Source organism: Humulus lupulus, chromosome 2 (assembly GCF_963169125.1).
Source record: "Humulus lupulus chromosome 2, drHumLupu1.1, whole genome shotgun sequence".
Taxonomy (NCBI): Eukaryota; Viridiplantae; Streptophyta; class Magnoliopsida; order Rosales; family Cannabaceae; genus Humulus; species Humulus lupulus.
In genome coordinates this window covers 252,711,236-252,783,324 of record NC_084794.1, presented here as the reverse complement: position 1 = coordinate 252,783,324, position 72,089 = coordinate 252,711,236, and the positions used below count along the sequence as shown (strand labels likewise).

Here is a 72,089-nt window from a genome sequence, read left to right as displayed (position 1 = left end):
TCAGATTGAGATTGGGATTGGGATTGGGATTGGGATTGAGATTGAGTCTGGAATTCTTCCTGCAAGGCATCTTGCAGTTTAGAAACAAGACAATTAATACATAAATAACTTAATAATATACATACATACAAAACTTAGAAAGTTACTTACATATGCATCCTTAGCATTCGTGTTCACCCATCCACGTGTCGGATGATTGTGCATGTCATGGAACATATCGATAATGTTGGGCAGTTCCTTACTCTGAAGATTCATCTTTAGAAAACAAAATATCAGTTAAATATTGAAATTATTATTAAGATAACTTATAATATTTCAAATTATCTATATATTTTTATTTACATTCTTAAATCGAGCAGAAGCATAAGAAGTTGATCCATGGAGACTTGGATACTTCTGTTTTGCTCTGTTGGCAGCATTTGCCTTTGAGTGTGCCATGAACTATGGAGTGGTGAAAAGGTCAACCAACTTCTGCTAACTTTCATTGTCCATGTCCTCCGGTGGATTCTTTTTGGTTGTCTCGATATCAGCATACCCTCCATGTTCATCGAAATGTCTTTTCTTGCAACCTTTTCTATCTTTGTAGCGATCCTGAAACTCTCGCTCACTCCCAATCTCCATCAGTTGTCACTCAGGAAGAGCTCTAGGAATAATGAAAAATTCCTTAAAAAAATGGTTAGATTTTTTAAATTAAAAGAAAAACATTACATGTGAATAAGTTGATAAAATTTACCTCAAGCTTTTGCATCAATCCTATCTTGTGCTCATCCGGAACACTCTGCCACAAGTCATAATATAACGGAACATGGTGACCAATAAGGTTATCAATAAGTCTCATGAAAAATATCCCAAAATTACCAACTGCTTTGTAGGTTCCCTCCTTCAAATCAAATTGTAGAGCCAACAGACATTTATTGTCGTTGACAAACTGCTGCAAATTTTTAGATTGAGACCGACCTCTTCTTTTTGCGGTAGCCGCTGTATATGTTAATTAAACAATAAAATTAAATTGAATAAAATAATAATAACTTGTCATTTATTGATAAAAGATAGACTAATTTTAGTATATTATCTGTCTCACAAGAAGTAGGAACTCGCGTGGGATCTGGAGGAGGATCACCCGCTCGATCACCACCATGCAAACGAGCAACAGTGGCAAACATATCTTTGCAGTTTAAATAATTATTAACTTAAAATCAGTTATAGTTGGAGGTTAATTACATAACTTAAATAATTTCGGTAATGCATTTGAAACTATTGAAAAATAAACATTGTTGAGAAAAGTCATATATTGATTGAAAAGTATTGAAATTAAAACATACACATTAAACATACAAATATGAATATGCATAAGAAAATATTATTCCTCATCAATGTCGATTCCTACATCATCATCTGTACTTTCCAAATCATCTTCACTAATTTTTTTCATCATCATCGTCATTGATGAAATCATCATCCACATCCGGAACAGATCGAGACGTTTCCCCAATTATGCTAGTGTGACCAGGTCGATCCAAATGCATAATATCCAACTCTCCTAATTCCACAGTGAGTACAAAATTTGATGAAGTGCTATCATGCATGACATCAACCTTGTTATCATCATCGATACTTGGATGATCCCATATTTTTTTATGATTGACTTCTTCTACTACCTTCCAATTTTTGTTTCTTAAAGGATCTTCCAAGTAGAAAACTTGTTTTGCTTGAGTGGCGAGAATAAATTGCTCGTTCTTGTACCATTCAGAATATATCATGATACTAGTTGTGTTATTCTCAGTCACATTTCGTCCCTTTCTTACATTGGTGTTGAACCATTTGCATCGAAACAATACTACTGAGTAACCATCGGAATAGCATAACTCTACAATATCCTCAAGTTGGACATAGAAAGTGAACCATCGGTTCCTGGCACCGAAACTTCACTATTTTGAGTGGTACGTCTTTCGTCACGACTATGTACCAAAAACTTCACACTGTTAACAATGCAATCAGTGTAGGAGTAAGCATTCCGATTGGACTCGTTTGCTAAAGCAAATAATTCATCAGTACACTCAATTGACCGTACCTTTCGCAAACGACCCATCTATAGAGTGTGACACAAAAAAAAGAAAACACAATGAGATGACTATTATTCGATACGAATTTCGTAAGAATTTTACAGTTTCAATAATTTACCTTCAATTTAAACTAGCTAGGGAAATCTTTTTTAAATTTATGTTTGAATTTTCTCGAAGACATTCACTGTATAACACAAGGATTAAGGTAAGATAATCGTTTTCTATGAATTAAAATCAATGAATTCATATATGTGTGGAGATACTTACTCCATATATGGTTGGATTTTAGGGCAATTGTTGAGTACAAACCACTCTGCTTCTTTTCAATGAAGATAGTCAAGGGATATGATTTTCTTTTTGCTGCTTCGATGGCATTTTGATTCAAAAACTGACAATTGTCTTTTAGGAATAACAATATACGCATTTCTTTCTGGATGATTAAATTTAGTCTGTACGCCCTGAAGCTATTGTTAACAAAAAGTCAAAGTTTCATCGACAACATAACCCTCCGCTATATAATCTTCAGGGCCCGCCTTATTGCTGACATAATTTTCAACTTCATATATCGCTCAAACAGATACATCCACCTCATGTAAACTGGTCCCCCGAGGAGTCAAAGGGAAGTACCACAACACTTTGTGGGCGACTTTTTTCCCCTTTGTGTCTTTGTCAATCCATCGACACTCACCACATACAGGAAAACTCTATTTTTGGGAATCCTCCTTCCAGAACAAAAAACAGACGTACTTGCAAGCATGAATTGATTGATAACCTAACCCTAACTTCCTCATTTTTTCTTAGACTCATAGAATGAAGTCGAAAATCTTATTCTCCTTCAGGAATGCAAATTTCATAAACTTCAAAATTTCATCAAAGGAACTATTTGTCCAATTTTTTCATAACCTTCATGTGCATCATCTTCACCAAGAAGTTCAGGGAAGACAGCCAAGTACAACCAGGGTATAAATCAGCTTCGACCTCTTGAAATGGGTCATCAAATTGATTCTCTACACTATTGCTACCACCATCTGAAATTCCTTCATTTACGCCTTCTTTGTTAGTGTCTTGTTAACCAATAACATCATTGATGATCTCAATCATCTCATCAGTCAATAGAGCCCAGTCGTCCACTATTGGAGGCATATCAACTTCATTGTGGTAGGTCCAATTCACGTATCGTTGCAGAAACCTATATCTATGTATGTGAGCCTCCACCACATCTAGTTTTAGATTCAGCATATTGACACACTGAACGCATGGGCATCTGACTTCTCCCGAAGCATTCACATGATTCTTGGCCATTTGTATAAATGTTTGAAGACCATTCCAAAACTCATCAGAGTTCCGTCATCTATTAGTTATCCAACTCTTGTCAATCGTTATAACTAATTCAAGTGGAAAATAAATTATCACAATGTGATAATCATAAAAAACTGATTTTATTTGTTAATAATTTTTTTTTCACCTAAACAATAATTTTTTCAAGTAAATTGTGAAATCTTATTGAATCTTATGAATATACATTATCAAATTTTATGAATATATTATCATTAAATAAACAAATATTTAATTATAATCTTATTAATTTACCATTAAAGATTATTATTTTAATTTATTTAATAATCATCAAATTATTAATTTATTTTCTACTTTTTATTTTAATAAAATTTCAAGAGTAAAGTTGACTATATTAATTACTTTATTATAAATTTTTATTCTACTTTTTAGTACATAATAAATTTTTTATTAATTATAATAAAATGTACTAAAATTTTGGCAGCATAACGACTATAATCTAACCTATCCCAAAAATTAAAATCTACATAAAATATACAAAAACAGTCTCTAAACATACATATAATTGAATATAAAAATTTAAATCTCATATTAACAACACAAATCATATTATAAATATTTAATTAAATTTATCTAACCTAATAAACTATTTTTTTTATTAAATTCTAATTTTCATATCCACATTAAATCATATAAACATATTCATGTTTATATACATATATATTCATATTTATATTTATATACATATACATTCATATACACATAAAAAAATAAGCATACATATATTAATAAAAAACATATATCATCTAATATCTAAACCTATCATATGCATATTTTTATAACATAATATTTAATTAAATCAAATTAATAAATTGTTGACGCGGTTTTTCGCCAACAGTGTATTACGAAAATTAGCTGGAATAAACTAGTGCTTAAGGGTAAATCGTAAGGAGAATAATCACTCTTCAAGCTACTTAGAATGATATAGTAAGAACACTCGTTCCTTTTTACGTGGTTCAGAGGTTAAAACCCCCTAGTCCACGAGTCAATATTATTACTATATGTCTCTCTCTATTTTGACAGAATATTTGCATTACCCAGAGAAAACCCAACCCCTTTTCTATCCAAGGTCTTGGTATTTATAGGAGAATGATCCCTGGGTAGGTGTTGGGGTCATCCCGTGATCCCTTGATCCCTCACATCATCTCTGTGACACTAATGATTAACATTTACATTTTATATTGAAGTGTGGTCTAATCATTATGTAAAATGGATCATGGATCGCATAGTCTAAATCAGGCGTGTGATGTCTAATCATGCACGTTTATATTACGTATCTGGGAATTCGAGAGTAAATAGATACGTGATGTTTGTTTACGCACGTTTATATTGCGTGGTCAACTTTATAAAGATCCCGGGGTACGTCAGACCTCTGGCATACCACGAGCTAGTGTAACGTCAGCTCGTGCCCTTTGATGTTATACTCCAAAAATGGTTCCAGGCAGTATGTTGCTTTGAACTCATCAGCTCGAGCTATTTGTCTAGGGAATCGTGCTAAATTCCCCTGGATGAAAAGTGAACACGTGGAACATCGATTATAGCCTTTTGCTAGCCAGCTGTACCCGAACTGCCTAAAAAGGTACGTGTAGATTTTCAGGGCGTACATTTTCCCCCCAAGTCCCTGCTCGTGTTCTATGATGTCACTTCTGACTTTCACGGCAGGGACTTTTAAACTTCCATTGCGATTATTCAGGCCCTGCCCATCATTTGAGTACTGGACACATGGAATGTCGTGATTGGCGTCTGTTCGGGTTTCGAGGATGGTATTAAATGGCCTGGCCACCTTTTTGCCGCCGTTTCATCTTTCGAATCATGACCCTCGTATCTCGCATTAGCTTGATCGGACGATCCTCGTTTCCTTATGCCTTTTACGTATAAATAGGGCTGGCAATTTTTAGTACTCATCACCTTTCATTTGAAATTTTTCTTCATTTTCTCTCTTCCGAGCTTCAAAAACTCTTCTTCTTCTTCTTCTGATTAAAATCCCTGAAATCCCCATAATCTCATCACAAAAAAAAACCCTCGGAAACCCAGTCATCAAGGATTTCCCCAAGAGTCCTTCTTCTACGTTGCTTTCAACTTTCGTTTGAAGAACATACTGTAAGTTTCCTATTTTCGTGTGTTTCAATTTTCTTTGTCATGTGAATCTGCACTTTATAGTCACCAACAGCAGGCTATTCCTAAATAACTTTGGGGTATAGGTTTCGATTTTAGGCGTATTGAGTAGATCCTAAAACATGTATAGGATTATGATGTTCATAACTAGGTAATTTATGGATAAGTTTAGGAAATACCTATTCGGGATATGGAAGACGAGAGGTTTTTAGGGTATAAAACCGGGTAGCATAGGGATCACGTTTCTTAGGTAGTTTTTCTTTAAAACCCTTTCCCCAAGGCAAGTAATGGCCTGACTCTGCTGACACACGGATCCCTGAATATCAAGGGTCTGTTGCAAACCTAGGCATGTGTCCATAGCAGCGCGTGGCATCACACCGCGGGCTGAGATTACTTCAGCTCTCGTGTTAGGACCCCTGGCCTTTGTTATTTCTCCTGTTCAAAATATTCTACGTCATCCACTAAAAACTCTGTCGTTCTTATTCGATAGGTTAGCTGATGGCACCCAAGAAAGCCGCATTTAAGAAGAACGTAGCTGGCTCGTCATCCCAGCAATCTCACAAGGGAAAGGAGGTCGTCCCTCATTCCTCCCTACCTGAGTTCGGCCTTGTGGTGGAGAAGGAGGTCGCGGTCGCTCCTGACGCCTTTTTCGAGGCCGAAAGGATTGTCTCCAAGATAACGAACCAAGAAAGGGTCAACAAGATCCTGCTGTCTCATAACATCGAGGCTGGGATGGGGACTCTCATTGCCTGACCTCCCTACGAGGGGGAGTGGATCTGTGCACCAATCCAGGATGATTTCACGACCTGGAGTGATGAACACTGAAAGGCCAAGGCCTTTCTCCCCCTCGACCAGTACTTCGCGGACTTCCTCAATTATGTGAGGTTGGCACCATTTCAACTTCCCCCGAACTCTTATCGTCTACTATCCAGCCTAAGGTATCTCTTCCTGAAGCAGATGTGGGAGGTCCCCACCCCTACAGATATCCTTTATTTCTTCTGCCTCAAGGCCAGCCTAGATCAACGGGGACGAGGCGACGAGTTCTACTATCTGACCCGCTTCCCAAATTCACCCGCAGTCATCGAACTACCCAGCCATCCCAACGACTTTAAAGATCAGTTCTTTATGTCGAATGGGTTTCGCAATTGGTCAATATGATACCATGGTGGGGCTTCCTCCCAGTGAGAAGGACTACCGCCAACTCGTGTTTGATGACACGAGGTTGGCATGTAAGTTAATCTCCGCAGGCCAGACTCTGGCCTTGAGGAGGACGCGGACTACTTACATAGTAGCTCGTGAGCTGGCGCCCATCCCCGAGGAAGGCGTCGTAGTCGACGACGGTGACGAGCAGGAAGAAGAGCCTGAGGTGCCGCTTGTGTGAAAGAGGCGAGCTCCTGAGATCACTCGGGAACCTGATGTGGAACGAGCTCAATCGGGGGCAGTAGCCGGTCCCTCCGGCCAAGGTAACCCATACCTTTTTCGGGACCTATACAAGACTGTCGCAAACCTTAGGCTAGTTAGGTTTAACCCAAACCAGCTTGTACATCGTCACCGAAATGACCCTAACCGTAATATACCCTTGCTCTAGTGCGTAGATCAATTAGTGCTACGTCATGACATGGGGCGTCCTAGGGGCACCGTAGTAGTAGACAACACCTTGTCTTTTAGGTCGGCCTTCTTTGAGGAGTATGGGTCCAACCTTAGGCCATGGCCCTCCCTTATGAGTTTTGAGGAGTATGGGACCAACATAGTGGCTCGGATCGACGCTAGTTTTTCCAAAAAAAATTCCAGAAAATGAAGAAGAAGGCTTGGGCTGGGGAGTTATATCGACTGACTCTATAGCGACAACATGACGTCGCTGTAGGATAGTGAATAGTACACAAATCCTCTCGTGTGCTATGCGTCTACCCTACAGCGACAACATGTTGTCACTATAAGCAATGGAATTTGACTTAAATTTTTTGGCAGTTCACTTTCCCACGTTTTTTTTGGCCGCTATTGCGACGACATGTCGTCGCTATAGGGAGTGAAAATAGGCAACCGACTCTTGGCGGTTAAGGGTGTGATTGGTAGAGTATCCAAATCCAATCTTATCATTTTAAAAACTTGAAACAGTGGGACCTATAAGAATAAGATGTTTTTGAAAATAAAATTCAAATCAGTATTCTAATTTTGTGTTATAAAATCAAAAACAAGAAAATCACGTTTTCTCTGATTCCAAATCATTGTATCCTAAAATCCTACAAATCTATCACTTTTTTATATTTTTAGATTCCATACCAATCACATATTCAATTTTTTAAAACCGAAAAACAGTTTTCAAATAATGAACCAATCACATTTTCAAAAACATATTTTCAAACTATAAATTCAAATTTTATTTTAGAAACACACTTTTTGAAAATGCTATTTTCCAATCACGAACCAATCATGCCCTAAGTTTCCTCCCTATCCTACAGCGACGACATGTCGTCGCTCTAGAATAACATATTTCCCTCCTTTTTTCCATGATGACTCTACAGCGACGACACATCGTCGCTATAGGGGGGTGCAAATAGGCAACCAACTCTGGGTGGCTGAGTTCCCTCCCCATCATCGCTATACGGGGTGCTACGCGTCTACCCTTCATTTATGTGAATGTTTGAGTTTGTGCATGGAAATTGACACATATAGGATTTAATCATACAAGCACATTTGGGGTGTCTCATAGGCACGGGCTAGTACTCATATCCGCCATGCAGGCCTTCAAGGTAATCTGACAATCTCTGGGCTTTTCATTGCCAAAAAACCGCCTTTGAATGCTCAACCAGATTCTAGAAAATTTCCAAAATCCGGTGAGTTTTACAAACTCTGGTGACGTTTTGCAGGAACCGACATCGGACCCCGAGAACATCCTTTTTTCATTCCTTCTTCCCGAGCAGTTGTCTTAGGGTTCCCCGTGTTTTGTCCTTCTTTTCTTTGGTCAAATTAATAACTGGTTGGCTTTTGCTCAGATGTCTGACGAACTACATCAATTGCACGAGCAAGGATTTTACGACTTCGATCAGGAGATTCTCGAGATGGCCCAAGAACAAAGAGAGCAGAAAGGAGGCGCAAGTAGATAGGAGAAAGGAGAGCAGAACTGGTAGCTCATGCACATGGTCCGGTGGCGGAAAGGCCAGTTCAACCAGCCCGAAGAGGGATGACCGTGGAGGAAGTGAACCGGGCCCCCATTCCCCACCCCACTAAGCAGTACGAAGCTGATGGGTTTGAGGTAAATCAGTATCACACTTTTCTTTGATACCCCAAGGCCTTGGAGCACATCATGAGGCACTATGCAGTTGGTTAAGAGTGCTTAGTGCGCCTTTGTTGTGAATCCAAGAGGGCACACTGCAGTGTAAATGGTCTCGACACCTAGAGCCAAGCACATCTGATGGCTAAAGCAACCTTTCCCCTACACCAATATTTCATGGACTACTTGAAGTTCGTGGGGATAGATCCCTTCCAACTCTCCCCCAATGTGCATCGGGTGCTAGCAGGGATGTATGTTCTATACTGGAGGAGGAATTGGCCTGCACCTTCTCTGGCAGAAATACTGTATTTTTACAGCTTCCGCAACACCCCAAGAAAGAAGAGCAACCTTGACAGGCTATGCATTGATGAAGAACACCAGCTCATTGCTCAACTACAAGACCCCTCACCACAACAAGAATCATTCTCGAGATTTTAAGGACTATTTTTTTCTCTACGAACGGATTCTCGATCATAATAACCCAACCCTCATCCTTAATTTCTACATGGTTGGTGAGTATCTTCCCGACAATAATTTTCTTTTCCTTTTCTCATGTGCTATATACTTAGTCTTTTTACTGAATAAGTCAATTCTGCAGGACTCCATATGTCCATGTTTTTTAGGACCACCTTCAAGAGTTGAGGACCCTTCCCGAGAAGGACTTGGAGCTCAGCTTCTTGGTGATGGAGGAGAATTTGTTGAAGCCAAGCTCCTCCATCAAGGACAAAGGATCAACAACTTGGATATGACAATGTTCCGCTCCTCCAAGAGATCTCGAGAGCTGGCCTCTTGGCACATCCGCTACATTGATGGTCGCGCCGTTGAGTTACTTAATCAAATGTTGCGAGAAGAGCGACAGGAGAACGTAGTTGCGAGAAGAGTGACGGGAGAACATATGGGCGGTCAAGGCAGCCCGAGAAGCCCAAGAAGATCAGAAGCTCGAGGCTGATTTCCAAGCGGGCTTAGAGAGTTCTCACCTTGCTCCAGGTAAATCCCCCATAGCCTTACATCATGCTAAATAAGTAGGGGATAGGATAAGTCCCGAGCAGGTTTGGGCTTCTCCCTCGCTTCTCCAGTGTGGCCTAACCGCAGACCGACATTGGAATAGGGAAGAATTCATGGATTACCAAGACCTTATAGATGTCTACCTCCACCATCTGAGGAGGCAATTACCTCATCGTGGTTTTGTATCCCTAGATCATGTGACATCCTTTCATTCTAGCTGTTTTTGTCAATATGGTACTAACCTAAAGCGTTAGATGGGGGAAAAAACTAAGCAACTCAACTGCTTTGGAATTTGTGCTAACTGTTTCCTATCCTTGCAGAACACACGAGGCTTGCTAATGTTGCCCATTCAGCTTTTAGGCTAGGAGTGCCTCCAAGCTCATCAACTGCAAGAGGACAACAACGTCCCCAAGAGGATCCTGACACCTCCCTGTCGGTGAAGAGGCAAAGAGATTCCATACCTCTTTCAGAAGTTTCAAGGGAGAAGCTAGCTCCAGTCCTGGAGGTCTTGTCCTCCTCCAGGGCTGGAGATGGGGCCCTGGGCTTGGACCAACAGGATTTGGCATCTTGCCTCCAACTCCCGGTGTACCTTGAGAGGTACAAGGGGGACTTTTTAAAGAAATATCAGGCCATACTCCAACATTTCTATGTTCGTATGTAGGAGGGAAACAAACTCCTCCACAAAACTACGGAGGCCTTGCACCAGTTGAAGCCTCAGAAAGAGTGACCTGTCGTGCCCCCGATAAGTCGAGTTGAGATGGAGACCATTTTTTTCGCAAAGCTCGGGAAAGTTGTTGCCATACTTGCAGCTGAGCTTCTCCAAGGGGTTAGCTCCACAATGTGAGATTTTACTGCTCGTAGCTTTTCCCAATTGAGTGAAAGTAACGAGGCTTCTCTCATTGCTTCCTATCGTTATGCTATTGTCCGGGTAAGTCATCACTTTCTCAGGTCTTTATTCGACTTTTAATATAATGGATATTTACTAACTTTCTTCTTTGTACAGTCCCCCTTGGTCTGCCAGCGCTTGGGAGAAAAAATGATGTAGAAGTTCTACAAACTCCAGTGGGTCGAGGACAATATTGCAGTCCTCAAGGAAAAGGTCTGTGTACCTTCGAAGGAGCTTACTCGCCTGCTACCTTGGAGACAACCTTGGGAGCTCTAGGAAACAACCTCAAATACTATTGAGGAGCTCACAGTAGCTGAGGAGGATGTTACCAAGGCCGCAGCGGAGGCTGCTCGGATAGCCTAGGAGATTCTCCAGGTGAGCCGGTCTTGTCAAGATCAAGGTTGTCCATGCTATGGAGATGAATAGGTCCTCTCAGCAACAGGTGGACACGCTGAAGAAAGAAGTCGAGACCATTGCTGAGGATTCTTTTTTTGTGGCCTTGTTCCATAACAAGGAGATGATTCTGGACTTCACGCGGGAAGTCGCCAAGTACAAGGTTCTCTTCGAAGAGCGTTTGAGAGCGACGCAAGCTGTGAAGGCTGCCAATGTCGCAGCTCACGAAGCTGGGAAAGCTCAAAAGGCAGACCCTGTCATCGATCTTGTGTAGGAGGTCCCGAGAGGCGGCCAAGCATAAACTTTTATTTGGTTATTCCTTGGGCTTGTGTGCAACTTTTTTTCTTGTTTTGGGGAAAAAACAGATTTAAGCTCGAGCCCCCAAGCACATTTATGTGTAAATATCCAAAATGTACTACTCTTATGAATGTTGTTTCTCTTTTTAAATTTGTTTATCCTATTGCTATGTCGTTATTTTGAGAATTTTCCTTACTTTAATTTATGTGAGCAAAAACCACGAAATTTTTTGGGTCTTTGCTCTTTCAACGACATTGCCTTGCCTTAAGATAAACAATTCATCACTTAGTGTTGGGCATAAGGTACCAGGTCCCCGACAATATCCTAAATGTGGTTCCAAGTTAGAGTTCTTTGTGTTTCCTTGAGTTCTCTAGCTCAAGGCTCACGAGGTAAATTTGTCTTAGGGTCCCTTAACCTTAGTATTACCCACTGGGTCCATTAGGTTGTTCTTATAGGTCATGGACGCACCCTTTCCCCCTGAGTACCCAGTACTCGGGGCTTGCCTCACGGTCCTGGGGAAACATTACTCATCCTCGGGCTCTAAGTCCTCGGGATGCAATTTGGGAATCAAGTATCATACTCGAGAATCCCTAACCCTTTCACTAGTCAAACCAAGTTCTGCTCATCAAGAATGAGCCATTACTCATTTGGGCTCTTTTCCCCGGGAGATATTTGGGTTTTACAATGAATGAATCCTAGAGTTTATTTCCTAGGTTTTTTATTCAGGACCTTTGAAACCATGCTTGCTTTTCTTTTGATAAGCTTAACTTATTGCCATGCCCCCAACTCAAAGACTTAGTCTGATATAAAAACACGACGGGCACATACTTGCCATCCTAGAGTTCATTTTTCCAAGCTAGTGGGCACATACTCTTTGAGCATTGATATAAAAAAATAATTAAATATAAGAAAAAAATTTCTAAAATTCCTCTACTGTTTTTTTAATATACGGTTTTCATTAATTGTGCTCAAAGGCAATAGAATGATTACAAAATTTAAACTACTACATTGCTTATATTATTGGTAGTACCAGCGAAGATGCTCGACATTCCAAGCATGGGGCATTAACTCCCCACTTAGTTGAGCTAACTTGTATGTTCCTGGACACACGACGCTCTCGACTCGATATGGGCCTTCCCAGTTTAGGCCCAATACCCTAGAACCAGGATCTCGGGTAGCTAAGAAAACCCTTTGCAACACTAAGTCTTTGACACCAAATTTCCTATTCTTTACTTTGGAATTGAAGTATTTAGCCACCTTTTGCTGGTAGGACACTACACGAAGTTGCAAAGCTTCTTGGAGCTCCTCCACAAGGACTAGAGACTCTCGTAGTAATTCATGATTGGTGGTCGGGCCGTATGTATCTCATCAATGCATGGAGATAACTGCTTCGACTGGCAGCATGGACTCATAGCCATAGACCATGGAGAAAGGAGAATGGCCGGTAGAAGTCCTGGCAATGGTGCGATAACTCCACAATGCCTTAGGCAGTTCTTCAGGCCAAATGTCTTTCGCTTGTTCTAACCTCTTCTTTAAAGTGGCCTTAAGCATCTTGTTGGCCGCTTCTTCTTGTCCATTTTCTTGTTAATTAGCCACATAGGAGAAGCTCTTCAATACCTTGTGCCTTTGACAAAAATCGGTAAAAAAATTGTTGTCAAACTGAGGCCATTTTCGGACACTATCTTTCTCGGGAGCCCGTAATGTCAAACTATGTTTTCTTATGACAAAGTCCAACGCCTTCTTGGAATTTATGGTAGCAAGGGGCTCACCCTCGACCCACTCGATAAAGTATTCGACCGTGACGATAACATACTTTAATACTGCCTTTTCGGTGGGCAAGGACCCGATAAGGTCAATGCCCCAAATAGGAAAGGGCCAAGGACTTGTCAACTAGGTAAGTTCATTTGGAGGAGCTCGAGGTATGTTGGCATATTTTTGGCACTTGTCATACCTCTTAACATACTCCATAGAATACTTATTCATGGTATGCTGAAAGTAACCATGTCTAAGAATCTTCTTGGCGAGGCCTGCCCCCCAGCGTGGTCCCTGCAAAAGCCCTTGTGTACCTCTCGGAGAATAAGGCTTTCTTCCTAATGGGACATACAGGTAGTAGGGATAAGGAATATCCTCGCCTGTAAAACTTGCTATCCATGATTATATATTGTGAAGCCTAATACAACAATTTCTGAGCTGCTTTCTTATATGATGGCGGTTCTCCTGAAATAAGATATTTGATTATCTGTTCCATCCAACCATCCAATTGTTGGATGGCCTTTACCTCTTCAGGCACAGAGATGCTTGGGGCCAACAAGTATTCGATTGGGACCACGTTTATTAGTTTAGCATCTTTAGTGGTAGTAAGCTTGGCCAGAGCATCTGCGTTGGAATTCTGCTCTCTAGGGACTTGTCAAATGATAAACTTAAAGTTGTGCAACATTTCTTAAGCTTCCGCTAGATATGCAGCCATTTTCATTCCCCGGGCCTGATACTCCCCAAGTACCTGATTTACCATGAGCTAGGAGTCGCTAAAGATCTCAAGGTCGTCCACTTTGATCTCCAGAGCTACTCAGAGCCTGAAAATGAGTGCTTCATACCTATTTCATTGTTTGAGGCATTGAAGCCAAATCTTAAGGCGTTGTGGACACGATGACCCTCTGGGGACACCGAAATAAGTTCGGCCCCAGCACCATTCTTGTTGGAGGAGCCATCAACATAAATTTTTCACATGGGACCAACAACAGGGGTTTCTCCGACATGTTCTTGTGCTCCCATGCACTCGGTGATAAAGTCTGCCAATGTTTGGCCATTTATGGTTGTTCTCGGATGGTAAGTTATATCAAATTAGCTCAGCTCAACCACCCATTTGAGAAGTCTTTTGAAGGATTTAGGCTTTTGCAGGACTTGCCTTAATAGATGATTGGAAATGACCATGATCGGGTGCGCTTGGAAATACGGTCTCAACTTTTGAGGATCCACCAGTAGAAAAAATGTCAACTTCCCCATCAACAGGTATCTGGACTTCGCACCTAAGAGTCTCTTGCTTATATAGTAAACAGGATGTTGGACACATCCTTCTTCTCGCACTAAAGCTGCACTAATGGACCCTTCTGACACCGCCATATAGAGGAATAAAGGTTCTCTGTCAACGAGTTCGGACAAACTGGGAGGGTTGACTGTGTGCATCTTCAGCTGCTGGAAGGCATTCTCACATTCCTCTGTCCATTTGAACCTTTGACCTCCTCTGAGGGAATTAAAAAACATAATGCATTTATCAGTTGCCTTGGACACAAATCGACTCAAAGCAACTATCCGACTAGATAAACTTTGTACATCCTTGTGTTTCCTGGGAGAACGCATTTATACCAAGGCCTTTATCTTATCAGGATTGGCTTCAATTCCTCGGGCTCTAACAATAAATCCCAAGAACTTGTTCAAGGCCACATCAAACGTACATTTTTGGGGATTCAACTTCATCCCAAATCAATGAAGGATTGAAAAATCCTATGATAAATCTTTCACGTGGTTAGGAGTTGTTCTTGACTTTACTAACTTGTCATCTACGTAGACCTCCATGTTTCGCCCAAGCTAATTTTTAAACATGTGGTTCACCAGTCGTTGATAGGTGGCGCCATCATTTTTCAACCCAAAAGGCATAACCTTGTAACAATATACCCCCTTATCGGAGCGAAAACTGGTATGTTCCTGATCCGTGACATGCATGAAGATCTAATTATATCCCGAGTATGTGTCCATATAAAGGGCAAGATCTCATACCCAAACGTAGCATCAACCATTTGGTCAATCTTTCGTAAGGGAAAATAATATTTTGGACATGCTTTATTCAAGTACGAGAAGTCTATGCAGGTTCTCCAGGTGTCATTAGGTTTGGGCACTAAGACTAGATTTGACAACCACTTCGGGTATTGGGCTTCTCGAATGAACCCATCAGAAAGAAGTTTTTCTACTTCTGCTTTTAGTGCCTCTGCTCGGGTTGTGCCTAGCATTCTCCGCATTTTTTAGACCGGGGCAACACTGGGATCCACATTTAAGGTGTGGCACATTATGTTTGGATCAATGTCCGTCATGTCGGAATATGTCTAAGCAAAGACATCCAAATTTTCTTTAAGAAAAATGACCAGGGCTTCTCGGACTCTTGCCCCCAAATTCTTTCCCACCTTTGTCTTTCTATCAGGGCTTGAGGTGTCAAGAATGACCTCTTCAACTTCTTCCATAAGTTATATGGCTCTATCCTCCTAAACATGTGGATGTTATTCCTCAGACCTTGATTGCTCTTGGACGACCTGGACTTCTACGTCCTCTGGGGCTGCCCCTTCTACCACCATAATAAGGTGTTTGAATGACACATTGTAGCACTGGCAAGCTTCTTTTTGGTCTCCACTCATGGTGCCTATCCATTATTTAGTGGGAAACTTCATGAACAAATGGCGTATTGATGTTACGACTCTGAACTCAATAAAGGCCGAACGCCCCAGGATGGCGTTGTAGGCAGATGAACAGTCAACCACTACAAAAGTACAACATTTGAAAGCTTGGCGAGGGACTTCTCCGAGTGTCACGGGCAACTTAATCTTCCCCATAGGAATGATTCCTTCTGCCAAGAATCCATATAACATGCAGGTACATGGGGCTAAGTCTCCAGTTGTCAAACCGATCTTCTCAAAAGCTGACCTGAATGGGATATTCGCTGAGCTTCCATTATCCACCAAGGTCCGAGCAACCATTTTGTTAGAAATCTGGCTCTCTATGACCAAGGGATCATGGTGGAGGAAGTGATCCCTCCGAGATGGAGATGACTTGGTCCGTCATACGCATCATTTGCGCGGGCAGTTGGGATAGTGCTAACAGTTCGTCATTGTTGACCGCGTTTTTGGCCAACGACGTGTAGACGTCAAAAACGACAAAATCCTTCAAGAGAAATAAATGACACAGACGATTTTTATAGTGGTTCAGCCCCAATGTGTTGGTAATAGCCTAATCCACTTAGAGTTGTGATTATAGATCTACACTCAAGATCAGATGAACGTGAGTAACCTGAGTTTCTTCAGTGCAGATTACAAGAATACAAGAATTCTCTCAAGATATAAGTACTTTCTCTCTCTAGAAAATTAGAATTTGAATCAAAAGTCCTCTTTATGATGCCATAAGCCTTGTATTTATAGGCTCAGGATCGTACAGATGATGTCCCCCATAATCGGGATATTTTGTTATTCTCATTATATTTAATTTACAATAATATTCAAAATATAACAATACACTATATTCATGGGATAAACTGAGAGATTCCCGCGCAAGCCAAGACCGATTCTTGTTGAAGCCGTTTCTGGGATCTCTTGCGTAGCCTTGCTCTATCTAGTCGATCCATATCACATTCAAGCTGGTCGGCCAAACCTTCACTGGGCGGACACGCACCTGACTGGGCAGACATGCACTTGACTGGTCGGACATGGTCATGACTGGTCGGACAAGGTCATGCCTGGGCAGACAAACATGCGACTGGTCGGACAAGGTCATGCCTGGTCGGTCATGACACTTGACTGGCCAGTCAAAATTCTTCACTGGTCTACCGGGTCACTCCTAAGCCAGATCACCCAACCATTCCTTGCCATTTGTCATTTCTATTGCCACGTCATCGGACTCCAATTTTTGGGGATAACAGTCATCATGGTTCAGTGCCCACGCATAGCGATTTTGTGATCCTTTATATGTGCCCCCTAGGTGGGGTCCTCCGGAAATGGTCCTCACCCGTCTGTTAACAAGGGCGGTCCATGGGCTACTTGCTACTGTTGGACACCCGATACCAGGAGTACAGCCTGAGGGGGTACCGCTTGTTGTGGAGTTACCTCTGCGGGAGCTTGTGCCAAACGAGCTCTGGCTCTCGCATACTGGTGGAGGTGTCCTAACATAATGAGATTTTCTGTCTCATCTTTAAGCTACTAGCACTCGTTAGTGTGGTGCCCCAGGTCATTGTGGTAACAACATAATTTTTTTGAGTCTCTTCTTTCCTGATCTCTCTAAATCGGTTGAGGCCTTCGAAAATGGACATGCTGCTCCATGGCCATATATATATTCTCCCAAGTATCAACTAAATTTGTGTACTCAGAATATTGAGGAGTATACTTCTCATCGGAAAGTGTCCTTGTTCTCTTGGGCTTCTTTCATTTTGGTTTTCCCCCACGCTCGCTACCGCTCAGGTCGTCACTTGGTGCGGTGGACTGGGCTAGAGCAGTTGTCCCAATACCTAATGCGGGCTGGAATGCATTGTACCTAGTGGGAGCTACTCCATATCTTGTCGGTGCATCGTTAAAACCGACAGTGGACATGGCACTAATGTCGGTGGGTGGAGAAAATTGATGGGGCCCTGTAAGGCCCACTGGTGGAGGAATGTTAGGCGTGTAGGAGTTTCCCGAAACATAGAGTTAGAGACCATCGGAGCTAGAAAAAGGATTGGCCCTCCGAATGCCTCAATCTGGGTGTCCTCCTAGTTGATATACTCTTGATCCCAACGAATGAAATCGTCGAGCTTATGGAATCCCCTCCGCTGGAGATCATCCCACAGGGGAGACCCAGCTCAGATATTGGCTTGTAGGGCCATTAGTTATTGGCCATCGTCAACCTGTTTGATTCTCGCTGCTTCCTCCTTGAAATGTTTGATGTACACCTTAAGGGTTTCGATGGCCCTTTCTTTATGTTGGCCAACACATTGACCTCGAAGTTTGCCTTCTGAACAACTATGAACTGCCTTCGTAAAGATGAAGAAAGCTGGTGCCAGGAATGAATGGACCTGGGCTTATGCTCCTTGAACCACTCATTAGCTGGTCCCGTCAAGGTTAATGGGAATACGTTCCACTTAGCATCCTCGGAGAGTCGATGGATCAACATCAAGTGGTTGACCTTTGAGAGATGGCCGGAGGGAACCATGCTACCATTATAAGCATGATGGCAGACACTTTAAATCCTTGTGGTAACAGGGCTTCCACGATATGGGGGGCGCAAGACTCCCTCTCTTCGTGCTCCGAGTCTGAGTCATGGCCTTGTCTTCGGGCCATCCTAAGAATAATCCTCTTCACGCTTTCCAGCTCGAATCGTAAAGGATCCAAGCTTTGGTTGGAAATTTGCAATGAGCACTCCTTCCTTCGAGCATTAAGACCTTCTCGGAGGTCTGGTTGACGCCTTTCTTCAGGATAACTAGTGTGAATGATTCTATCCCTGGGAGCATTAAGGTTATCTCACAATTTGGGTTGTGTCTGGTGGCGGTTGTTGTCCTCGTGATATCCCACTTCAGTTTTTCCTCCGAATCAACGTAGTTGTTACTTATGGAGACGCTTATCCCATGTCCTCGGTTGGTGGAAATGTTTCTATGAGCCCCCCAAGCAATATTTTTCAAAGGAATTGTGGTGCGGTTGGAATTGCACCTTTTTGTCAGTCGTGATCAGTGGCGACGCGACTAGGAAGCCCTCCTCGGGCTCCTCGGATATTGGTAGTAGGGCGAGGCCTTGGCACAAAATGCCCTAGATTATTGTCATGTCTTCTCGGGACATGTATGCGCTTGGACGCATGACGTCCCCTCATTTCCCTTGAGTCACTCCCTCGTCAACTTTACCCTTGCCATGATCATGTGGCCCAAGTGAGGCTCAAGCTACAACCGACTGCACTGGTGGCACGCCTACTGGTAGATCCTCTGCCATATCTGTGGGGGTGCCATATCTGTGGGGGTGCTTAGGAGGAACACCTTCGGGATTCACAGGTGGCACCTCTACCAAGTGTATGGGAGACATGCCAGCTGGCTTCCTTGGTGGTACTTTTCCATGGGGGTGCACTTGCATACCTTGGGCTGCCAAAGTGGTCCTCATGGTTTTAACCATCTCCTGTAGGGAAGTTATGTTCCCCTCTTAGGTATCAAGTTTCTGCTATTGAAAGGCAATGTAGCCTTTAAGAACCACCACCTCTGGTGTCTCCTCCATGTACATGGACTGGGTGTAGTCACTGTCATCGTAATATCCATTGTCTTATCCGTCGTACTCGGCACCATACTCCCCGTCGTACTCAGCGTTGTACTCGGCATTTTCAGCATAATCTTCGTGGCCTACTTCTGGGTTCGTAGATACAGATGGCCAACTGGTTTCTCCTTTTTCGACAACATTGTAATGAGTAGTGTCATCGTGGGAGTTTCTTCTTGTTGTAACCATTGTTGAACTTTTCAACGCTTCCTTCTAGCTCTCAATGAAAGCACCAAAATCTTGACTGCATTTTTCACTATCAACTTTAATGAACAAGAACTTAAAAGAAAATGAAAATGAAAATGACACAGAGATTTACGTGGTTCATATTATAAAACAATCCTAGTCCATGAGTCTATTGTATTAAAATTCTTGAAGCTTGAGAGATCAAGCTCCAATGGAGGTTTTAGGCAGTGTATATCCTGCTCAAATTACACAATAGTTTAACACTTTACAATGGGGTATCCCCGCCCTATTTATAGTGGCTAGGGATAATTAAATGGGGTTTTAATAATTAACATCCTTTATAATTATGGGACTTTAGTCCCAATTATTACAATTCTCGTGATACTAAACTGGAAGGCCTGTACAGATTGCACGGGGCCCATTTACGAGGAATCAACCCACCACTTTTGGGGGGGATATGCTGCTGATAGTGTCAAAGAGCGGTTGCACATCTTCCCGTGTCAGGCGGCGCATTGGGACATGCTATTTGTCTCTCTACGGAAATGACACCCCTACACGCAGAGCATGGCACGTGTCAGGAAGCTGTTGGTGGTCCCAAGATGTTGTGCTTGACAGCTTTCATAGTTCCTCGGGGGCGGAGAACCATCACGCTATAACTTTTCGACTAAGAGACTAAAGAATACTTCACAGGAGAACCATCTTTCTCCGGCTCTGGAGCATGCATATCTCTGGAGAATCGTCAGTTAATTAACTTCTTGAGAACCATGAACACTCAATGTGTCTCGCATGTTGTGTTGACGAAAACAAGGACAACATTATCATTTTTTTTTCAAAATAGATTATTTTTTTTATAGAAACAGATAATAAAAAAATGAGAAAAAATAAGAAAATAGATAGAGTGATTTAGAGCAATTTTAGAGTGTCACGTCATCTCCTTGAAAATAGAATAAAAATATATTTTTTCTAGAAAAGGTTGAATAAAAAATGAGAAACAAATAAGAAAATAGATAGAGTAATTTAGAGCAATTTTAGAGTGTCATATCATCTCCTTGACGCTCTAATTTATATAAATATATAGACCATTTGAATAATGTTCATTTGTCAATCATTTATAATAAGAAATGTAAAGTAGATTGTAAAGAAGTATAATTTCTGGGTGGACAATATATCATTTGAACTAGCTAATACCAATATTTGTATCGAAACATTTAGCACTTAATTAGTTTAAAAAAAATCCAAAGTAATATACTTGAATTGTTAGTTTGATTTGAAAAGATTCAATTTCAAAATAATATTATGATTATTCAAAATTTTGATTGGTTAGTGTTTTTATATAGAAGATTTATGTGAGCCCCAAATATATTTTCTCTAAAACTTTATATGTTTCAAAAAAATGACATTTTATTATTTTTTATTTCATTAATTTTCAAAAACTATTTTTAAATTTGTTTTTGAAAATACTCTACCATTTATTAATGAATATTAAGAGAGCTCCCCTAATGAACAGTTTCATTCTCAATTATTACAAACAAAGGTGGGTACATATCAACTACGTTGGCAAAAAAAAATGATGTAGTTAATGATGTAGTTAAGGGCCATAGTCACAGCGAAGCAACACATATTTACAAATCTTAAAAGGCCAATCAATTGAGCTGTCAAGCAAGAATTTAAGATATAGTAATCTCCAAATCAACAAAAGTATTGAACACATAATAATATGAAAATATGAGTTGTTACATATTTAAGTAGGTATGGTTATTGTATAAACCAAGATTATTAGTATAAAGACAATATTAGTATTATTCTATTGAAAAAAGATATGGCAAATGGGTATGCCGAGATGGAATCAGATCCTTTGTTTATTTACCAATAAAGTAACAAAGACTTCCCATGTTACTAATTCTTTGTTATCACAACTATTCCAAATCGGTTCATCAATAGAAGAGCTTCTACAAAAGAAAGCTACACTTCTTTCCGAGTCAATATAAACTATAAAAACATATCATTAATGACAAAAATAGACAGTTGAAGGTTCTCTCTAGACAGAGGGGTTTTGTTTTTTCTATTACTATTCATTTTTTTTTTCTATAAATATTTTTTCTTATATACACACATAGTCACACATTAAACTCCTCAAAGACTTTGTCTTCCTGGTCCTTGACTTCGAAACTATCATGGATTCCGGTTCAAGTCCAGGAATAACTCACAAAGTAATGCAAACTTGTTGTCTGAAAGGCCAGAAAGAGGTTCCAAATCACAAGGTGGCTGAGACAAAGAAGATCCATGGAGAAGTTGTTTTGATGAAGAAGAACGTTTTAGACGCACATGACATGTCAGCTTCTTTACTTGATCGAGTCTATGAGCTTTTTGGCAAGGGTGTTTCCGTACAGCTTATCAGTTCTGTTCATCCCCACCCAGGTCACCATTCTCTCTCTCTCTCTTTCTAAGCCTCTTAAAAACAAGTAAGGCTCATATAAGAATATGGTATATATGAACTTCCCTTTTTTGGTTCAAAGGCAGTAGTTTCTTTTTCAATTCTATTGTAACTTACTTTGCTAAGAAAAGGGTTTAAAGTTTGAGAATACATACCCCATATTTGAAGTTAAGAATGTTAAATTCATCACATATCAATATTAATAGAAGCACTTCTGTTTATTATTCTCTTGCAAGTATTTGAAATAAAACGGTTGATAAAGCAAAAAAAAATTGAGTTTTTATTTTCTTCTTGTCTTGTGTGTTTGTTTAGTGCATGGCGACCGGGGGATGTATGGAAAGGCAACCTACTTGGAGAAATGGATTACGACGAAGACTCCATTAACAGCAAAAGAAACTTGTTTCAGTGTATTCTTTGAATGGGATGAAAGCATAGGAATTCCAGGAGCTTTAGTGATCAAAAACAATCACCATAGTCAATTCTACCTCAAAACAATCACTCTGAAAGATGTTCCAGGGCATGGTTCAGTACATTTTGTCTGTAATTCCTGGGTTTACCCTGCATACCGTTACAAGTATGATAGAATATTCTTCTCAAACAAGGTAACTTAATAACATAGTTTATAGATCCAAACGTACAAGGAAAAGTTACATTACATGTTTACATCAGTCACTGTTAATCTGTCTTAATATCTAGAAAAATAGATTATGGCGTGTACTTTATGACCCTTATCATGTTTTTTTTTTTTTAATTTCTACTCTTCAATTATTGAAATCAAAATCAAAAGCTTAATTTCTTCACCAGGAGCCACCTCAATTATTGTTGTACAATCAATTATGGTGTGTGACTGAATCTATAACAAACAAAAACATGTTAAGGTTTAGTAATGTCTGATCAAATCAAATAGAAGAAACATGTTTGGATTTGAAGTCAAATTTCCTACTTTTTTGTGCCAGACTTACCTACCATGTGAGACACCTCAGTTGTTGCACCACTATAGAGAAGAAGAGCTAAAGAATCTGAGGGGCAATGGAACTGGTGAGCTCAAGGAGTGGGATAGAGTATATGACTATGACTACTACAATGATCTGGGGAAACCTACAAAACCAAAGTATGCACGCCCAATTCTTGGTGGATCAGAGAAGTATCCTTATCCGCGAAGAGGAAGAACTGGTAGAAAAAAGTACAAAAAGTGTAAGAATTTCTAATGACACAGAACTTCTGAATGTGTTTTTTAAAGAGGTTTTGAATCATTAAAGAAACTTTGTATGAATGAAACAGATCCTGACATTGAGACAAGATTGCCACTTTTGGATCTGGACATCTATGTTCCTAGAGATGAAAGGTTTGGACATGTCAAGTTTTCTGATTTTCTGGCCTATGCGTTGAAATCCCTAGTCCAAGTATTGATCCCAGAGTTAGCATCTTTGACTGACAAAACTATTAACGAGTTTGACTCCTTTAAACAAGTACTGGATCTGTATGATGATAATGCCAAGAAATCAAAAGGGCATACACTGAAGAAAATAAGAGAATGCATACCTTGGGAGTTCCTCAGGGAAATTCTCCGTCAAGAGGAAGGATTTCGTAAGCTTCCCATGCCTGATGTGATCAGAGGTATACACTTAAAGCAAGGACCTTTCATGGTCAAGCCTAAACTAACACTAACGTGCTCTTTTGGGGTTACAAATAATGAAATTTTCATTGTTGAATCCAGAGGATAATACTGCTTGGAGAACAGATGAAGAGTTTGGACGTGAAATGCTTGCAGGAGTGAACCCTGTCATCATTCGTCGTCTCGAAGTAAATAAATGAAAACAACTTTTACTATTTCATTTGGTTTTTGATGAATCTTACAAGGTCTTTTTTTCTTCAACAATCCACTAATTTTGCAAACTATAGGTGTTTCCCCCTGTCAGTACTCTAGATTCTAAAAAATATGGGAAGCAAGACAGTACAATCACAGAAGAGCTCATAGAGCCTTACATGAATGGCCTCACTACAGCAGAAGTACTAAAAATTATAACTTGTTCCTTCCTATTCCAACTCCTAAAAAGTAAACCCAATCGACTCACGTTGTAATTTTTCTTGCTGCATATAGGCAATTGAGCACAACAAGTTATTCATTTTAGATCATCATGATGCGTTAATGCCATTCCTCACACTAATAAACTCCACCAACTCCAAGATATATGCTACCAGAACAATCCTTCTTCTACAAGATGATGGAACATTGAAACCACTGGCAATTGAGTTGAGCTTACCGCACCCTCAAGGGTATGAACATGGAGCTGTTAGCAAAGTTTTCACCCCTGAAGAAAAAGGCATCGGAAATACCATTTGGCAACTAGCAAAAGCTTATGTTGCCGTAAATGACTCTGGCTACCATCAACTTATTAGCCATTGGTATGAATTTGGCTAAAAAAGCTTGGATTTTTTTTTCTTAACCATCAACTACATGATGAAATTTTTATGGATTTGGTTCTACAGGTTGAATACTCATGCTGTAATAGAACCTTTTATCATTGCAACAAATAGACAACTAAGTGTTCTTCACCCAATATACAAGCTCCTCCACCCCCACTTCAAAGATACTATGAATATAAACGCACTAGCAAGGCAAACCCTCATCAATGCAGGTGGTATACTAGAAATGACAGTCTTCCCAGGAAAGTATGCTATGGAAATTTCTGCTGTTATATACAAGAACTGGGTATTTACAGACCACGCTCTACCTACTGATCTCCTCAAGAGGTAAGCCATAAGCTGTTTGACCAAGAAAATCAATGGTCTATAATAACTAGTTGACTATTACTTATAATCACACTTTACACCTAACCCAACTGATAACTTTTAGGGGAGTAGCGGTTGAAGACTCAAGCAGTCCCCATGGCCTAAAACTTCTCATTGAGGATTACCCATTTGCCGTTGATGGACTAGAAATCTGGTCAGCAATCAAAACTTGGGTAACTGAATACTGCAACACCTACTACAAAACAGATGAAATGGTCAAAGAAGACACTGAACTCCTATCATGGTGGACTGAGGTCCGAACAGAAGGCCACGGCGACAAGAAAGATGAGCCATGGTGGCCCAAGATGGAGAGCATATCCGAACTTATCCACTCCTGCACCATAATCATATGGATCGCTTCTGCCCTTCACGCGGCTGTGAATTTTGGGCAATACCCATATGCAGGGTACCTCCCGAACCGACCCACCGTGAGCCGGCGGTTCATGCCAGAGCCAGGCACTCCCGAGTACGAAGAGGTGGAAACGAACCCAGAAGTGGCATATTTGAAAACCATCACTGCTCAGTTTCAAACCCTCCTCGGAGTTTCCCTGATTGAGGTACTGTCACGACATACAGGGGACGAGGTTTATCTGGGTCAGAGAGACACACTAGAGTGGACTATGGATGAGGAAGCAGTGAATGCGTTTACAAGATTTGGAGACAGGCTAAAGGAAATAGAGAATAGAATCATGGAGATGAACAGTAATGGAAAATGGAAAAACAGAGTCGGGCCTGTGAAAGTTCCGTACACTTTGTTGTATCCCAACACTTCAGGTTATCCCAACGAGGGACTCACCGGAAAAGGCATCCCGAACAGTATTTCCATCTAGATTAAACAATTTGTTTATTTTATATATATAAATATATAAATTTGTTACTATATATGTTTTGGTGGGTCTGTGTAGTGTTGCAGAGTGAGTTTGATATGGAAAAATAGTGTGGTTTTCCCTTAATTTCAGTGAAGTAAGTTGAGATTTTAAGATTTGTACAAGTGTGTTATATCTATTGTTCTTGGCAGGATTATCATCTCAACTATTGAAGGTACTATCAAGAATAACGAAATAGAGAGAAAAGTATGAAGTGAAGAATTGTTGTATTTAGTTCTAAATGAAAAGTGTACAAAAGAAACTTACATGCAATACAAAGCTAAAGCTCATCACTTATAACCACCTGCAACAATACTACCAGACCCTTTAACTAACACAATAAGACATATTAACTGAATTTATTTTAACAGAATAATAATGTGTCTTAACAACCCCCCACAAACTCATAGTTGAAAGAGTTTCAACTTTGAGTTTGTCCCTTAGAAAAGGAAACCTTGAGTCAGAAATGGCCTTGGTGAAACAATCAGCTAGTTGGTCAAAATAGCAAACATCCAATTCCTTATTAAGAACTTTTTCTTTGACAAAATACAAGTCTAACTCGATATGCTTGGTTCTGGCATGAAGAATGAAATTTCATTGTGCTCAAGTTGTCACACCAGACAACAGATACAGTTGGAAGAGAAATGTGTAATTTATCAAGTAAGGACTTTATCAAGGTGATTTCTGTAGTGATATTAGCAAGACTGCCAAACTCTGCCTTAGTGGAAAATCTGGAATGTGTTTGTTGCTTTTTGGACTGCCATGCTATAAGATTGTGACAAAAAACGATGCAATGTCCACTAGTGGATAGTCTGTCATGTGGGTAAGAGTTTGTATTTTTTGGAAATTAAATATGATAAATTTTAATATATAATAACTTAAACGAATATGCTTAATAAAAATAATGCGAAACAAAATAAAAATAAAACATCTTATAAGGAGCAAGTTGGCTTACAAGAGTTGGAAGAGAAATATATAAATAGAAAATTTTAGCCTCTATATGATCTTGCACGAAGTGTAAGGAGCAAGTTGGCTTATGTCTCTAATATAAATTCAGAAAAGAATAAAAATATTATAATTACATAAATTAATATGGGTAAATTATATATAAGTCTCCACTAACAATTATATATTTGACCCTAAAAATGTATGTAATAAATTACAAATGTTAATTTTATTCTCTATGCTTAACTCCCTATTTCTATCGTGTGTGTATATTTATATATATATATGATAAGACTTTGTATTAAATATATATTTATGTAAGGATGTATATTTCCACCAATTGCTTGTATATTTAAAAACTTCAGCTTTTGTTATGTAATGAGAGCATCATACTGCTATTCAATTCAGAATTTACTAAAAATTTATTTATTTAAACATTATTTTCAGTACAGTAAATTATTTATAATTTTTTTAAAATTATAAGATACTATAAATAACTACAATTATACACAGTCATAAAAAAATTGTGCCAAAAATACTTCTTGAGCCAAAAATTAAAAAGAGTGCATCAGTATACCTCTTTTGAGGGTGCACAATAAAACTATTAAATAATTATAATGTACACCATTATATAAAAAAATTTAAAAATATTATTATCCACTAAAACATAAATGGGTGCATATAATATAGTATGATATACTAACTTCAAGTCATAATCATGTAAGATTGTCAATATTAATAAATTAAAATGAGTAATTTCTATACAAGCAAATGCAAGATTATCTTTGTAAATTTCTTTAAAGTAAACCATTATTCACTGATGAAATTTCAAAGATACATTTTCATCCATTTGTCATATTAATTTAGATGACACGTGATGTACATGTAAAGAATATTAATCGGTGGATGAGCTATATATCAATCATAATTTTGTCACATTGGTTCATTAATGATAATAATAATAGGAGGACCCAGTACAACAATTCCATTAATATCTACCTACTTATTCTAAGGTTTGTTAAGACGTACGATTAATTTTGGGTTAACCCCACACTGTTAATGATTGACGAATAGAATAAACCGAATAAATACCAGGCAGGCATGTTGTTTTTTTTTTCCCAACTTTTTTTATTTTGTCTCTTGTTTTTTGGTTTGTTTGTTTGCTTTATTAATTTACAACATTTGTAGATATTATAATCACATATTTTTATTTGTATATATGAATTTAAATCTTCATGATGAATATATAAGAACATTTATGTTGATTTAGTCCCATACAATGACGGAGACAAGGGGACCGGAGGTGGCGATGTCCCCAACTTTTTCTTAATCTTTTTATCAAGTTATATTAATTAATAACTTAGTCATTATTTAATAAAAAAATAATAAATTAAAAAATATTATAATTGAAATTTGGATTTAAAGTTTACAACTTTGAACCAAATTATGTATATGGCCATATTATTTGTTAGTAATCTTGACAAAGATAGTCTCTTTCATTTTTTTTAAACCCTAGTATTTTTCCTAAATGAATAAAAACAAATAGTATGGAGGTGGAGTCGATACATGTAACGACTATATGCATTAGTGTAGAAGCTCTGGTCTTTAATCTTCCTCTTCCACCAAAATTTTCTCCTGGAACGAGCCAATACCCTTCCAATCAAGACCTCCTAGTCATGGTCCTCCACCAAGTAATTAGTTATAATTATCTTTTATGTTTTTGTTATTCGTTATAATATTTTTTTTGGTTTGATTTGTTATAATTTTAATATCTCTTGGATTTTAGTTTATTAATATATTTAACTACATGACATCAACTAATTAAAATTTTATAAGAAAATATATATTATTTGTTACAAAGCAATATAAAATGTTGATAAAACTGATATCGTTGGCTGCCATATAAGATGCTATAATTTAATTGATTGAAAGATTGATTGTTTGCTATGTGATTATGGATTGTAATTTGCACATAATTACAATTGACAAATCTATTACATTTAAAATTATATATTTGTGTTGTTATAAATTTTGATTTATTTTTCTCTTATATATAGTTTTACAATACAATTTTAGGTTCAAATACTCTTCATGGTGATGGGAAAGTTAACAATTGATGCATTTTTCAAAAGAAAAAACATTGAAGAAGATCAACAATTTGGAGAAAATGGTCAAACATCTATTTCAAATTCTGAAAATTTAGTTCCCACACATCCTAAGAAGGTTCAAAGAATTGAAAGTGAAATATTTGATATTGCCTCTTTGGAGCGTGATCCTGGAAAACGTCCTCCAATTTAGGAATACCCAATTAATCAACAAGATGAAATTCGTCGAGCTTATATTAAAGTTGGACCATATCAAATCAAACTTGAAAGCTATCCGCCATCGGATCAAAGGAGCATCTTCGACATTTTTGTAGCTCTTGGTTTGAATTATTTTCTCTTTGGCTAGAATACTCTCCATCAGTTGATGCAGTATTTTGTTTGCCTTGTTATTTATTTAGTAAGCCAATTGGACGGATGGAAGCAAACAAATTTGTTCTTGGAGGCTTTAAGAACTAGAAGATAGTCAACGATGGAAATAATTGTGCTCTCTGACGACATGTGGGTAAAAGTCCTAACTCAGTTCATAAAAATAATGTAAAAGCCTACAATGATTTGCTGAATGCTTCAATACATATTAGAGGTTTTATTGAAAAACAAACTTCTGAGGAAATTGAGAATAATAGATTAAGACTTCAAGTTACAATTGATGTAGTCAAATGGCTTGCATTTCAAGCTTGTGCCTTTCGAGGACGTGATGAAAGTAAAGAATCAAGTAATCGAGAAAATTTTCATGAACTTCTGAAGTTATTGGCATCTTACAATGATAAGGTAATGGTGATTTTTATTCTTTCATATATCATTTTCTAAAATTGTATTCTTTTTTATTTCTTCTATTTGTATGTTCTTTCATAAAATAATTTGTTTAATTAAAATTAATGTATAGGTTGCAAGTGTTGTTCAAGAAAATGCTCCTTTAAATGCCACATATACATCGTCTGATATTCAAAAGGAGATTTTTTATATATTTTCCAACAAGGTGAAGAAAGAGATTCCTCAAGCAATTGAAGACTCAAAATTTTGCATCACAGTAGATGAAGCACATGATGTGTCCAAAAGAGAGAAAATGGCTCTTGTTTTGAGATTTATAGATAAAGAAGGGTTCATTAGTGAACGATTTTTTGGTGTTGTCCATGTATGTGACACTACGGCATTAGCTTTGAAATAAGGTATTGTTTACCGAGTTTTTCGGAAACTACAATAATAAAAGTTAAGAGAGACTGGAGAGAAAGGGTTTAGAAGTTGTAAGCCAAATTTTTACATGGTTGGGGCGTTAATGAGCCTTAGTCCACGAGTCAGTTGAATTAGAGCTTAGGGAGCTTCTTACAATGGAGTTTTCTACAGGTTTCAGCAGAGTAACTATATACATGTCAAAAGGAGATCCTTTCTTCAGTGCTCTGTTGCATGTACTTATAGGTTCACAGGTGCACTGGGCTTGGGCCGGGCTGACCCGGGCTGACCCGAGCCCAATAAAGGTAAAAAATATTGATGCCTCCTTTATCGGAAGCTCAACACAAATGATTAAAACAAAAAAGAAAAATATTAATTTGAACCCACTGGGCCATCCCAAACCATATCTATCATGAGACAAATTGGAGCTTTGGTCTGGGCATTTCGAGTTACGAGGCAGATTCAGGGGACAAGATCGGTCAGATCAGTGGCTGCGCAAGTTTAAACCAACGGGGTACAATCCCGAGGTGGCCTTTTCTGCAGGGGAAACGTGGGGACTACTCCCACGCTTCCTGTGACGAAGTCAGGGTCACGAATGCTTTATCCTGCCAACCTTGGAGAACCGACCCGGGTTCATTTACCCATGTCCCTCTCCGTTTGTCTAGGTCCTGTACCGTTTACCATGGGCCCGGACCATTTACCAGGAGCCCGGACCGTTTACCAGGCTTCGGGATCACCCACGTTGATCCCGACTGCTATCCGGAAGCCAAACATATCACTTCCCGGATGACCGTCCCGGACAATACTCTCCGGACGCCCTTCGGGCCTCGCCCGGAATCGGGCTGTCGATATCTATTATACTTCTTGCCAAACGGGCCTGGGCTGGGCCCAAACTTATTTGGCCAGCCCGTGGGCCTGAAACGCGGATCTCGGTGCCTGATAGGAAACGGGGATAACAGGTATATTTTTTGTTCTTTCTCAACATAATTTAGTTATTCTAACATACGCGAGCAAGGGAACGATGGAGCTAGTAACATGAGAGGAGAGTGGAATGGCTTGTAGGCTTTAATTTGTAATGAATGTCCATATGCATATTACATCTATTGTTTAGCCCATCGCCTCCAACTTGCTTTAGTTGCAGCTTCTCGAGAAGTAAGTCAAGTTCATCAATTTTTCTCTACCTTGGTTTTCATTATCAATATTGTTACTGCATCTTGCAAGCGTAATAATGAATTAAAGGAGGCTGAATTTGATGAACTTGCTACTAAGATTGCAAATGATGTAATCGAATCAAGGATGAGGCTAAATCAAATTAGCACCTTAAAGCAAGTTGGAGATACTCGTTGGGGTTCGCATTTGGATTCTATTTCTAGCTTGCTCAAAATGTTACTTGTGTGGTTTTGAGTAAAATTGCAAAAGAAAAAGTTTCATATTCTCAACGTGGAGATGCAGATTTTGCTTGTAATCAATTATTATCTTTTGAGTTTGTTTTCATATTACATCTTATGAAAGAGATTTTGGAAATTACTCGTATTCTTTGTGTAGCCTTACAACAACAATCACAAGATATTTTGAATACTACGCATTTTGTTGCAAGTACAAAAAGGCTACTTAAGAGCTTTCGAGATTTAGGATGAGATTCTTTCCTCATGAAGGTTACATCATTTTGTGAGCAACATCAAATTGATATCCCAAATTTGGATGCTCAATATGTTGCAAGGGGTGGAAGATCTCAAAATCAACAAGATAAGATTAGTGTTATGCCTTATTATCGAGTTGATATCTTTATTACTACACTTGACTATCAGTTGCAAGAATTAAACTCTATATTCAATGAACATTCAATAGAATTTATCACTGTTTTTGATCCTAGAGATGGATTTAAAATTTTCAAGATTGATGATATTTGCAAATTTGCATAGAAGTTCTATCCTGATAGTTTCTCAGAGCAAGAAGTAGTACGTCTAAGAATTAAACTTCAACATTTTGTGCTTGACATTCCAAATCATCCTGAATTACAGAATTTATCTAGTATTCATGAATTGTGAAGGCTTGGTGAAAACAAGGAAAACAATTATGTATCCTCTTATTGACAGATTACTTAGGCTTGTTCTTACTCTTCCTGTATGATAGACCCAAAACGGGTATGTTTTAAATATTTATATCGCAAGTGCACGAATCGTTCATATAGAATAGTGATCGTGTAAGCAAGGATGTCGAACCCAAAGGAGTTGTTTAAAATCGAAAAGAAAACTACTTTAAACTAAAATTAATAAATTCTAACCTAGTTCCAAAGATTGATGGGAATTAGTGACAAGAAAATAAAATAAAAGATAATAATAAAGAAATTAAAGACAATAAATAAAAATAAATTAATATTAGAAATCAAGATAGTAAAAGAAAGATTATTAAGATAATAGAACCCACAAAATATAAGTTCAATAATATTTAAAAGTACATTGACTCCCAAGTTTTAGTAATAGTATAAATTAATCAAATCATCACTTATTCAAATTAGATATTCTATTTAAGCACAAGTTTTTATAAAAATATATGATCTATCTTCACTTTTCAAAAAGTATAATTTCAAAGCATTTAGTGTAAATCAATCTAATGAAATAACAAATAAATCAATGAATATTATTTATAAGGCAAAACATAATATTTTTGTTCTAAGCATTGGATGTATACAATTTAATGACACATCTTACACAAAGAATATTATGTTTTTGCACTAATGAAGAACAAAGTGTAAATATGTGCTAGCAATCCAAAATACATGATATTTAAGATGAAAGAAGATATTTGAACAAGAAAAATCCATAAAATTTGTTGCACAAAATGGGAAATCAACATACAAAATAAATACTATCTAGTTACATATTATTTCATCATCACCTTAATAATCTTAAAAAGATTAGAAACTCATAACTAGAGTAGAAATTACAAACAAAAAAAGGAAAATTTTGAGGAGAAACCCCCAAAATTTTCCTCTAAAAACTCATAGAAAAATGAGCAAAAAGAAGAAGAAGATGAAGAGAATAGAGATGTTTGAAGGTGTAGAAACTTGTATAGTGTAACCTCTCCCAAAATTAAGCACACCCCCAAATGGTCTTGAAAATTCCCTATTTATAGCCAAAATGAGAGTATTAAAATAATCAATTTAAATTGATTAAATTAATAATAATATGGCAAAATAGGGGTAAATTATATGGTGTAATGATGATTTTGGGGTAAAATGTGTAGAAAAGTTTGGGTAAAAATATGACATTTTTGGGTATAGGGACAAGGGGACCATTTATGGGCTCAATGAAGGAAAGAAGGAAGCTGCATGGGGATGTTGGGGGCTTCGGTGGTACTTGGCTGAAGGGGCAGTGGGCCGTGACTGGCATGGAGAGAAGTGTTGGAGGCAGGCGGTTGATGGTGTGGATGGTCTAGCAGGAGGCTGGCACAGCTAGCTGTTGGGCTGGCCCGTGTGGGCTTTGGCCTGATGAAGCAGCTGGCTGGAGCATGTGGTTGGGCAGGAGGGAGGCCAAGCGTTGAGCCTGGTGCTGGCAGCTAGGCCTTGGTGAGATTTTGCTTACTTATGACATTTTAAAAATGTCATTTTTCCTTTCTTACTTTTAGCTTTTTATCATTTTTTCCAAACACAAACATAACACAAATTTCCTAACAAAATAAACATAAAATAAATCATAATAAAATAATTTCATTATAAAATAAATCAAGTTAATTCTTTGAAAATATTAGTTATAAATTAATTTATATTTAACATTTAAGTTCAATAATACAACATTTTTTTACCTCAAATTAAACAACAATAATTCAAATAATTAACTACAACATTTTACAACAAAATAATTATAAAAATACACAAAAATCTATAAAATCATGATAAGACTAATAAATTCAAAATTACTTAAAAACTCAATAACTAAGCAACAATTAGCATAAAAAATTTGGTAAAATAACTCTATTTTGTAGAGTTATCACTGTAGCAACAACAACCACAGAACGAGCATTTTCTATCATGAAAATTATCAAGATAAAGCTCTGAAACAAGATGGAAGATATTTTTTTGAATGATTGCTTAATTGTTTGTATTGAGAAATAAATTGCTACAAAATTTAGTACTGAATCCATTATAGATGAGTTTGCATCTATAAAGAATCGTCGAGCACAACTTACTTATAAAAATAAAAATTGATGTTTTGAATTATTATTGTCGCTCTTTCTATTGAGATACTTGTTATTTGAAAGACTATAACTTATTTTTAAATGTTATATACATAGTATATTTGGATCTTTATGATGAATTATTCTCTATGATATTTATTATACAATAACAAAATTGGCCCCTCTTGTCTATAATAAATCTTGGCTTCATCACTGGTCTCATATAAATATATACGAATGATGAGAATAGTTAAAAAGTGTGAAAAATAGCACACTTAACAACAACAAAAAATAATTTTTGGTATGCTAAAAGGTATGTTGGCACATGTTAACAGATGATTCAAATTTGGATCAAAATATAATATGATGTAAATTTGGATCACTAATAAATGTTTACTTTTTTATTTACATTTTTGTCATTACTTATTATTTTATTATCATTTATTAAATTTTTATGCTAAATTTAGTATAATTTTTGCATCTTTCATTAGAGATGATCTAATTGAGTACCAAATTTGTGATGCGGTGTTAAAATATAATAAACTCTGCAAAAAAGTTGCTCTAATTGTGTGCCAAATGTTGTGCTAAATTTGGCACGTGCTAAAAATTGTGTTAAATTTAACAAGATGTATATTTGGAGCAATATTAATTAATATTTTTTTATTTACTATTTTCCATTTTTAATATTTATTATTAATTTTGATATCTCCTTATATAAAAAGTGTGTAGATAACACTTTTTTTTTATTTTAATAGTTATTTTTGTTAACTTTAACGGAATATACATTTAAAACTAATTAAAAATAAATATTTATTAATTATATTAGTATAAATTCAAATTAAAGTTCAAATGTTATAAAATATTATTATGATAATATATAATACAAAATTAGATATTTAATAATTATATTAATATAAATTCAAATATTATTAAATATTATTATAATAATATATAATCCTAATTTTTTATTCAAATATTATAATTATTATTATAATAATAATATTTAATAATAATTATATTAATATAAATTTAAATATTATAAAATATCATTATAACAATAATATATAATTCATAATCTTAATTTTTATTAAAAAAATTATCATTTATATTTAAAAAAGAAAACATGTTATTTTTTTGTTTGATCTAACTTATATAAATATATATTCATATTAAATAACAATAAATATTATAAATATATCATATATAGGTTTCATGTGTATAAAAATAGTATGATTGTGTAACTACATAAGAAATTAGAATAATATTTATCTTTTATCAAGAATAAACAAGATTATTTTCCAATCATTAAGGTGTAATTTTAATAATATCATGAATGTTTTGTACATTAAATATGGTAGTTTGTAATCTTAAAGGCAACCATATTATATATATATATATTTTTAAAACCATAAACAATGATTTGGAATAATTTTTCTTTTAATATGTTTATGTAATTTTTTATATATAATATTGTTTATTTATTTAAAATTTATATGACAATTATAAAAACTTAATAAAAATAATTAATAAATGTATATATAAATTAAATTAAGAAAATGTGCATTGCAAGTTGGTATTATTATATGTGAATGAAGACTTTTTATATAATTTGATTTTTAGATTATAATAAAATAAAAAAGAAAATTATTACTTTTATATTTTTAATAAATATTAAATAATAACACTAATGAAAGATTTATATTTGCATCAATTTTTATAATTATGTATTGGAGCATGATTGTAAAAATTGTGCCAAATATATCACTTATTGATTTTTTATGTCAAATATAGCACAATATTTACATTTCTATTGGAGATGTTATAAGAATACGACGGATATGCATACATATCACTAGTATAATGGCTTGAGGGCTCACGAGCCAAGCCCCCTCATTTTTGTTTTTAAAATAAATATTATTTTAGTGTAGATTTTTTTTTTTTAAATAATAAAAAATCAAAGCCCTTCCAAAAAAAATTAAAACACAAATAATCTCTCTCAACAAAATTAGGGCCTGTTTGACATTGTTTTCTGTTTTTTGTTTTCAAAATTTTGCTCTCAGAAATGAGAACAGAAAACTGTTTTTGTAGTTTTCAAAAAACAAGAGGTGTTTAGTTAATGTTTTCTAAAAACAATTTTTTTAGTTTTATTTTTTTAAATCTTAAATAAAAAATTAACAAATATATTTACAAAGAGAAAAATATTTTAAAAGTTTGTAATAAATAATGAGATAAAATAATTTGAAAGAAAAAATGATAAAAAATAAGAAGTGAGAAAGTTAGGAAAGAAAATTTGAGAACAATAGAAAACAGCTTTTTGTTGTTCTCAAAATTTTCTGTTTTTTGTAACTTTGTTTTTAAAAATTATTTTATGAAAACAATGTCAAACACTCCAACTTGTTTTCAAAAAACAGTTTTTAGCTTTTAAAAACAAAAAACAATTTTTTAGTTAAGGTGCCAAACACCCTCTTAGTATCTCGTTGAGTTTCGTTTAGATTAGTATCTCGTTGAGTTTCGTTTAGGGTTTTTTTTTATGTAGTCTTTTTATATCAAGTACAACTTTTCATTAAAAAAAATACCTTTACATTTTCGTATTTTATTTAAATAGTTTTTGGTGTATGTATAACGTGTGTATATACATATAGAGACAGACTTTTATTTTTTAAATAAAAAATAAAAAACTGTAAAAATAAAATTATTATTTTAGAAAAAAAAAATCCATATGTTTTATATATGAAACTTTATCCAAATTTGTAAGTTGTTTTTTTTTTGGAAAAATTTGTAATATTTTCTCATTATCATATGACGATAAGGAATATATATCCCTTATGTATAAAAAGTGTGTAGATAACAGAAATTATTGATTTAACAGTTTTTTATTTTTTTCCATTAATTTTAACGGAATATTTTTATATTTAACAGAATATTCTTATATTTAACGGTAGATTGTTAACATGACTTAAACTTAAATAGAATTAAATGAATGAATAATTAAAGAAATTAAAATATGATATTTTTTAGATATTTTACAATGATAATTATTTAAAAATAATAAAACCATATATTTTATAATTTAAATAAAATTTAATTAAACTTAAACTTAATATTATATTAAATATTGTTAACGTTGCTTTTCGTCAACTTAAATCGTAGAGCAATTAAACAATATGAATTATGGTGCGAATGAATAATATAGTGGAACAATAAAGTTTTTACGTGGTTCAGCAGTTAAATCTGCCTAGTCCACGAGTCTATGTTATTAAGACTTTGAGTTTTCTGGAAATCCTTCAGAGATGAATTACCCAGAGTTTTCTCTCAAGATCATGATCGGTCCCCTACAAGTGATCATTACATCTCTATTTATAGAGAGGTTACAGAATTCATTCCCACATACTTCAGGAAGATACTCTGCATATAAATTCAAGTAATTACATTAAATGATGTAACTCCTATATACAAGGAAACATCCCCTGAAGACCCGGAAACGGATAACAAACTTGTTAATATCCCTTTAATGTTGGGATGTTACAACAATAAATATATTTAAACATACAGAACGTGTTATATCAGATGACTCATCAAATCTCCGAGGTCAGCAACCAGTATCGTGTCAGTCAAGGCTTACGGACTTGTTACAAACTGGCCATCTTATTCCAAGACCTGCTTGGAGCAGATAAATATCATCGAGGCTGTCACATTTCGAGCTTGTACTTTTTAAGCTCGGACTACTCGATGCGAAGGCACTCGATAACGAATGTACCCCGATGCTATGCCCTTTCGAGCCTAGAAAGGATCTTGAGGTTACATGTCTTCGAGACTGCCATCTTACTTCGGAGGTTTTACAACTGGACTATAACACATGTATTTCATATATCTCGAGCTCATACTTGACGAGTCCAGTTTTCAAGGTCATAATCTCTGGTCTCGAATTCTGGGTGTAACAGTTTGCTCCCTCAAAAGTATTAGTTCGAATCCTATGAGAATGAAACTTTTGAACTACTTCCATTAGAAACCATACCATCAAATATACTCGAGTGTGGACACGCGTCGAACGGGTATTGATCACTCAAAGTACTTGAGTACCTTGGAAACCTGCCCACGTCTATCTGCCTGCCATTCTTTATGGTACCATCATATTATTTTTCCCTGACCGTCGAATTGGATACAAAACCTGGCCAATGGCTCAGATCAGCTCAGCCTTTGACACTCCCAGGGGGCTATAAATAAATACATCCCCATCGTCTTCCCCACTTCACTTTTGCCTTGTGTTTTCAGAGGAAAAAGAAGAAAAACCAGAATTTGAATTTGCCCCAGTTCTTGCATGTTCTCCAAACTAAGAAAACAAAACAACGTTGGCTTGTTCGACTCCGTGGGATCGTCTTTGCAACCACTCCTTCGGTCTTCAATTTCTCAGTACCCGCCAGCTACATTGTGTAAGTATCTGTTCTCAACCCCTTATATCCATGTTCATACTTTATCTTTTCGTGCACGTTTATGCTTCTGTTGCACCTTGGGCACTAGTTTAGCACTAGGATACTGTTGGTCCATTCACTAATTTAACGCACTAGAATGTTTCGGCTGATAAATATTAGATTTAAGTTTTAACATTATTGGTTCAAAACCCAGTTCATACGTAAAAGACTCAAATATGGTTCTTTCACTGAGTTTTTGAATTTTGGGTGACATATCTTGCACACCAAGATATTGGGTACAAAATCATGGTTTTTTAAAGAATGCACGATTCCCAAAAATATCACTTTTTGAGTAACCGCCACCTTTTTTCCCTCATATATTGGGTTTTCAATAACATGTCCACCTTCGTTTCTTTTGGTGGAATACACGCTCTGAGACTGGCCTCATCCTTTGGATCGAGCTTCCCTTGTAGCCTCGATCATTCGAGCTTAGGTCTTCTATTTATCTCATTATTTCTTGTTCACTTGGCCCTCACCCTTTTGCTTTCTTGTTAGATGCCGCAGAACTCGGGAAAGTGGTGGGGGGTCTAAGCTTGCGATTCCTTATTCACCCTCAACCCTGAGCCCGGAATCTCCTTTCACTCGGAACTAGCGCCTGATCTAGGAGCACAAATAGAGGTGTGAGCAAGAGGATATTTGAGATCACTTTCGACGTCAGATAGACGAGGTCGAAGAAGGACAAAGGAAAAAACTAAGGGTCACCCTCTACCCAGATTCGGACACCGAGCCTAGACCGATTCCTCTCGACCCTACGCTCAAAGTGACAATCACTTTCAATCCGGGTGATCTTCAATTCTCACTAATGGGGGAACCTTCTACCTCGCAGCCGACCTCGATGCCTGCCTCGAGAAGGGAATTCTTCGAGGCCAAGCACTATTGGAGCTCGATCTCATCGTTAGGGCAGATTACTGACATTCTGACCCTACACAGTATAGGATTGTCAAGCTCGCTGAGGTGTCGAGCTTCGACCTCCCACGAGCAAAGTTGCCGCGCTTCGGGAGATGGGAATCCTGACAGTAAGCTGAGGTATGCAGCTTGGAGCCAGGAGCACATGAAGGCAGGAGCTGTTCTGCCTTTGAAGTCCTTTTTTAAAGGCTTCTTGGATTTTGTTGGGCTGGCTCCCTTCCAGCTCAACACCAATTCTTACAAGGTTCTGTCCGCCTTGAGGTCACTTTACCACAAGCTGAAGTGGGAAGGACCTTCGCCTGAAGAGATCTTATATCTCTTCTGTCTGAAAAGTAATCCGTCTCGAGCTCGGGGAGGAGACGGCTTCTATTATCTTTCGAGTTATTCCAAGGAGACGAAGATTTTCGGGGATCTTCCCAACCATCCTTCGGACTTCAAGAAGGCCTTCCTCTGGACAAATGGCCTAGCTCCATCCTGATACTATTCGTTCAGGCGAATTCGTAAGTATCCCAAACTTCTTTCTTTTTTGTGCTCAAACTTTGTTCAGGCTCGTGCTTAGTTAAAATGTGTTTATTATTCCAGCCAACTTCCACCATCCTACTCCCACTAAGGAGATGAGAGAGAACAAAGAGGCTCTGCTCCAACTCCCTTATGGCAGGAGGTCCCTCTCTTATCTCCTGCACGAAGAAAAACTCCGGGCATGTGGCCTCTTGGAGAAGGATCAGTCCACATTTGACTGGTCCAATAAAAAGTATGACCAATGGGAGCTCGTGCCCCTCCCAACCAGTAACCTTCCTCCGAGGAGAGATGCGAGGCCTCCATCTCCAGCTCGGCGTCGCAGGAGTCCGCAATCGGGGAATGAGGCAACAATGAAGCCTTGAGCTCGAGCTCGAGTGACAGAGGTACAATCATCCTTAGCTCGGATTTGTGGTCTCCCTCACTACTAAAGCATAAACCCGATAGATTAATACTATGTGAGGACGATAGGAACCACTTCTATGTATGGTCTTGGGTAGATGAGAGGGTACATAGATTCGATAGCTGGCTCGGGAAATATGACACCATGTATAGTTTGAACGAGGTATGGGACGGAATAGCCGTTCAATATGGGACTAATGACTACAGAGACCTTTCGAGGTTGACTTCCACTTATAGGGAAGGTACTCCCCCCGCCTCTTCTGAAGATTGGGGAATTACGTGGTCGCCGAGCAAGAGCTCAGGGGAGAGTTCCAGTTAGGTTTCTCTCCACTTGTCTTTTCATTCCTTGTCTGACTGCATCATGCTAACTTATTTTGTTTTGGGATATCTCATAATGCGATGTGAATGTTCAGGTGATATGGACTCCGACCTTGACAACGTACTGGCCAGCGGCGGAGCTCAAAGGAGTAAGCGCCCGAGGGGGTCGCAGAAAACAGGCCGGCCTGCTAAGGTCCTTAAGAGGACCGAGAAGACGCCTCCTCCCCCGGTTCCAGCTGCTTCGAGCCTAGTTCTGAGTCCATCTCCTCAAGCCGAGACGTCTTCTGCGACCTTGCCTCCCGCTCCTCCTGCAATCCGGGTCAACCCCACGCTTGGCCCACCTCCGAAGAAACCCTCAGCCTCAAGAACACAGCTGCTTTCAATTTTTACTCACGTCGATGAGTATGTGATCTACAACGCAGCTGGACCTCATGGGGCTACGCTAGGCTCAGAAGTTTTGTCTCGGATGGGCCAGAGCTTTGGCAACTTCGACGCCCCTCACTGGCAGTTCTTGAATAATGCTCGAGACTGCAACACTCTTTATGAGAAGAGCATCGAGCTCACTGCTGTGGTAATCTTTCTCATCTTGCCACTAGCTGTATTTATACTTGGTTCATATTCTAATTTGATTTCTTTGTATGAAAGACTCTTGCTGTCTCTGCTCAACTTAACTATAAGTTGAACAACGAGGTCCATTCGAGCATGTCTTTTGCTCAGGAGTCGAAGGATCTCCAACTCAAGCTCAGTGACGCTCAAGACCACAAAGACAAAGATGGAGGCAGAAGCTGAGCAGCTAAAGGCCAAGACATCTGAGCTTGAGGAGCTGAATGCCCAGCTTGCGGAGCTTGAGAAAGTGAATGCCCGGGTCGCGGAGCTTGAGAAGATCAATGCCAAGTTTGAAGAAGAGAAGGCAGCCACTTTCGAGATCATGGAGGGTGAAAAGGCTCGTCTTCTTGAAGAGTTTAAGGAGAAGAAGGATCAGGCAGTCGACCTGGCCATGTATAGAATCTGGGCCAATAATGTCGACCTCGACACCAGCTTCTTAGGCCCCCTTGAGGCAAAACTTGTGGCTAAATGGCAAGCCCGACTTGATGAGGAGGAGGCTGCTCGAGATGAGGTAGAAGGAGCCAGGGAGGATGTTGATGCTGAGAAGGCCAAGGAAGATGCTGAGAAGGCCAAGGAGAATGCTCCTCCTTCTTAAATCTTGCTTCAGGGTTGCGTCCCTCTAAATTTCTTGTAATAGTTTGTGTTTGATTTTTTACTTTTTATGCCCCCGGGGCCAAGACAATTCTATAGCTCTTGAAAGAGCTGCCTTTTTACGAGCTATTTTCGAGCTCAGACTTATGATATTTGAGATACCATTTTTGACTTTATTTTAATATATTTACTTTACATTTCTTGGGTCGAAATATTTCGTGCATTTTATATTAAAGTGTCCTATATGCCTGTTTATTCATACAAACATATGGTGGATTTAAGCTTGAGGTTCAATGCATTCATGCACAGTTTGCTCAAAATATCCGTATCCGATCTCGTTATTTGTCAAGGTCGGGGATTACTTTTACCATGCACCCGAAAGTACTTATATGGTGTGTAATGCAAATGGTTTAGTTATATTTTTCTTTTTTCGTTACTTTTCCTCGTCCTCGGGTAGCTCCCCGAGGTTATGGGGTTAAAACTATCGTTTTGCAAGATACTCCAGCCTCGATCTCGACTTAACGCGAAGTGAGTTTATGTTCCAACTTACTGTCGATTAGTTTTAGCTGGTTTGTTCCAAACATATTAAGGTCGTGTTTGGTTTGTAATCCATACATTTATATTTTTAATCTAGTTCGCATATTTGGTTACATCCAAACATTTTTATCTTTTGATAATTTGGTTATGTCCAAACTTTCTTAGCTCGCGCATTTGGTTACGTCCAAACACTTGTATGTTTTTTATAGTTTGGTTATATCCAAACTATCTTAGCTCGTGCATTTGGTTATATCCAAACACTTGTATTTTTTTCGTATATGCTATTTTATTTTTTCAAGCTGATGGTATATGTACCACTAATGCCCCCTTAATATCCTATGAGTGTGACCATATGTTATTTAATTAAGAGAGATTGCAAAAAATACAGCATATTAAAACGAAATCAAACTTTATTTGAATAATTCAATAATAGGAAATGTTGACGCGGTTCTTCGCCAACAAGTAATTAAGAGAAGAAGAGAAAGAGATTAGTGCTAATAATGAACCGAAACAGATATATGATCTTAGGAAATGGAATGGTGACTCAAGACACGGTTTTTAAGTGGTTCAAAGGTTAAAATCCTTCTACTCCACTAGTCAATATTATTGCTCTGTTCTGGGTATATGATTACATGATATTTCTTACAAGAGATAATCCAACCCCTATCAACTCCCAGGGTCTCCATATTTATAGGAGAAGGCACCTGGGAGTTGGTAAGAAGGTCATCCCATGACCTTCTTACCTATCATATCAACTCTGTGACATTCATGATTAATTCCTAAACTTGACACATAAGTGTGGTCAAATCAATAGGTAAGGAGATAATGGGCCGCACGGCCCAACCCAGTCGTGGGTGTCTGAATACGCACGTTCCTGCTGCATGTCTGAGAAGTCAGGGGCATATCAGACACGTGCACTCTGATATATGCACGTTTACCTTGCATGTGTTGACTTTACAAAAGGGTCATAGCTCCATATCCAGCTCATAGTACGAGCTGGATACTTAACTTGACCTTCGGCCTCCTGAGTCCGGACTCAGGTCTCAAGCAATCTTGGCGAACCCTTGGGTTACCTCAAGCTAAGGAGGTACGACCTTATGACGGAAGCTCCGATCTTGGGGATGTCCACGAGATAATCATGATTAGTTCGCAGCTCAGCCCGTGGGAAAATCAGGGCGTACATCTACCCCCAAGCCCCTGCTCGTGGTATACCACGTCGTATAAGATCACAGTAGGGGCTTTTGGGCTTCCCCATGAACTATTCACATTTCACCTCTTACGCAGGCGCCTGATACGTGGAACATCGTGGTTGGTGACGGTACGTCTTACGAGAACCGCATTTAATGGCCTAGCCTATGCCTAGCCGTCGTTCCGTATTTCGAGTGGAGGGCCTCGGATCCCTCATCAGGGCCATCCAACGGCCCTCTACACGTGACTCTTCACGTATATAAAAAGGGGTGGCCACCCTACGCATGGATCACCTTTTCATTTGAAATTTCTCAGAACTTCTCTCCTTCTTCTCTCCTTATCTCAGATTATAAACCCTCTTCTCTTCAGCGCTCAAGAAGCTCAGACGTAAGGATTTCTTCAAAGCTTTGGAAGCCAATACTCCGACGAAGCTTTCACCTAGGCGATACCTTCATCCACCTCCCAGCCAAACACTGTAAGTCTCCTGACTATGTGTGTTTTGAAAATATATTTCACTGTAGTCGCATGCAAGGGTTTTACTGGGTTTTGTGGATACGGAGGGTGAAATCCTTTTTTAGGTTAGGGTATTTTTGCTGTAGGAAATCACTTAAGAGTATGGTTTATAGGATGCATTTTCTGGGGAAAATTTCTGGGTAAGAGTTTTGGAATTTTGGGTGCAAAACCAGGTAGCTTAAGGGACACGCTTCACATGTGGTTTTGCAATTTTTTCCTACTGAAACTTTCCCCCCAAGGCAAATTCTATCCTGACCCTCCTGACACACGAATTCCGAGTAATCGGGGATCTGTTGGGAGCACAGGCGCGTGTTCATTGAACCGCGTGGTCCCACTCTCCACGGGCTGGGCTTACCTCAGCTCGTGCAAATAACATTTGATTTTTCCTCAAGCTTGGGTCGCCTTTTCTGAAATATTTTCTTTTGTTCGTTAGGCGACCAGATGGCACCGAAAAGGAACGCTCCCAAGAAGACCGTCAGCAGCTCGGCCCCACAACAGGACAAAGGAAAGGCGGTGATGCCGGACTCCCCAATTCCCAACTTTGGGCCGGCGGTGGAGCAGGAGGTTGAGGTCGCCCCCGATGCCTTCTTTGAGGCGGAGAGGATCGTCTCAAAGGTCACCGACCAGGCGAAGATCAACAAAAAATTTATTTCCCACAACATCGCCCTGGGGAGAACATCCATGGTGGCCCGACCTCCCGCGGAAAGCGAGCGGAGCTGCGCGCCGCTCGACGAGGTATTCGCGGCTTGGATCGGCGAGCATTTCAAGGCGGGGGCAATCCTCCCGCTGGACCAGTATTTCGCGGACTTCCTCAATTATGTGAGGTTGGCGCCATTTTAGCTCCCCCCCAACTCTTATCGGTTGCTGGCGGGGTTGAAATATCTATTTTTGAAGCATGAGTGGGAGGTCCCCACTCCAGCGGACATTTTATACTTTTTCTACCTCAAGGCCAGCCCGGATCAGCGGGGGCGAGGCGACGGGTTTTACTACTTAACCTGATTCCCCAATACGGCCATGGTCATCGAGCTGCCCAGCCACCCCAACGACTTCAAGGATCAATTCTTCAAGTCGACGGGGTTCAGGAATTGCGAGCTCCACTACTTCAATTGTCCTCGTAAGTGTTTTTCATTCTAAGCACGTAAATTAAGTGTCGTTTTTGCTCCTCCTGCACCCCTTTCTGACTTAGACTAATTCTGCAGCCATCTTCGCGAGGACAGAGAAATCTGTGACCCTCGAGGCCCAATACGAGACGCTAGCGGGCTTGCCCCCCAGCGAGAAAGATTACCACGTGCTCGTAACAGACGAGACGATGATAGCCTGCAAGCTGATTTTCCCAAATCAGACTTTAAACCTCAGGAGGCCCCGGGGGCCTACCCCAGCTCGCGACACCAGACCCATCATCGTGGAGGAGGTCGTGGGAGACGAAGACGAGGAGGACGAGGGCGACGAAGTTCCCCTCGTGAGGAATAAGAAGCGGGCCTTGGAGGTCACCCAGAGGACGGGCGACGAGAGGATCCAATCCGGAGCAACCGCGGGTCCTTCTGGCCAAGGTAACTCTTATATGTTTAGGAGTCTAGATAGGGCCACAGTAGACCCTCGGATGGCTAGGTTCAATCCTAGGCAGCTCGTCCATCGTCACCAAAATGATCCGGACCTGAATACCACCCTGCTCCATTGTGTCGACCGGCTTGTGCTGGATTACCAAGATAGACGGCCTAGGGGTACCGTAGTAGTAGATAACACCCTAGCCTTTAGGTCGATCTTATTCGAGGAGTATGGGACCAACCTTCGTACATGACCATCACTCCGGAGGGGTGTCGTAGCTCTAGGGCTTAGGCAATACGTAGAGGAATCTAGCCCTGAGTCAAACTCGGACCCAGAACTTGCGCCAGCTCGGAAAGTAATCGACTTTGATTCTTCTTCTAGCTCGGGGGGTATGATTCCCTTAGTATTCATATACTTTTTATCTTTACCCCTTTGTGTTTTGTATCTGTATGGTTGCTAACTCGTACTAACCATGTTTTTGTTTTGACAGGAGAGATGTCTCAGCCCGAGGAGAGCCTGCGAGGAGCTTTCGCCGGGGCCTCGGGGCCAAAGATGAAGAACCTCCGGACACTTAAAAAAGCTGCCGGAACACCCACCAAATCTCCTGCAAAGAAGAAGGAGCAGCCCCCCGCCGCCCAGGTCGCAGGAACTAATCCTCCTGCTGCTGGGGGGAGCAACATGCCTCCACCCCCTCCGCGAGCTCCGGCCGCCACCTGGGATGCAGGAACGGAGCTTGGGACTTCGGCGATCGTACCCTCCGAGGTACGCATCCCAGTCAATCCCCAGGATCTGGAGAAGATCCCAGAGCCCTTCCGGGGAACGGTGTATGAGTTGGCGAACTACGCCGTCAGCCACATCTACAAGTTCAATGAGAAAGAGCTTCGGGCCATCGAGTCAATGAGCCCGGTGGGCGTGCTGGAGTCTTCACTGGGCATGAACCTAATGGTAAGCTGAATTTACCCTTTCATGGCTTTTTACTACTGCACTTTGCCCCTTTTATTTTTTCTCTTCTTTTTTTTTTCTAAGGCAATTGTCTTTTCACCTTCGCAGAGCGCCGTTGCCCTTCACCGGAGCATCGCCAGGACCAAAACTCAGCTCGAGGACATGAAGAGCGAGCACCAGACTACCCTGCAGGCGGCTAAGGATGCCTTGGCGGCCTCGCAGGTCGAGTTGGAAAAAACTCGCTCGAAGGTCCAAGAGCTCGAGACCTTCCTCGCCACCTCGCGGACAGACCTAGATGCCGTGAAGGCTGAGGCTCAGGCCGCCCTAAAGGCCGAGCAGACCACTTCGGAAAAGTCCCTGGAAGACCTTTTCTACCATTGCTGGGCCTACAATCCGGACGCTGACTACTCCTTCATGTCAGCGAGCCTCTGGGAGCGCTTGCTGGTGAAGTTCCAAGCTCGCCTTGATAAAGAGGCGCCCTTGGAGACCGGGGATAGTTCTAGTGCAGCTAAGCAAGGCGAGACGGCGACCTCCAAGGGGCCACCTGGCGGAGCTTAGGGCATTTCTTTTCTTGTGCCCTTCAATATTTTTAAATACTTTTTATGTAACCTTTGCATGAGGTGCTTTCGCCTCAAGACAATTTGATTTAACGCTTTCAATCGATCCTCTCTCTCTTTTTTTACGCGCTTTGGTTACAATTTCTTGAAAAACTTAGTGCGTGCTAACTTTTAACCATATCTTGAGCTCTTTAGGAAGAACAACGATCGATAGATTTAAATCAACTTCTAAGTTTTATGACCCGGTTATGACCAAGAACTTAATTTGAAAACTTAGTTCGTGTTAACTTTTATCCATATCTCGAGCTCTTTAAGAAGAACAACGATCAATAGATTTAAATCAACTTCTAAGTTTTATGACCCGGTTATGACCAGGAACTTAATTTGAAAACTTAGTTCGTGTTAACTTTTATCCATATCTCGAGCTCTTTAAGAAGAACAACGATCAATAGATTTAAATCAACTTCTAAGTTTTATGACCCGGTTATGACCAGGAACTTAATTTGGAAACTTAGTTCGTGTTAACTTTTATCCATATCTCGAGCTCTTTAAGAAGAACAACGATCAATAGATTTAAATCAACTTCTAAGTTTTATGACCCGGTTATGACCAGGAACTTAATTTGAAAACTTAGTTCGTGTTAACTTTTATCCATATCTCGAGCTCTTTAAGAAGAACAACGATCAATAGATTTAAATCAACTTCTAAGTTTTATGACCCGGTTATATCCAGGATAGGACTTAGTTAGTGTTTAATCCTTATCAATATCTCGTGTTTTCTAAGAAAAACAACGGTCAATCGATATGAATCAACTTCTAAGTCATTAAGGAGACCTGGTTATATCCAGGCACCATATGCCCCCCAAGTAACTGGGAAAGGGTCTTTCGTGGTTACTTTAGATTATACTTGCAAACATGTACAAAAAGCTGATTCTCATTCATACATAAAAAGTGGCCTTCCAAGCCTTACAAGTGAATCATTGATAATATTTCTTTAGGTGAATGGCGTTCCAAGTCCGCGGGACCTCCCCTCCATCAAGTCGAGCTAACTTATAAGTTCCGTCCTTGATGATTTCGATGACCTGGTATGGTCCTTCCCAGTTTGGTCCTAAAACTCCATCTTTGGGATCTTTCCCGGCCAGGAAAACCCTCCTTAGGACCAAGTCGCCAACGCTAAAGGCGCGTTTTTTTGACTTTGGAGTTGAAGTAGCGAGTGATTTTCTGCTGATAATGGGCGAGCTGGAGTTGCGAATCCTCTCGCCTTTCGTCAACTAGATCGAGGGAATGGCACAGGAGCTCGTGGTTTTGATCTTGGTCGTAAGACTGGACTCTATGCGAAAGCACCTTAATTTCAATGGGGAGGACTGCCTCACTCCCAAAGGTTAGGGAAAAGGGAGTATGACCCGTAGGAGTCCGATGCGAGGTCCGGTATGCCCATAGGACCTTGGGGAGCTGTTCTGGCCAGACCCCCTTTGCTTCGTCTAATCTCTTCTTGAGGCTCACCTTTAGGGTCTTGTTGACAGCTTCGACCTGGCCATTTGCCTGAGGATAGGCCACGGAGGAGAAAATTTTCACAATACCGTGTCTTTCGCAAAACTCGGTGAACAGGTCGTTGTCGAACTGAGTGCTGTTATCGGAAACGATCTTCTTGGGCAGGCCGAATCGACAGATAATGCTTTTAACCACGAAGTCAAGCACTTTCTTGGAAGTTATCGTCGCCAAGGGTTCTGCCTCAGCCCACTTTGTAAAGTAGTCGACGGCCACCACGGCGTAGCGGACCCCGCCCTTTCCAGTGGGGAGGGAGCCAACCAAGTCTATCCCCCAAACGGCAAATGGCCATGGGGACGAGATCATCTTCAGCTCGACTGGAGGAGATCAGGCAACTGCGGCGAATCACTGGCACTTGTCGCACTTCTTCACATATGAGATCGAGTCTTTGGACAGAGTTGGCCAGTAATATCCTTGCCTTAGGACTTTTAAGGCCAAGCTTTGCCCCCTAGTGTGATCTCCGCAAAATCCTTCGTGCACTTCCTGCAGGATGGCCTTTGCCTCGCCTGGAAGAACACACCGGAGGAGAGGTAGGGAGTGCCCATGTCGGTACAACACCCCATCGACTATCGTATACCTAGGAGCTTGGTACAGGACTCGCCGTGCATCGTTACGCCCCTCAGCCAGCCTGCCTTCGGTGAGATATTCAAGGATGGGGGTCATCCAGGTCGGCCTGGTATCGATCATCTCGACATCCGTCCTGACATCTTCTACGCTTGGTTTCTCCAAGAATTTGACTGGTACTAGCCCCAAGGTCTCCGTTTCTCCAGAGGTGGCGAGCTTGGCAAGAGTGTCCGCGTTAGCGTTCTGCTCCTGAGGTATCTGTTCGATCGAGCCTCGCTCAAACGCGGATAGTTCAGATTTGACCTTTACCAGGTAGGCGGCCATCTTGGGTCCCCGTGCTTGATACTCGCCCAGAACCTGGTTTACCACGAGCTGGGAGTCACTGAAGCACTGGACGGAGTTCGCCTTCAACTCCTGGGCTATCCTCAGTCCTGCCAGCAAAGCTTCGTATTTGGCCTCGTTGTTGGATGCTTTGAATCCGAATCTCAATGTCGAGTGGAATCTATGTCCCTCGGGGGATATCAAAATGATTCCAGCTCCGGAGCCGTTCTTGTTGGATGAACCATCTACAAAGACCCTCCACGAAGCCCGGGGCGAGATGACTTGGGGTGAGTTTTCTGCAGGATCCTCCTAGAATCCCGTGCACTCTGCCATGAAATCAGCCAGGGCCTGCCCCTTTATAGCAGTTCGCGGAGTGTACAGAATCTCAAACTGACTGAGTTCGATGGCCCACTTTAACAAACGTCTCGACGCTTCAGGTTTTTGCAAAACCTGCCTTAAAGGCTGATCGGTCATGACGTGTATCGAGTGGGACTAGAAGTACGGTCTGAGCTTTCGTGAGGCCGTGATAAGGCAGAACGCCAATTTATCCATCAACGGGTATCGGGATTCAGCCCCGAGAAGTCTCTTGCTGATGTAGTAGACTGGCTTCTGAACTCGGTCCTCTTCTCGTACCAATACGACACTAGCTGCGTCCTCAGTAACAGCCAGGTAGAGAAAAAGAGACTCTCCTGCCTTAGGTTTGGATAGCACGGGCGGCTCAGCCAGATGTTCCTTTAGGTCGAGGAATGCGCTTTCGCATTCTACTAACCATTCGAACTTCTTGTTTCCTCGGGGCAGGTTGCAGAAGGGGAAACACTTATCGGTGGACTTGGAAATAAACCGGTTGAGGGCTGCCACTCTTCCTGTCAGGCCTTGGACATATTTTCGCGACCTGGGCGAAGGAAGCTCGAGTAGTGATCTGATTTTGTCGGGGTTGGCCTCGATTCCTCGAGTATTGACTATGAACCCCGGGAATTTTCCTGACGCGACTCCAAAAGTGCATTTCTGTGGATTGAGCCTCATGCCATATTCCCGCAATATCTTAAAACATTCTTCTAGGTCGGAAACATGGTTATCGGTAGTCTTTGACGTGACTAGCATGTCATCAACGTACACTTCCATGTTTTTTCTGATCTGGTCCGTGAACATTCTATTTACTAGCCTTTGGTAGGTAGCTCCGGCGTTCTTCAGACCGAACGGCATGACCTTGTAACAATAGACGTTGGTCGGGGTCATGAAGCTGGTGTGCTCCTGATCTGTCGGATTCATCGCGATCTGATTGTAGCCTGAGTATGCGTCCATAAAGGACATGAGCTCGTGCCCTGCCGTGTCATCTACCAACTGGTCAATCCTAGGCAATGGAAAGCAATCCTTGGGGCAGGCTTTATTCAGGTCAGAGAAGTCGATGCAAGTCCACCATTTCCCGTTAGGCTTCGGGACCAGCACGGGGTTGGCAACCCATATTGGAAACTTGGCTTCACGGATAAAGCCGCATTTCTTGAGTCGGGCTACCTCTTCTTCTAGGGCTTCAGCTCGAGTTCCTAAACGTCTTTGCCTCTGGGACTTGGCGAGAACACTGTTATCCAGATGAAGTGTATGCATGATGACACTTGGGCTGATTCCCACCATGTCCTGATGGGACCAGGCAAACACGTCCAGGTTATCTCGCAGATGCTCGGTCAGCTCCGCCTTCCTCTTGCTACAGAGGTTTTTCCCGAGCTTGACTATCCGTGATGGATTCTGTGGATCAATGTTCACCTCCTCGAGCTCCTCAATCGCCTGGAGCTCGGATCTGTCCTCACCTATTCGGGGGTCAATATCCTCACTTAAGACGACATTTTCCCCCTCGGCGCTTTGAGGTTTTTCAATCTCAGGATCAGCTAAGGGTTCCTGAGATTCCTCTTCACCTTGAATGGCCATTGCCAGCTGCCCGGGTTTAGATTTTCCCTTCATGGAAATGTTGTAGCATTCCCTGGCAGCGAGCTGATCGCCATGGATAGTGCAAATTCCCGTCGAAGTAGGGAATTTCATCGCGAGGTGGCGAATGGACGTGACGGCCTCGAAAGCTATGAGCGTAGGTCGTCCCAAAATGGCGTTGTAGGCAGCGGAGCAGTCAATGACCACGAATTCGAGGAGCTTGGAGACTGTTCGAGATCCTTCACCTAGGGTGATCACCAGCTCGATCATCCCTATCGCTGCTGATCCTTCTCCCGAAAAACCATACAACATCATGGAGGTTGCCTTCAGCTCGGCGACAGTCAAACCCATCTTCTCTAAGGTGGATCGGAATAGGAGATTCACCGAACTCCCGTTGTCTATCAGAACCCTCACTCTCCGGTTGGCGAGCTGGACTGCTACGACCAGGGGATCATTGTGAGGGAACTGGACATGGCCCGCATCTTCCTCCGTAAAAATGATTGGTTGCCTCTCCAACCGCTGTTGCTTTGGCTGATGCTGTTTCGGGACGAACTCCACTCCGTTATGAGCCTTTAGTTCGTTCACGTATCTCTTCTGGGCGCCTCTGCTCGTGCCGGCCATGTGCGGACCTCCAGAGATGGTGGATATCTCTCCTCCTACCATAGGAGGAGGTAAATCCTGGTCTTCCCGAGATCCGGGCTGACTGGCCAGGATTTTCGGAGCAGGTCGGCTTGCTGGAACCCTGTTCCATGCATATTGAGCCAAGGGGCAGGCTCGAATGAGAGTCTCGATCTCATCCTTTAGATGTCTACAATCGTCAATATTGTGGCCAACATCGTTATGAAAATGGCAAAACTTGGAAGCATCTCTCTTCCCCTTGTGGTGCTTTAATGGCTCCGGCCTCTTCCAGGGGACTCGAGTAGAGTTGGCTAGGAAGATATTCTCCCTAGACTGGGTGAGCTCGGTATAAGTCGCGAAGACGGGCTTAAACTTGTCTATGGACTTATTCTTCTTTTGACCGTGTTGGCTGCCTTCACCATTCCCCTTTCTTTTGCCTCCTCCGAGGTGGTTGTTCTGTGTGACGTTCTGGGTCGCTGCCACGACCTCCGTCCCCACTCCAGTGGTCTGTTCGAGGGACTGGCTGGTTCCCGCAGCTGATGCTTCAGCCTCCTCCAAGTTAATCCATTCTTGGGCCCTGTTAAGGAATTCGTTAACCGAGCTGACTCCCTTCCTTTGTATATCCTTCCAGAGATCTCCTCCGATGAGGATTCCAGTTCTCATGGCCATGAGCTTGGAGCTATCATCCGCATCTCTAGCTCGAGCAACAACATTCGCGAATCTACTCAGGTAGGCCTTCAGAGTCTCACCGGGCTGCTGCCTCACGTTAGCCAGGGAGTCGGCCTGAACACGGGCGGCCTGGGAGGCTCTGAATGCCCTTTTGAAATCTGCCGAAAAAGTCTTCCACGAGCTGATTGATTGCTTTTTACCTTGTTTGCACCACTACCTGGCAGGCCCAGTCAGTGTGGAAGGGAAGATTAAACATCTCAACTCGGGGCCGATGTTGTGAGCCATCATCAAGGTGTTGAACATTCCTAGATGATCCGACGGGTCTCTGTCTCCATTAAACTTTGACAGGTGCGGCATACGGAAGCCAGGTGGGTACGCCATTGCTGCTATACTGGGGGCGAAGAGTTCCATCTCGTCCCCTGAATCGTACTCATCTTTTTCTTTTTCCGTCAGGAGCTTCCTCATCAGCTCCTCCATCTGAGTTAGGCGTTCGAGGGTTTGGTCCTGGTGTCCTTCGTTATTCCGGGGCTGCTCAACAGCTCCGGATCCATTGTACATATCTGATGGGTTATTGCCCCTCCTATCTTGAGATAGGTTATTTGGGGCATTCCCTTCGTTACGTACTTCGGACAGGGCCCCCCCTGAGCGAGCGTGGCTGTCTCCGCTTGCCTGCTCCCCTCTATGAGAGTTGAGGCGATCTCGAAGGTCACCTCCTTGGGTGACTTGAGGGCTTTGCGCCGAACTCAAACGTTGGCGCAGGTCTCTCCCAGAGACACCACTCCGGCGACTGTCGGTCCAGTGGCTCCTGCTAGATAGGCTTGGAGTCCGCCTTTGGTGGGGATGATCTGGGCTTTCCCTTGGCGCCCTGCTACGCCGGGAAGGTCCACCTGATGGCAGGTTTCTCCTACTACTCCCATAGGCTGGGATATCTCGTACAGGCTGAGGAGGAGACGGATACCTGATTGGAGAAGGAGGATGCCTGACTGGAGAGGCGATCCTGGTTCCGTCAGGTTGGATTAGATTCGGTGGGGGCCTTTCGGCCCTGCCAACCCGCTGGTCCTGCGCCTGGCGATCTGGACGAGGCGCAGGACGGTTGTTGGGGACGGACTGATGCTGTGAGCCCTCCCCGGATCTCCTTCGGGAATTTTCTCGAGCTCTCCTGGGCGCTCTCGAGGATGGTTGGGAGCTAGGAGTCGACGTTCTGACCGAACGGTTGTATTGTTGTTGTTCGGCTCTAGGCATTCCTCTGAAGTCTGCCTCTCGATGGTGTGATGAAGGAGTGGAGTTGGGCGTCAGAAGTCTATCTGAACGGCTACGCCTGGACCGATTACCCCGGCGAGACTTAGAAGCCTCGCCTTGCCTCTCTCCGACGTTAACGTCGGTTGTGAGAAGGGGTAATAGGGCCAGCACATCCTTGATCTGCTGACTAGCTAGTGCTAGCTCGCTCCTCAGCTGAGCATTCTCCATTTCCACCGCAGTGTAATAACATGGGTTCGGGTTAGGCGGCCGAGGTGCCGAACTTCCAGTATCATCTTGGCCCGTCGGCTGTTTTCCTGGCCGCTGCTGGACTTCAGGAACTTGTTCACCAGGGGTGGCAGTATGATGAGCCTCCTGCCCATCATGTTGCTCTGCCTCATTATCGTGCCTGGACCGAGTTGTCACCATAGTCGGATGTTTGCAACAGCACTGAATCGGACTTGCTCTCAATGAAAGCACCAAACTGTTGACGCGATTCTTCGCCAACATGTAATTAAGAGAAGAAGAGAAAGGGATTAGTGCTAATAATGAACCGAAATAGATATATGATCTTAGGAAATGGAATGGTGACTCAAGACACGGTTTTTAAGTGGTTCAAAGGTTAAAATCCTTCTACTCCACTAGTCAATATTATTGCTTTGTTCTGGGTATATGATTACAGGATATTTCTTACAAGAGATAATCCAACCCCTATCAACTCCCAGGGTCTCCATATTTATAGGAGAAGGCACCTGGGAGTTGGTAAGAAGGTCATCCCGTGACCTTCTTACCTATCATATCAACTCTGTGACATTCATGATTAATTCTTAAACCTGACACATAAGTGTGGTCAAATCAATAGGTAAGGAGATAATGGGCCGCACGGCCCAACCCAGTCGTGGGTGTCTGAATACGCACGTTCCTGCTGCGTGTCCGAGAAGTCAGGGGCATATCAGACACGTGCACTCTGATATATGCACGTTTACCTTGTGTGTGTTGACTTTACAAAAGGGTCATAGCTCCATATCCAGCTCGTAGTACGAGCTAGATACATAACTCGACCTTCGGCCTCCTGAGTCCGGACTTAGGTCTTAGGCAATCTTGGCGAACCCTTGGGTTACCTCGAGCTAAGGAGGTACGACCTTATGACGGAAACTCCAGTCTTGGGGATGTCCATGAGATAATCATGATTAGTTCGCAGCTCAGCCCGCTAATCAGCCCGTGGGAAAATCAGGGCGTACAGGAAATAGTACAGACAAACAAGCATGGTTATAGGCGACATCATTCCTACACTATTGATAGTAAGGTCGTAGATGTTCGCCATTCCATGCTCATGGTACCAAACTTCCATTCAATCTTGCCAACTTGTATACGCCGGGTCAGATGACTGATCGATTTGATAAGGTCCTTCCCAATTTGGCCCGAGCACGCCAGCCGCGAGATCCCGTGTCGCCTAGAATACACGCCTCAGCTCCAAATCTCCTACGCCGAATTTTCTATCTCGAACTCTTTTGTTGAAATACCGGGTAGCTCGCTGTTGGTATGCAACATTTTTTAGCTGAGCTTCGTTCCTTCTTTCTTCAATCAAGTCTAGACTTACTTCGAGCTGGGATTGGTTCGAGGCTTGGTCATAAGCGAGGGCTTGAATTGTGGGAATTTTGACCTCGATTGGCAGCATAGCCTCGCAACCGTATGCCAGAGAAAATGGGGTATGTCCTGTTGAAGTACGGGTCATGGTTCTATATGCCCATAAAACTTAGGGCAATTCTTCGGGCCATTTCCCTTTAGCTTCTTCCAACTTGTTCTTTAGCAAACTCTTTAGGGTTTTATTTACAGCTTTGACCTGGTCATTTGCTTGGGGATGGCCCACAGATGAGAAGCTCTTTCTTATCCCATTTTTTTCGCAAAAGTTGGTGAACAGATCGCTGTCGAATTGAGTACCGTTATCAGACACAATCTTCCTTGGCATCCCATATCGACATATGATGTTTTTCACTACGAAGTCAAGGAATTTCTTCGAGGTGATTGTTGCCAAAGGTTCGGCTTCGGTCCACTTCGTGAAGTAATATACGACGACTACTGCATATTTCACTCCACCTTTGCCAGTCGGCAATGAGCCTATGAGGTTGATTTCCTAGACCGCAAATGGCCATGGGGAGGTCATCATAGTTAGCTCGGAGGGTGGAGCTCGAGGGATTGTGGCAAACCGTTGGCACTTGTCACAAATCTGCTTTGATGGTAGGCCAGAAGTACCCCTGACGTATGATCTTCTTGGATAGGCTATGCCCCCCAGTATGATCTCCATAGAATCCTTCGTGAATTTCCTCTAGGATTTTCTTAGCCTCGGATGGAGTCACACATCGAAGTAGCGGTATGGAATATCCTCTTCTATACAGATTTCCATCTATAATGGTATACCTAGGGATCTGATACATCAGTTTTCAAGCCTTGGTCCGTTCTTCTGGGAGAATGTCGGTCTCAAGGTATTCAACTATCGGAGTCATCTAGGTTGGCTTGGAATTGATCATGCTAACATCTTCCTACTCAAGCTCGATAATATTGGGCATCGTGAGATGTTCGATCGACACGACATTCAATTCGTCGACCTTGATAGAGGTAGCAAGACTGGCTAAGGCATCTGCGTTTGAGTTCTGTTCTCGGGGGACCTGTTCTATCGTATAGAACTTGAAATGCTTCAGCGCTACTCTTGCCTTTTCTAAATATGTAGCCATTCTCGTACCATGATCCTGGTACTCCCCTAAAATTTGATTAACCACCAGCTGGGAGCCACTGTAGCAATGTATCACTTGGGCTTTGAGTTCCTTAGCCATACGAATACCTGCCAGTAGAGCCTCATACTCGGCTTCGTTATTCGACGCTTCAAAGTCAAATCTCAAAGTAGAGTGAAATCGACTTCCTGCTGGGGTGATCAGAATTACACCTGCTCCCGATCCATTTTCATTGGAAGACCCGTCAACATAAAGTTTCCACAGCTCGTGGGTCGGGGTTATAACTTCATCGCTGGTCACTCCAGTACATTCCACTATGAAGTCTGCCAGAGCCTGTCCTCTTATGGTCGTCCTCGGATGATAAGTGATCTCGAACTGTCCGAGTTCAACGGCCCATTTGAGCAACCGACCTGAGGCTTCTGGCTTGGACAAGACTTGTCTTAGTGGTTGATCGGTCAGTACATTGATAAGGTGCGCCTGGAAATATGGTTGGAGCTTTCGAGATGAGTGGATTAGGCTGAGAGCTAACTTTTCCATCAAGGGGGGTATCTCGATTATGCCCCCAGTAACCTTTTACTAACATAATATACATGCCTTTTCACTTTTTGTTCTTCTCATACGAGTACCGCGCTAATGGCGTGCTCAGTCGTAGCAAGGTATAGGTATAAAACTTCTCCTGTGATGGGTTTTGACAAGATGGGGGTTTCCGCGAGGTGCTTCTTGAGCTCTTGAAAAGCTAACTCACACTCCTCCGTCCATTCAAATTTCTTGCCTCCCCTGAAAAGGTTGAAAAATGGAAGACAACGGTTGGTAGATTTCGAGATAACTCTACTTAGCGCTGCCATCCTGCCAGTCAAACTTTGGACATCCTTATGCTTTCGAGGTGAGGGCACATCAATCAGAGCCTAGATCTTGTCTGGATTTGCTTCTATTCCCCGAGCATTTACAATGAAGCCTAGGAATTTTCCCGAAGATACCCCGAAAGAGCACTTCTGGGGGTTGAGCTTCATGTTATATCTCCGTAACACGACGAAGCATTCTTCGAGGTCGTCCACATGGTTATTGTTATGTTAAGATTTAACTAACATATCGTCAACATAAACTTCCATGTTATTACCTATCTGCTCGGAGAACAACATGTTTACAAGCCGCTGGTAAGTGCCTCCAGCATTCTTGAGTTCGAATGGCATGATGTTGTCGTAATACAACCCTTTATCTATTACAAAGCTCGTATGCTCTTGGTCAGGGGCATGCATGGAAATTTGGTTATATCTAGAATAGGCATCCATGAATGACATAAGTCCATGCCCTGCAGTGGCATCTACGAGCTGGTCGATCTGAGGCAAGGGGAAACAGTCATTAGGACAGGCTTTATTGAGATCCGAGTAATCGATACAGGTCTACCATGTCCCGTTAGGCTTCGGGACCAGCACCGGGTTGGCTACCCAATCAGGGTAAAAGGCATTTCGGATGAATCGGTTTGTTTTCAACCTGTCCACTGCCTCTTTTAGGGCCTTCTTCCTGTCGTCATCCAGTAGTCTTCGCTTTTGCTGCTTCGGAGGGAAGCTTTTGTCGATATTCAATGTGTGGCTCACTACATTCGGACTTATCCTTATCATGTCTGAATGAGACCATGCGAAAACATCCTGGTTCTTTTGCAAAATGCAAATTAATTGCTATTTCGTTTCTTTGGGAAGGTTTTTCCCTACCTTGACTATCTTCGGGGGATATGCTTCTCCGAGCCTGACCTCTTCGAGCTATTCCAATGGTTCGAGGTCAGCTCTTTCCTCTATTCTTGGATCGATTTCTTCATCTATTTCGAAAATTGTCCCGTCCTTATTCTGAATTATGACGAGCGTTTGTCCACTTGTCTGCTTCTTTCCTCTAATGGAAATGCTATAGCATTCCCTTCCTGCTAGCTGGTCTCCCTTCAGTGTCCTGATGCCACTAGAATTTAGGAACTTGATGGCCAAATGCCTCACAGATGAGACTGCCCCTAGCCCTACTATGGCGGGGCTCTCGAGCAGCACGTTGTAGGCCGATGGCAGGTCCACTACTACGAATTCCAACATCTTGGTTGTTGAGACTGGGAAGTCTCCCAAGGTCACAGGGATCTCGATGGACCCTATACAGGCAATCCCTTCTCCTGAAAAGTCGTACAACGTCGTTGACAGGACTTTAGGTCACGAAGCGCGAGTCCCATATTTTCTAAGGTGGCCTTATAGAGGATGTTCACTGAGCTCCCATTATCTATAAGAACTCGGTGAACCCTCTTGTTCGCGAGCTGAAGAGTGATGACCAGTGGGTCATTGTGAGGAAATTGGACATGGGATGCATCGTCCTCAGTAAAGGTTATAGGTTGAGATTCAACCTTTTGGTATTTCAGAGCTCTGGGTTCGGGTTCATAAGGGGACCCGTTGCCAGTTTTTGGCTCATTCACGTATCGCTTTTGGGCATTCTTGCCCGATCCTGCGAGATGAGGCCCGCCCGAGATGGTTACAACATCTTCTCCATCAATCGAAGGGGGTCTCTCGTCTTCCCTTGCTCGGGAATTGCTGTTTTGGGTAGGCGGTAGAGCAGCTGTCCTCTGGATGGTAGAATCCTGATTATTGTTATGGTTCCTTACTGCCTGAAGTATCCTCTTGAGATCAAACCTTCGATCTCGTCCTTCAGCTGCCTGCATTCATCAGTAGTGTTTCCAGTATCTCTGTGAAATCTGTAGTATTTACTGGAGTCTCTCTTGGATTTTTGGTTTCTCATGGGGTTTGGACATCTGAAAGGGACCTGGTTTTCATTAGCTAGGTAAATATTCTCCCGAGACTCGTTGACCTCGGTGTACACCTTGTACACGGAGAAATACCTTTCCCATTTCTTCTTCTGTCCCCATTCCTCGGGGTTACTTCCTTCATTCTTCTTTCTTTTGGAAGGGTTTTCTGCAGGGGGTTTCGAGGCTGATGGGTCCGCCGAGGTCGAGGCAGAGTTTACATTTGTCGTTGTAGTTATGGGCTAAGAGGCCATATTCAGCGTTAACCTCGCCTCCTCTACATTGACAAACCTCTGAGCTCATCGATTAAACTCGGTTATGGACCTCACAAGCTTCCTCTACATATCTTTCCACAGGGTACTTCCCGGCATTACCCCAGCTCGGACGACCATTAAATGAATGTTGTCGTATATATCACGAGCTCGGGCGACTTCCAGATTGAATCTTGTAAGGTAGCTCTTCAACGTTTCATTTGATTGTTGCCGGACATTGGTCAAGGCAGACGCCTCGGGCCTTATTCTGATCATGGCTTTAAATTGCTTCTTGAAATCTCTCGACAACTGATCCCAAGAAGTAATTGAATGCCTCTTATATTTTTTGAACCAGTTTTTTGCTGGTCCTATAAGTGAAGCTGGAAACAACATGCATCTGAGCTCATAGCCCACATTACTTGCTCTCATAATAGTGTTAAACGTACTTAAGTGACTGTATGGGTCGGATTTCCCTTCAAATTGTGGGACATGAGGAATCTGAAACCCTTGAGGAAACGGAGTGCTGGAAATATGGGGAGTAAACAGCTCGAGTTCCTCATCAAATTCTTCGTCCCGATCCCGACCTCGCTCATTCTGTAAGAGCCTAAATGCTCATTCCAGTTGATCGATTCTCTCCTGGACTGGATCCACGAGGGGTCTAACCTGAAATTGGTTACCGTTGATCACAATTCCAGGTTCGCGCCTTCGCCTGGGATCCTTGCGCCCATTTAGGCGATCTCTCAGGTCTGGGTTTGAGGGGTTACCACTACCCTGATTCTGATTCAGGTGTTCTCGTAAGTCTGGGTGGTCCCTTTGGTTCCCAGTATTTTTGCGTGCTTGGTCATACATACTGACTGATCTGGTGTCCCCTGAGCCTTCGCTGGCGAGGCTCGAGTCATGGTTGTTTCTAGATGGGTTCCTTTCAGGTTGTCTCATCTCTATAGTGTGAGACTGAGACATTTGGCTTCTCGTAGGCTGGGCGCCTCTCCGTTCTCTAGCTGTTTCTCCATTCCCCTGTTTCCATCCAGCCTACCTTCCCTATCACCCTGAGTCGGTTGTGTGTTTCTCTGAGGCGGTGAGGGATGGTGGCTGCCATCCATTTCGGGGTCTGGAAGGTCCCGAGTTCGCCTGTGCTGGCTCGGGAACATTCTGCGCGTTACAATGATTCTGAGTCCCAGCTACTGTGGGGGCTCGGTTATTTCCAGTTTCGGCTGGCAACTCAACAGTTGAGTTAACAGGAGCTCCAGCCCAGGTGTTTCTTCGGGGCCTCGAGGGAGCAGGCTGTTCTGCCGGTAGTGGAGGTTGCTCCGTTCTTCGTGTGGCAGCATTTTTGCGAGGTCGCCCACGAGGCCTGCGGGGAGAAACATGAACATCCCGCAAAGGTGGGGCTTGGACCTCAGGCGGAGGTGGGGGCTGAGCCGCCTGCGCCTCCGCAACCAATCTAGCCAGCTCCTCGTTACGCTTCTTGGCCTCCGCCAACTACTTTCTCAACTGACGGTTTTCGAGTTCCACAATGGGGACATATCGCTCAGGGTTATAATACATGTCCTCGTCGTCCCTGGGGGCCGGTGGTTCAGGAGGTCCTCGAGAGTCAGAGGATCCACTTCATTCCTTTGGGTCCGGACTCATCATCGGCTGTTTCCCATGGCGCCGCAGATAGCTAACTTCTGTTTCAGGAATATTAGGATCATTTGCGGCCATAACTGATTAGGGAGGCTTCTTCTACTGACTTGACTCAGATTTGTATTCCTTAATGCTCTCAATGAAAGCACCAAATTGTTGATGCCGCTTTTCGTCAACTTAAATCGTAGAGCAATTAAACAATATGAACTATGGTGCGAATGAATAATATAGTGGAACAATAAGGTTTTTACGTGGTTCAGCAGTTAAATCTGCCTAGTCCACGAGTCTATGTTATTAAGACTTGGAGTTTTCTGGAAATCCTTCAGAGATGAATTACCCAGAGTTTTCTCTCAAGATCATGATCGGTCCCCTACAAGTGATCATTACCTCTCTATTTATAGAGAGATTACAGAGTTCATTCCCACATACTTCGGGAAGATACTCTGCATATAAATTCAAGCAATTACATTAAATGTTGTAACTCCTATATACAAGGAAACGTCCCCTGAAGACCCGGAAACGGATAACAAACTTGTTAATATCCCTTTAATGTTGGGATGTTACAACAATAAATATATTTAAACATACAAAACGCGTTATATCAGATTACTCATCAAATCTCCGAGGTTAGCAACCAGTATCGTGTCAGTCAAGGCTTACGGACTTGTTACAAATTGGCCATATTATTCCAAGACCTGCTCGGAGCAGATAAATACCATCGAGGCTGTCGCATTTTGAGCTTGTACTTTTTAAGCTCGGACTATTCGATGCGAAGGCACTCGATAACGAATGCACCCCGATGCTATGCCTTTTCGAGCCTAGAAAGGATCTCGTGGTTACATGTCTTCGAGACTGCAATCTTACTTCAGAGGTTTTACAACTGGACCATAAACATGTATTTCATATATCTCGAGCTCATACTTGACGAGTCCAGCTTTCGAGGTTTTATCATATTCACCAAAGAACATTGTGAGATACATTAGAAACTAAAAATAGTTGATGCATGTATACTATTGTCTACACTATGACTTTCTATTCATATTTTATTTCTATTATTAATTTTTTTTTTAAATATTATTGTATTTTATATATATATATATCATGTAGCCATGTAAATATATATATCTATGTCAACGTTGTGTTCAAATGTCATATATGTAGAGATTATTGATATAAAAATTTATATATATATATATTATAGAACTAGAATTCATTCTATTATATTTAAAAAATAATGAACTAGATTTTATTAAAATTATAGACATTATTTATAATTTTAAAACTAAGAAAATGCATGTTGCTTCTACCTAGTATATATATATATAAATGAGTACACTTTTAATGTTACTACTCATAGATGGTTACTTTAATATGAACCTGTACGCCCTGATTTTCCAATGGGATATTAGCGAGCTGAGATATGGCCTAATTATATCAGCCACGTGGATACCCCATGACCGGAGCTGCCGTCGTCAGGTCCTACCTCTGTAGCTTGAGGTAACCAAAGGGTTCATCAAGATTACTCAAGGGCCGAGTCAGGACTATGAAGGCCGCAGGTCGAGAAGGCATCTAGCTCGGGGTACGAACTGGAGTTGGAAGCTATGACCTTTTATAAAGTCAACCACGCAATGTAAATGTCCATATATCAGACATCACGTGTCTGATATATCCCTGAATTCTCAGACACGCATCATGAACGTGCGTATTCAGACACCCACGACTGGGTTGGGCTGTGCGGCCCAATATCGCCCTTACCTGTTGATTAGACCACACTTCATTTGTCAGGGTTTAGGAATTAATCATGAATGTCACAGAAGTGACATAATGGGTAAGAAGGTCACGGGATGACCCCCCTTACCAACTTCCAGGTGCCCTGTCCTATAAATATGGAGACATTGGGAGTTGCAAGGGGTTGGATTCTATTATGTAACAAAGTATCCTATAAAGAATACCATAAATATAGCAATAATATTGGCTGGTGGAGTAGAATGATTTTAACCTTTGAACCACCTAAAAACGTAGTTGTGTCATCAGTCCATTAAAAGATCATTCATCTATTTCGGTTCATTATTAAGCACTAATCTCTTTCTCTTATTTTCTTAATTACCTGTTGGCGAAGAACTGCGTCAACATAATCATATGATTAAGATCAATGATCCATATTTATAGTTGTTAATTAATATTTGTAAAAATAAATTTTGATTTTTTCAAATTTTTGGAAGGGTTACCCGATGAAAAACGTGTATTTATTATGAAAATATAATATTGTAAACTTTTCATTTTTCAAATGCATGTCAATTTCTAAATATAGCTAGTGTCTCTCATTGGTTGGAAATAACATTAATTATGGCAAAAAAAAAACTAAATTTGAAATTATTGTAAAAAAAAAAATATTTACCTGTTGGTGATTTGCTATACCAAGTCACTATGTTGCCACATCATCATTATTGTTAGTACCCATCTATAGGTAGTAACTATTGAGAAAACTTTCTTATAAATATATATTTATATATATATATATATTGGCAATTTCTAGTTTAGCATGCATATTCTTAGAGTTTTGGCACTGAGTTTGTTTAATAAGATAACTCACATATCACTTTGAATGAAGGTTTTACAAAATTGCTTTTCTTCATGGTTAGAATTGTAATGTTTCTTTAATTAACTTTTTAGTTTATAATTGAAGTGAATTTGTTTATTTTTTTCTTTTTGAGATTAAGATTTATTAATATTACTCTTTTTGAGAATCACTACAATTTTTATATTATAAATCAGTATATATATTTATGAATATTCTATGCATTAGTCATTAATTCCCACTAAACCTTAAATTATATCACTAATTCCAAATTTATTCACTAACCTTACAAACACCAATATTTCCCCCCAAAATATTCCAATTATCAATAAATCCCAAAATATGCAAAATAACACTTGGCTCACCCTAAGTCGGGTATTTATCCTCGTTGTGACTTTTTCGCTAAATTGCTCGAAATGATCGACTCATGCCGAATATCACAAATATATCCACATAATAATGTATTCTCAAACACATAGCCTATAAAATTACAATTTACCATCAACGAGTCGAAATTACGAAAATGCCTAATTTGAACAAAAACGGGTCTTTAAACACATTTAATACCCATATCCGTGCACACTCAAATACATAAGCATATAAATCACATAATACAATTAATCTACACATAATTACCCCATGTGTCCTCTCAACACGCTAATCCACACACTTAATCCTATTAGAGATTTCGGGACTTACAGTAAGTGCCTTACATCTTCAAGGATATGCATTCGAGCCTACACCACAATCTTCGAGCTGACATCTGGAACGTTACCCAAGCCAATAGTTATAAATCTTCCGAGATCAGCCTCTGGCCACGGTCCGAACCTTTCCAGCCGAAATGGTAAGTGGTATCAATAATGACCATATATATATATCTATCTATTCGAACTTAACTTGATTATTTCTATAGCCTCCATTTCGAGACAATTTAATTCGTCTCGAAGTTTGGGGTATAAGAAGTATTTTTTTTAAAATTTTCTTAATCTTTTAAAATAATTTGTTTAAGGTTTTAAGGATATTTTTTATTATACCCAGATTTCGAGCCATAGTAAATATGACCTCGAAAGCTGAGTTCGCAGCAAATGGTCTCGTGAGGATTAGAGTGATCTAGGATTGTAAGTCGAGCCTGTAAAGTATGATATATGATCTCGAATGCGGTGATCTCGAAATGATTTCGATCTCGAAAGGTAGCCCCGAGAACACCTTCATCTTCAGGAACTTCGGAGCATGGGTCTTGAGCTCGATATCCCATCTCGAAAGCAACGTTAGCTCGGGAGATGTCAGTGGCTCGCACAATGACATGAAACCTGAAATGCTGGAGCCTTGAAGATACGTTATAACCACCTTGAATATCTACAAGTATTATAACTATGAGATGTAACCCTCATTAATTGATGTAAATCCCCAAGAATTGTGGGATATTATTTATTCAGTTATACACCCCCTGATCTTTGGGGGACGTTTCCTTTTATATCTGATTATTGGCATTTAAAGCCATTTATTTTTATTCACAAAAGAGTAACTACCCAAAATATGTGGGATAGTATTCTGCATCCTTCTCTATAAATAGAGAAGCCATGCACCATTGTAAAGGACCGAAATTCTGATCCTTGAGAGAAAACTCTGTAGAATTCATGCTAAAGAATTGTTCAGAGATAATCTTGAGGTTAATAACAGAGACTCGTGGACTAGGCAGATTTAACTGCTGAACCACGTAAAAAACCGTGTGTTTGATTTGTTTGTTTCTTTTGGCCATTGTCTTTAATTGTTTACGTGCTCTCTTCTTTTATCTGTTGACGAAAAACGGCGTCAACAGTTTGGTGCTTTCATTGAGAGCCTCAAGCATCCATCCTTGAGAGATTCATGGCTGCAAACATTCAGAACACTCCTGAAGAAAATTACCCAAGGCATCCTGGAAAACAGCCAATGGAGAACCCGGACGCTGATGAAAGGAGTGGGTCCTCTGATTCCCGGGGACCACCTCCACAATCAAGGGATGAGGACATGTACTATAATCCTGAACGTTATGTCCCTATTGTAGAATTGGAGAATCGGCAGCTGAAACAGTTGTTGGCAGAAGCCAACAAACGTAACGAGGAGTTGGCCAGGATAGCTGCAGAGGCGCAGGTGGCTCAGCCCCCGCCTCCGCGCGAAAACCAAGTCCCTCCTCCAAGGGACGTGCACGTTCCTCCCCGGAGGCCCCGTGGACGTCCACAAAAAAGTGCTGCCACAAGGAGGCCGGCACAACCTCCAGCACCAGCAGAGCCATCTGCTCCTTCTAGGCCTCAGAGGAGTACCCGAGCTCGGGTCCCGCCTAATCCACCTGTGGAAGTGCCTGCAGGAACTGAGAACAACCGAGCTCCTGCCGAGGCTCGGACTCAGGTTCCTGGTAGTGCACTGAACGAAACTGGCCCATCTCGGGCAAATTCTGGACCCTCAAGGCCGAGGCAAGGACGACAACCACCGTCACCTATACGGTTCCCTCCGTCTCCCATAAGATATCCTTCACCTCCCCGCAGAAACGCTCAACCTGTTCGAGATCAGGATCAAGGGCGTGCAGGGGAAAGACAAGGAAACAGGGAGACGTTCCAGGAGCGGAGAGGCGCACCATCTGAGAGAAGTCAGACGTCTCGATCTCGCACTGCGGAGACAAGACGACGTAGAAAGGATCCACCACGAAATGACCGATCAATGAGTTTCACCAGTGATGAGTCCGGAGAAACTAGGTCCGTCAGTAAACACGACCGTGGTCATAAAAATACTGGAAATCACAAGAGTCATCCTGACCTGCGAAATCATCTGAATCAGAGCAGGGGAAAGGAGATCAGACAAATCCGGACCTAAGGAATCATCTGAATGGGCGTAGAGATCCCTCACGGAGACGCGAGCCTGGGATCGCGATTAATGACTATCGATTCCAGGCACCACCTAAGGACCCAGTCCAAGAAAGGATTGATCAGCTCGAAAAAGCCTTTAGGCTTTTGAAGAATGAACGAGGGAGTGGTCGATACGAGGACTCTGATGAGGAGCTCGAGCCGTTTGCTCCTAATATTTCTAACACTCAGTTTCCTCAAGGGTTCCGGATTCCTCACGTCCCAGTGTTTGAAGGAAAAACTAACCCATGTAGCCACCTAAGTACATTCAACACTATTATGAGAGCCAGTAACGTAGGTTACGAGCTCAGGTGCATGTTGTTTCCGACATCATTGGCCGGACCTGCCAAGAGTTGGTTCGAGAAGTACAAGAGACACTCGATAACTTCGTGGGATCAATTGTCTAGAGACTTCAAGAAGCAGTTCCGGGCTATGATGGGAGTAAGACCAGAGGCGTCCACTTTGACTAACGTCCGACAACAGCCGGGTGAAACACTGAAAAGCTACCTGACAAGATTTAATCTAGAGGTCGCCCGAGCACGAGATGTGGACGACAGTGGGCATTTGATGGCTATCCGAGCTGGTGTGTTGCCTGGAAGTGCCCTTTGGGATGACATGCAAGGGAAACTGGTGAGGTCAATAACCGAGTTTAACAAGCGGGCGCAGAGATTTGTCAATTTAGAGGAGGCGAGGTCAACGCTAAAAGCAACCTCGCAAACCGAAACTACAACGATAAACATTAACTCCGCCTCAACCTCGGCTGATCCAGTAACTTCACAGCCTACCTCAGAGAATCCCTCTAAGAGGAAAAAGAGCGAGGGAAATAACCCCGAGGCTGAAGGGGGAAAGAAAAAGAAAGGAGAAAGGTATTACTCCGTATATAAAGTACACACCGAGCTCAACGAGTCTCGGGAAAATATCTACCTGGCTAATGAAAACCAGGTCCCCTTCAGGCGTCCGGACCCTATGAGGAATCAAAAGTCCAAGAGGGATTCCAGTAAGTATTGCCGGTTTCATAGGGACACCGGACACACAACTGATGAGTGCCGACAGCTGAAGGACGAGATCGAAGGGTTGATCTCGAGAGGTTATTTCCGGCAGTATGTCAAAAACCAGAATACTAGACAGACTACTGCCAGCCAGAGAGTAGCCGCGCTTCCAGCAGCACAGAATAATAACTCCCGATCTCGGGAAGAAGACAGGCCTCCGCCGATAGATGGAGAGGACGTAATAACCATCTCGGGAGGTCCTCATCTCGCAGGAGGGGGTAGAAATGCTCAAAAGCGATATGTGAATGAGCTGAAGACAGGGGATGAGTCTCCTTATGAACCCGAACCAAGGGCACCAAAAAGCCAAAGGGTTGAAACTCAGCCTATAACCTTCACCAAGGAAGATGCCTCCCATGTCCAGTTCCCTCATCATGATCCACTTGTCATCACCCTGCAGCTTGCCAACAAAAGAGTGTGCCGAGTTCTCATAGACAATGGGAGCTCAGTTAACAATCTTTATAAAGCAACACTAGAGAAAATGGGACTCTCCCTTCGCGACCTGAAGGCTTGTGCAACCACTTTGTACGGCTTTTCTGGAGAAGGAACCGCCTGTATGGGGTCCATCGAACTCCCTGTGACCTTGGGAGACTATCCAGTCTCGGTGACCAAGATGATGAAGTTCGTGGTAGTAGAGTTACCATCTGCCTACAATGTATTGCTCGGGAGACCCGCCCTGGTCGGGCTGGGGCAGTTTCATCTGTAAGGCATCTAGCCCTTAAGTTCCCAACTCCGAGCGGGGTCGGAACATTGAAAGGAGATCAATTGGCAGGAAGGGAATGCTACAGCATTTCCTTGAGGGGAAAGAAACAAACGAGCGCTCAAGCACTCGTTGTCATACAAAATAAAGATGGGACAGTTTTAGAAATTGATGAGGATATCGATCCGAGGATTGAGGAAAAGGTTGACCTCCAACCTTTGGAAGAGCTCGAAGAGGTTCAGCTCGAGGAAGCTGATCCCTCAAAGAAGGTGAAGGTCGGGAAACACCTCCAAGATGAATCAAAATAGCAATTAATTTGCTTTCTGAAGAAAAACCAGGATGTCTTCGCGTGGTCACACTCTGACATGGTGGGAATAAGCCCTAATGCAGCGAGCCACGCATTGAATATAGACAAAAGCTTTCCCCCGAAGCAGCAAAAGCGAAGGCAGCTGGATGAAGACAGAAAGAAAGCACTAAAGGAGGAAGTGGACAGGCTTAAAGCAAATAATTTCATAAGGGACGCTTTTTACCTTGACTGGGTGGCCAATCCAGTGTTGGTCCCGAAGCCCAATGGGACGTGGAGAACGTGCATTGACTACTCGGACCTCAATAAGGCCTGCCCAAAAGACTGTTTTCCCCTGCCGAGAATTGACCAGCTCGTAGACGCCACGGCGGGACATGGTCTGATGTCGTTCATGGATGCCTATTCTAGATATAACCAGATTCCCATGCATGCCCCCGACCAAGAGCATACGAGCTTCATCACAGATAAAGGGCTCTACTGCTACAATGTCATGCCATTCGGACTCAAGAATGCCGGAGCCACGTACCAGCGGCTCGTAAACATGATGTTCTCAGAGCAAATGGGAACAACATGGAAGTCTATGTTGATGACATGCTTGTAAAGTCTCAACTTAACAAGAACCATGTTGATGACCTCGAAGAGTGCTTTGGCGTGCTCAGAAAGTACAACATGAAGCTGAATCCTCAGAAGTGCACTTTTGGGGTGTCTTCAGGAAAATTTCTGGGTTTCATTGTCAATTCTCGTGGGATCGAGGCTAATCCCGACAAAATAAAGGCCCTGATCGATATGCCTTCACCTCGGAAGCATAAAGATGTTCAAAGCTTGACTGGCAGGATGGCAGCTCTGAGCAGGTTCATCTCGAAGTCAACGGACCGCGGTCTCCCATTCTTCAACTTATTAAAAGGAAGTATGAAGTTCGAATGGACAGATGAGTGCGAGCTAGCCTTTCAGGAGCTCAAAAAGCACTTAGCCGAACCGCCCATCCTATCGAAGCCTGAGACGGGAGAAGTACTGTTCCTATACCTCTCAACTACCGAACACGCGATAAGCGCGGTGCTCGTTCGAGAAGAAGAGAAAATACAGAAACCCGTCTACTATATCAGTAAAAGATTACTGGGGGCAGAGTCAAGATATCCACTGATGGAGAAGCTCGCCCTCAGTCTGATCCACTCGTCTCGCAAGCTCCGCCCTTACTTTCAGGCACATCCTATCCATGTACTAACAGATCAACCATTAAGGCAAGTCTTGTCTAAACCAGAGGCGTCTGGTCGACTCCTAAAGTGGGCTGTTGAGCTCAGACAGTTCGAGATCACCTACCATCCGAGAACGACCATTAAGGCACAAGCGTTGGCGGATTTCATAGTGGAGTGCACCGGTATAGCCGACGACGAGGTAACAACCACGGCCCACGAGCTGTGGAAACTTTACGTCGACGGGTCGTCAAATGAAAATGGAGCGGGGGCAGGAATTATTCTGATCACTCCTGCAGGGAGCAAATTTCACTCTGCGTTAAGGTTCGGCTTTAAAGCATCTAATAATGAAGCTGAGTACGAGGCTTTACTTGCGGGACTACGAATAGCAAAAGAGCTCAAGGCCAAGGCTATACATTGCTACAGCGACTCCCAGCTCGTGGTTAATCAAATCTTGGGAGAATACCAGGCTCGTGGCACAAAAATGGCAGCTTATCTGGAGAAGGCAAAGTCCGCATTAGAGTTTTTTGAGTTTTATGCAATCGAACAGGTTCCCCGAGAACAAAACTCAAATGCAGATGCCTTAGCTCGGCTCGCCACCTCCGCCGAAAATGAGGAGCTGAATGTTGTACCCGTAGAACAGCTGTCAGCACCCAGCATTACTGAGCCTGACGAGGAAGATGTGTGTATGATCGAGACAGAGCCGACCTGGATGAGCCCGATAGTTGAGTATCTCGAAAATGGAATTCTTCCAAAAGATCGAAATCAGGCTCGGAAACTAATGTATCAACTTCCTCGTTACACCATCCTGGACGGGAGGCTATACAGAAGAGGGTATTCCATGCCATTGCTCAGATGTGTAACTCCTCCCGAGGCAAAGAAGATTATTGAAGTAATTCATGAAGGGTTCTGCGGAGACCATAACGGGGGGCATAGCCTATCCAAGAAGATTATACGCCAAGGATATTTCTGGCCAACCATTAAAACGGACTCTTTCGAGTACGTGAAAAAGTGCGACAAATGCCAGAGATTCACCACGATACCCCGAGCTCCACCTTCCGAACTGACCATGTTGACATCCCCATGGCCTTTTGCGGTATGGGGCATCGACCTCATAGGCTCGCTCCCAACTGGCAAAGGAGGAGTAAAGTATGCTGTGGTCGCGGTTGATTACTTCACAAAATGGACGGAGGCTGAACCATTGGCGACCATAACTTCGAAGAAGATCCTAGATTTCGTGGTAAAGAACATCGTATGCCGATATGGAGTGCCAAGAAAAATTGTGTCTGACAACGGAACCCAGTTTGATTGCGACTTATTTACCAACTTTTGTAACAAGAACGACATAATAAAGAGCTTTTCGTCAGTGGATCACCCTCAGGCGAATGGTCAGGTCGAAGCCGTTAATAAAACTCTCAAAAGTTCTTTGAAGAAAAAGTTGGAAGAAGCAAAGGGACGATGGCCTGAGGAATTACCTCAAGTCCTTTGGGGATATAGAACTACAGCTCGGACATCAACTGGACATACCCGATTTTCTCTAGCATACGGCTGCGAGGCAATGTTGCCCATTGAGGTCGAAATTCCAACGATTCGAACTCAGATTTACGACCAAAGTTCCAGTCATACTCAGCTCGAAGAAACCCTAGACTTGATCGAAGAAAAAAGGGAGGAGGCTCAGCTGAGAAATGCTGCTTACCAGCAACGAACCACAAGATATTTCAATAAAAGGGTTCGAAGTCGAAAGTTCGGAGTAGGAGATCTGGTATTGAGACGCGTATTCTTAGCAACCCGAGATCCAGCAGCAGTAGTACTCGGGCCAAACTGGGAAGGACCATACCAGATAGAATCAGTCATCCGCCCTGGCGTGTACAAACTTGCGAGATTAGATGGGAGTTTCATACCACGAGCATGGAATGGCGAACACCTTAGACCTTATTATCAATAGTATAGGAAAAGTGTTGCCTGTAACCATGATTTTCTGTCTATGATA

General features: G+C 41.5%; 1 protein-coding gene across 1 annotated transcript; it reads left to right on the top strand.

Moving 5' to 3' along the window:
- Window positions 1–21,658: 21,658 nt before the first annotated feature.
- Window positions 21,659–25,983, top strand: LOC133819203 (probable linoleate 9S-lipoxygenase 5). The gene is made up of 9 exons (XM_062252387.1): window positions 21,659–22,008; window positions 22,337–22,626; window positions 22,981–23,218; window positions 23,306–23,641; window positions 23,742–23,827; window positions 23,927–24,034; window positions 24,126–24,430; window positions 24,515–24,778; window positions 24,882–25,983. Exons 1-9 carry the CDS (start codon window positions 21,765–21,767, stop codon window positions 25,645–25,647), a joined length of 2,637 nt encoding a protein of 878 aa, XP_062108371.1. The 5' UTR covers window positions 21,659–21,764; the 3' UTR covers window positions 25,648–25,983.
- Window positions 25,984–72,089: the final 46,106 nt, after the last annotated feature.

Excerpts from the sequence above, each read along its gene's own strand:
- LOC133819203 (XM_062252387.1), top strand. The coding sequence starts at position 21,765 with ATGGATTCCGGTTCAAGTCCAGGAATAACTCACAAAGTAATGCAAACT. Across the intron at positions 23,219-23,305 it reads TAGAAAAAAGTACAAAAAGT|ATCCTGACATTGAGACAAGA; the intron begins GTAAGAATTTCT and ends TGAATGAAACAG. Across the intron at positions 23,642-23,741 it reads CATGCCTGATGTGATCAGAG|AGGATAATACTGCTTGGAGA; the intron begins GTATACACTTAA and ends TGTTGAATCCAG.